The following is a 57,739-nucleotide window of genomic DNA, read 5'->3' on the forward strand; positions in this document are numbered from 1 at the left end:
TTCAATTCTCGGGCCGACTCTTTTCTCTGTATATATCAATGATGTTGCTCTTGCTGCGGGCGATTCCCTGATCCACCTCTACGCAGACGACACCATTCTATATACTTTCGGCCCGTCATTGGACACTGTGCTATCTAACCTCCAAACAAGCTTCAATGCCATACAACACTCCTTCCGTGGCCTCCAACTGCTCTTAAACGCTAGTAAAACCAAATGCATGCTTTTCAACCGATCGCTGCCTGCACCCGCATGCCCGACTAGCATCACCACCCTGGATGGTTCCGACCTTGAATATGTGGACATCTATAAGTACCTAGGTGTCTGGCTAGACTGCAAACTCTCCTTCCAGACTCATATCAAACATCTCCAATCGAAAATCAAATCAAGAGTCGGCTTTCTATTCCGCAACAAAGCCTCCTTCACTCACGCCGCCAAGCTTACCCTAGTAAAACTGACTATCCTTCCGATCCTCGACTTCGGCGATGTCATCTACAAAATGGCTTCCAACACTCTACTCAGCAAACTGGATGCAGTCTATCACAGTGCCAACCGTTTTGTCACTAAAGCACCTTATACCACCCACCACTGCGACCTGTATGCTCTGGTCGGCTGGCCCTCGTTACATGTTTGTCGCCAGACCCACTGGCTCCAGGTCATCTACAAGTCCATGCTAGGTAAAGCTCCGCCTTATCTCAGTTCACTGGTCACGATGGCAACACCCATCCGTAGCACGCGCTCCAGCAGGTGTATCTCACTGATCATCCCTAAAGCCAACACCTCATTTGGCCGCCTTTCGTTCCAGTACTCTGCTGCCTGTGACTGGAACGAATTGCAAAAATCGCTGAAGTTGGAGACTTTTATCTCCCTCACCAACTTCAAACATCAGCTATCTGAGCAGCTAACCGATCGCTGCTGCTGTACATAGTCTATTGGTAAATAGCCCACCCATTTTCACCTACCTCATCCCCATACTGTTTTTATTTATTTACTTGCTCTTTTGCACACCAATATCTCTACCTGTACATGACCATCTGATCATTTATCACTCCAGTGTTAATCTGCAAAATTGTAATTATTCGCCTACCTCCTCATGCCTCTTGCACACATTGTATATAGACTCCCCCCTTTGTTTTCTACTGTGTTATTAGACTTGTTAATTGTTTATTCCATGTGTAACTCTGTGTTGTCTGCTCACACTGCTATGCTTTATCTTGGCCAGGTCGCAGTTGCAAATGAGAACTTGTTCTCAACTGGCCTACCTGGTTAAATAAAGGTGAAATAAAATAAAAAATATTATCCATTGAACCTGAAATGTATTTTGCCATCAGTTATTTAATTCCTGACCTCTGGACACCACACACACACACACACACACACACACACACACACGAGGCTGGAAGCAAGTACGTGTCAGCTGCATTGCAGTTCCCTGGAGCAGGTTAGTGGTAAAGTGCTTTTGTCAAGGGCACAAAAGGCACCTGAGATTCTGATACCAGCATTTTTCTGGGAGAGAACCAAAATTATTTATTTTTGTTTGATCAGCCCAACCCACCCGAGACACACGCACGCTGAGGGGTTGGAAGTACAGGATCAGCCACAATTCAGCATCCCTGGAGCAGTTGGTGGGTTAAGGGCATTGCTCAAGGGCAAAATGGCAGGAAATTGTAACCCCTGCAAGCCGGCTCCATGAGATTTTTTTCCATTCGGACCATCTAGCTTAGAGTTTCTTAGCTCCATGCCGGCTCTAACGGAACATAACAAATACTGACAAAATGAAGAACCAGCATCATTAAATTATGATATGAATGTGGCACTGCCATAACTGAATATTGATCACAAAACACTTGGTTAATCATTGGTCATATGCCTACAGCCTTCTCGATCCTCACTAGAAAGTTATATATAAATCAGCCCCCCTTTTTTAGGCCAGTGGACCAATTTTACAGAAAAACTCGGTAAAAAGTTCTGAAAATATTTTTTTACTGTCTGCCAGTTCACTTAGAAGTAACCACTTGGCAGGCAGAGGCAGTTTCAACTGACTCTTTTTTTTCTACTATTGAGATTTAGAATAAATTACACAAGGTGCAATTTCAAAATGTGGTTGTGCATCAGCAGTCACTCAATAAGCCCATGTCAGCAAAAAAAAAAAAGAGATCGTTAAATAAGTAGTGGCCAACTATCTAAACTTGTAAATAAGTATGGTCGAATTACTGTCCGAGTGGGGGCACATATTAAAAACTGCAAACATTTGCCTCCACCCTATGGCAAAATGTGTAGAATTGCAAGAAATTAACTGTGCAACTGCTATTTTTTTTCTTTCTGCCCCATGGCAAAATAAGTAGAATTGTAGCAAACTTGCTTTAAAATGCCAACATTTTCTCTATGCCCCATGGGCAAAATGTGCAGAATTGCAGAAAATGACATTTAAAACATGATTTCTTTATCTTAGATTTCACAAGGGGGCTGCTAAAATGTTTTGCTGTTAAGGTTGGGGGGGTATTGACGTGGAGACAAACGCGCCACTGCAGCAACCCATGATGAGTTGCGTGTTTTTGTGTCCCCAACACCATCAAAGTTGCCCGTCCCTGCTCGAAATCAATCTAGCCCACTTAAATACAATAGAACCTTAAGATGATGAATAACAAATTAAAAAAAACATTACTCTGAGTTTTGAATACCTCTTCTGGAGCCTGAATGCCGAAAATGCGCATGCGCTGAGATGCTTCAAATGCGAATTTTCCTCCAGCTCAGTTGCTGCGGTACTGTATCCGTGTGGAGAGGGTAACTTGAAGAGACTAGGCTGTATTGGCTCGGAAATAACACTCCATTTTTTATTTTATAAAACAGGCAATCCATCGTTTATAGACCTTTTGGGCATTATAACATTCTTACCATCTACGGTCATCATTTTGAACAACTCAAAGCCAACCATGTCGACCAAGGAGGAGACACCCGTAGCTGACGGAGACAAACCGCAGACTTCCTCCTGGAAAGATTCGATCTACAACCCACGAACAGGAGAGTTTATTGGCCGAACCGCTAAAAGCTGGGGTAAGAAATCGGTTTGGGACACGATCAGATCGGGTTTGCATATTAAAACAATGATATCTTATTGATGACATTTCAGAGCCATAGTACAGTCTCATTTATCGGCTTTATTCAGTTACCAATGTGAATGTATCCCAGGCTGCAATTTGCATGTACATTTTAATAATTTAATAGCCTTGTGTTTTTTTCGACTGGGCCTACATAACGGAGACGTTTGTTCATCATGATTTGCACCCCAATAATGTCAACAGCCAATCAAAGCTGATCAAACGGTATATCGGATGTGTTCTTCCACTCTGTTGGCACCTTTCCCCCCCCATTATAACATTATATACTTACGGTCAATGATCTACTGAATTTATTTTAATAAACTGTGATGGTTTTAGCCTATAATAGATGGTTGCCATATGTCCCCGCAATTAAAATAGGCTATTGGAATTTAAATGTCTCTAAATATTTCCACAGATTCCTCGAAATAGGCTTTTTTTCAGGGGATTGCGAGTTATTAGCTATTAGGTCACTAGTGTAGCGGGGTAAATTAAAATTTTAAACCGATTTGTCATTAAGAAAATCTTGACGGAGCCCAACAGGCCGAATCGAGGCTAATGTATCGAAATTAATTGCAATGGGATTAACATAAACTGGGATTACAGTATATTATATTTATGCTAATAATAGTCGGCCTGTAGCCTTACCAATACTTCCCCAATTTCGTCCCTCTAATCAGTGCAATTAAACTGTTATTAGAATAACCTGTAAAGCACGTTGTATCGTCTCGAGAAGCAGTCTTGCACGAGGCTGGCGAGTGTTATGGGGCATGCATACAGAGTTTCCCCTGTCATATTGCCCTCATTTTATTAATGTCATTTTTTAAATCCATATTCATGCAAGCACGCGAGTAGGTTAATTTGAAATTATGTTGCCAAAAATGTCGATAGATTACAGTTACAGTGATACTTTGTTTCCGCAATACAGTGACGCTATTTCTCGGCCATTACTCGCATGCTGTCCGTCACTCTATTTAAATATAACATTATTATCATCTGTCATAGAGTTCTACATCCTATTCTCCTCAAATTCCAATGATTTAAAACAGAATTGGGAAATTGGATGGTCAAATTTGCATAGGGCCTACAATAAATGCATACAATAGGTTTATACTAGGGTACAAAATGCATTGACTTTATGCATGTTGAAAAAAAAAAAAATTCTAACCCAATTTTCTATAGGCCTAGAACTCCTCCCATAGTTGCCAAGCTACTGTCTGTGGGAATAGTGTAGGCCTACCAGTATGTGTTTGTGTTCTGTTATGGCAATACAGGTTCACTAATTGACAGTCCTAGCCCAGATCACAAAATCTGCTGTCATGTTCTCTGTCTTTCCATGATGTTACTATAGAGCTCTTTCTCTGTCGCTGTCTCTCGCTCTCTATCAAGGTCAAATCAGTTCTCTCTCATATTGCACAGCAGGCACACAATTTGTAGCCTGTTGTCAATGAAAAATAATGTGATTTTTTTTTCTCTCTCTCTCTGCTAGTCTTGTGTTGCAGGGAGCATAAATCAGTTTTAGATTTGAGAGAAATGTTGGGCCCTGAAATGCAGGCCTGCCATAGCTTGGTTTTAGAGCAGAAAATTGTGTGTGTGTGTGTGCATGTGTTGGTGGGCGTCTTGCGTGATTGTAATAGTGCAAGTTAACTTGCAGCATTGTGCTTAGTTGATTCCTTCTCAACACATGGGCTTGAATATGGTTTTTACTCCAGTAGGCTACAGACATGGAAAAATGATAGGCTTACTGATTTTGCAGAGGAGAAAGAGATGGGCAACTCCCATGGTCTTCTAACAGGTGTCTGGCAATTAGGAACAGGAGCAATGACACTAGGCTTCAGTCAACACTTGCCATCCAGGACTTCTATAACAGGCGGTGTCAGAGGAAGTCCCCAAAAATTGTCAAATACTCCAGCCATCCAAGCCGTAGACTGTATTCTCTGCTACCACACGGCAAGCGGAATCAGTGCATCAAGTCTGGAACCAACAGGACCCTGAACAGCTTCTACACCCAAGCCATAAGATTGCTGAACAAGACTGCTATATAGCTAATCAAATCTCTTGCACTGACTATGCACACACACACACTCACACATAGTTACACTGACACTCCAACACACACATACATACGCACACGCACACACACATACATACACTACATATGCATACAGACACCACACACCACAAATGCTGTTGCTAATGTCTTATCTATCCTGTTGCCTAGTCACTCTACCTATATGTACAGTGGGGGGGAAATGATTTAGTCAGCCACCAATTGTGCAAGTTCTCCCACTTAAAAAGATGAGAGGCCTGTAATTTTCATCATAGGTACACTTCAACCATGACAGACAAAATGAGAAAAAAATCCAGAAAATCACATTGTAGGATTTTTAATGAATTTATTTGCAAATTATGGTGGAAAATAAGTATTTGGTCAATAACAAAAGTGTATCTCAATACTTTGTTATATACCCTTTGTTGGCAATGACAGAGGTCAAACATTTTCTGTAAATCTTCACAAGGTTTTCACGCACTGTTGCTGGTATTTTGGCCCATTCCTCCATGCAGATCTCCTCTAGAGCAGTGATGTTTTGGGGCTGTTGCTGGGCAACACGGACTTTCAACTCCCTCCAAAGATTTTCTATGGGGTTGAGATCTGGAGACTGGCTAGGCCACTCCAGGACCTTGAAATGCTTCTTACGAAGCCACTCCTTCGTTGCCCGGGCGGTGTGTTTGGGATCATTGTCATGCTGAAAGACCCAGCCATGTTTCATCTTCAATGCCCTTGCTGATGGAAGGAGGTTTTCACTCAAAATCTCACGATACATGGCCCCATTCATTCTTTCCTTTACACGGATCAGTCGTCCTGGTCCCTTTGCAGAAAAACAGCCCCAAAGCATGATGTTTCCATCCCCATGCTTCACAGTAGGTATGGTGTTCTTTGGATGCAACTCAGCATTCTTTGTCCTCCAAACACGACAAGTTGAGTTCTTACCAAAAAGTTATATTTTGGTTTCATCTGACCATATGACATTCTCCCAATCTTTTTCTGGATCATCCAATTGCTCTCTAGCAAACTTCAGACGGGCCTGGACATGTACTGGCTTAAGCAGGGGGACACGTCTGGCACTGCAGGATTTGAGTCCCTGGCGGCGTAGTGTGTTACTGATTGTAGGCTTTGTTACTTTGGTCCCAGCTCTCTGCAGGTCATTCACTAGGTCCCCCCGTGTGGTTCTGGGATTTTTGCTCACCGTTCTTGTGATCATTTTGACCCCATGGGGTGAGATCTTGCGTGGAGCCCCAGATCGAGGGAGATTATCAGTGGTCTTGTATGTCTTCCATTTCCTGATAATTGCTCCCACAGTTGATTTCTTCAAACCAAGCTGCTTACCTATTGCAGATTCAGTCTTCCCAGCCTGGTGCAGGTCTACAATTTTGTTTCTGGTGTCCTTTGACAGCTCTTTGGTCTTGGCCATAGTGGAGTTTGGAGTGTGACTGTTTGAGGTTGTGGACAGGTGTCTTTTATACTGATAACAGGTGCCATTAATACAGGTAACGAGTGGAGGACAGAGGAGCCTCTTAAAGAAGAAGTTACAAGTCTGTGAGAGCCAGAAATCTTGCTTGTTTGTAGGTGACCAAATACTTATTTTTCACCATAATTTGCAAATAAATTCATTAAAAATCCTACAATGTGATTTTCTGGATTGTTTTTCTAATTTTGTCTGTCATAATTGAAGTGTACCTATGATGAAAATTACAGGCCTCTCTCATCTTTTTAAGTGGGAGAACTTGCACAATTGATGTCTGACTAAATACTTTTTTGCCCCACTGTACATGCAGTTGAAGTTGGAAGTTTACATACACTTCGGTTGGAGTCATTTAAAACTTGTTTTTCAACCACTCCACAAATTTCTTGTTTACAAACTATAGTTTTGGCAAGTCAGTTAGGACATTTTTTTGTGCATGACACAAGTTATTTTTTCAACAATTGTTTCCAGATAGATTATTTCACTTATAACTCACTGTATCACAATTCCGGTGGGTCAGAAGTTTACATACACTAAGTTGACTATGCCTTTAAACAGCTTGGAAAATTCCAGAAAATTATGTCATGGCTTTAGAAGCTTCTGATAGGCTAATTGACATCATTTGTGGATGTATTTCAAGGCCTACCTTCAAACTCAGTGCCTCTTTGCTTGACATCATGCGAAAATCAAAATAAATCAGACAAGACCTCAGAAAATAGATTGTAGACCCCCACAAGTCTGGTTCATCCTTTGGAGCAAATTCCAAACGCCTGAAGGTACCACGTTCATCTGTACAAACAATAGTACGCAAATATAAACACCATGGGACCCCACAGCCGTCATACCGCTCAAGAAGGAAACGCGTTCTGTGTCCTAGAGATGAACATACTTTGGTGCGAAAAGTGCAAATCAATCCCAGAACAACAGCAAAGGACCTTGTGAAGATGGAGGAAACGGGTACTAAATTATCTATATCCACAGTAAAACGATTCCTATATCGACATAACCTGAAAGGCCGCTCAGCAGAAGAAGCCACTGCTCCAAAACCACCATTACAAAAAACAGATTATGGTTTGCAACTGCACATGGGGACAAAGATCGTTCTTTTTGGAGAAAGGTCCTCTGGTCTGATGAAAAAAAAATAGAACTGTTTGGCCATAATCACCATCGGTATGTTTGGAGGAAAAGGTGTAAGATTGCAGGCCGAAGAACACCATCCCAACCGTGAATCACGGGGTAGCATCATATTGTGGGTGTGCTTTGCTTCAGGAGGGACTGGTGCACTTCACAAAATAGATGGCATCTCGAGACAGGAAAATTATGTGGATATATTGAAGCAACATCTCAAGACATCAGTCAGGAAGTTAAAGCTTGGTCGCAAAGGGGTCTTCCAAATGGACAATGACCCCAAGTGAACTTCCAAAGTTGTGGCAAAGTGGCTTTAGGACAACAAAGTCAAGGTATTGGAGTGGCCATCACAAAGCCCTGACCTCAATCTCATCTCATAGAAAATGTGTGGGCAGAACTGAAAAAGCATGTGCGAGCAAGAAGCCCTACAAACCTGACTCAGATACATCAGCTCTGTCAGGAGGAATGGACCACAATTCACCCAACTTATTGTGGGAAGCTTGTGGATGGCTATCCAAAACATTTGACCGAAGTTAAACAATTTACCAAGTACTAATTGAGTATGTAAACGTCTGACCCACTGGGAATGTGATGAAAGAAAGAAAAGCTGAAATAAATCATTCTCTCTTCTATTATTCTGACATTTCACATTCTTAAAATAGTGGTGATCTAACTGACCTAAGACGGGGCATTTTTACTAGGATTAAATGTCAGGAATTGTTATAAACTGAGTTTAAATGTATTTGGCTAAGGTGTATGTAAACTTACGACTTCAACTGTAACCACCTCAATTACCTCGTACCCCTTGCACATTGACTCGGCACTGTATTTAGCCATCCCACTGCACAGACGTCAATTCAACGTCTATTCCACATTGGTTCAATGTAATTTCATTGAAATGATGTGGAAACAACGTTGATTCAACCTGTGTGTTCCCAGTCGAACACACGGGTTAATCACTGTGTATTTATTTTTGTCACTATTTCCCTTCAAAAATATACTCTGCATTGTTGGAAAGGGACTTGTAAAGCAAGCATTTCACTGTTTGTCTACACCTGTTTACAAAGCATGTGACAAATAAAATGGAATTTTTATTTGAACATGACAAATGGATGGAGAAGAACCATGGAGTAGTTTTCGCAACTTTGTTCCTGAAGACCTTGATAGTCAATGCTCATTAATCAGGCTTAAAATAGCTAAACATTTGAATGTGCAATGACACCAACACTCACACACAGCTGAGGCTGGCAGAAATAGTTAAAGGCCCAACCAAAGCAAAAGGCCAATGATGCAGACACTCTCTGTTACTACATGTGCCTAGTGAATGTGTGCGTCATGACTGGTAAAAACAATGACACATGCTTCTACAGTATAGTTTATCAGAATCTAAAGGAATAAGACCCATGTAGTGCTAATAGTTCATTCTCATCCCTTTTTTACCAATAGTCACCTCTTAGAGGAATTTCACCCTGGGAAAATCTGGGCTTGGTTTCATCATGTCTGAGGCATTTCTAGGACAGTGAGATGTGTTTCACACGCAGTTGCCGTGTAGCAAAGCAGGTCAGGGCTTCACACGCTGAATGATGCACCCTATGGCGGCTTCCAGTGTATTGATGGAGTGGGGGGTTGAGATCTAAAAATACATGTAGTCCTGCTTTGTGGCATTTCGCAAAGGCTCTGTGTTATACTGATCATTGTTGTGGGTGTTCCTATTGGCGGATTCATCGCTAAATATACAAGCAGACCATTTTTTTCCGGTCTCTGCAAGACTACAACTTGTGTTGTGCAGTGCTTTGTGCTCTAGCCCCCGTCACTCCCCCAAGGCGGGCTTAAATTAAAAGGAGGCGGACACTAACCACAATCCTTGGGGCAAAACTGAATGACCTCACCAAGACACAATGGCTTCAAGTGATTCCTCTCATCAACATGAATTTGATGATGGAGCTATCTATTAGCTACATGGTGACATTCAAGCATACATGTTTCAATCGGAAGATAGCGAAGAGGATTCGAATCAAAGAGTTGGATTTAGCTAACATTAGAAGCTCAGCTAAAGCCGATGCCAGCACCTAGAGGGCAGATGACAAATACGGTGCTTAGCTAAGTAAGTTATTTTTCCTGCAAGCCACCTAGCTAACTTTTAGTTTATCTACTGAAACTCTTGTGTATTGCTGGCTAACCTACTACTTCATTACAGTGGGGAGAAACCAAATAATTAGCTGTGCAGCTAGCTAGCCAAACATCTACCGGTAGCCATATCTAAGACTAAAAATAGATATGTTGTATCTCAATTGTAAAATCCCTTCTCTTTTTAGTGGTAAATATGGCCAGCTACCTAAAGCTTGGTTTACCACAAGCATAAGCGCATGACTGGAGTTAGCAGATGCCAGGCTAACGAGCTAGCCAACTTGTTATGTGACACGCCTCGCAATTGTAACTTTTTAGCAAATGTGTTGCATCAGCAACTGTAACTAATTTACTAGCTAGCTATGTAACGTAATTGATGAGGGTTGTAATTGGTTATGATTATGACAATGGATGCATTAAAATCACAAAATGATAAGCATGATGCAAGATAGGATTCCCAACAGATGTAAATAACATGTATTGCATATCCAGCTAGCTAGCTAAGTTAACTAGCAAACAGTGAGGAGAAAACAATAATACAATAACTTACTGTTGTAAAACTGAATCTGGTTTCACTATGAAAATATTTGCCTAAGCATGCCTGATAGACATGACTGTAGGTAGATACTCTCTGCCTACATACCTAGCCTCATTTGTACGGCCTCGTCCCTGTGCAAAGGTTGAGGGTTATGCCCTAATTATTTATATTCGGCTAGATATTGTTGCAAATGTAATCTCTGTGCCTGTGCACATGTTCAACTGTTGTTCAAACTGTACAATGGAGTATAATTTTGTTTGTTTTTGTCTTGCAGACAATACCGTATGGTGCCTGGGCATCTTCCTGGAGTGGATTCTAGATATAGAAACAGAATTCCTTTGCCTGCATGTTTCATTGTAGCAGAACTGTATCCCGTGAACTGTATCCCTCTCGAGGGATTAGACCTTATGCTCAATTTCAAGCAGATGACTGATGAGGAGCTGAATGGCAGTTTGATCATGATCCTTCTCCCACATCTTTACAAGTATTCCCTGAACTTACTGTATGTTTCTTTGGAATGGAAATTTCATCCTGACAACCTCTCCCATCTGCTGATCACCAGTTCTGTTAGCTACAGATTGTTAAATAATGAGATTTAACCAAAGATTTTTGGTATCTATTACTGTGTGTTACAGGATAGGTACTGTTTGGTGTAGCAGATTTTTGGTTTGATCTGACCATATGACATTCTCCCAATCTTCTTCTGGATCATCCAAATGCTTTCTAGCAAACTTCAGACGGGCCTGGACATGTACTGGCTTAAGCAGGGGGACACGTCTGGCACTGCAGGATTTGAGTCCCTGGCGGCGTAGTGTGTTACTGATTGTAGGCTTTGTTACTTTGGTCCCAGCTCTCTGCAGGTCATTCACTAGGTCCCCCCGTGTGGTTCTGGGATTTTTGCTGACCGTTCTTGTGATCATTTTGACCCCACGGGGTGAGATCTTGCATGGAGCCCCAGATCGAGGGAGATTATCAGTGGTCTTGTATGTCTTCCATTTCCTAATAATTGCTCCCATAGTTGATTTCTTCAAACCAAGCTGCTTACCTATTGCAGATTCAGTCTTCCCAGCCTGGTGCAGGTCTACAATGTTGTTTCTGGTGTCCTTTGACAGCTCTTTGGTCTTGGCCATAGTGGAGTTTGGAGTGTGACTGTTTGAGGTTGTGGACAGGTGTCTTTTATACTGATAACAAGTTCAAACAGGTGCCATTAATACAGGTAACGAGTGTAGGACAGAGGAGCCTCTTATAGAAGAAGGTACAGGTCTGTGAGAGCCAGAAATCTTGCTTGTTTGTAGGTGACCAAATACTTATTTTCCACCATCATTTGCAAATAAATTCATAAAAAATCCTACAATGTGATTTTCTGGATTTTTTTCCTTCTAATTTTGTCTGCCATAGTTGAAGTGTACCTATGATGAAAATTACAAGTGGGAGAACTTGCACAATTGGTGGCTGACTAAATACTTTTTTGCCCCACTATGTATATTCATTATATAAATAGGCCTATTTAATTTTGTCTGGCTTGCTATTCCAATCAAATTGATATAATTTTTGTTCATATAATTTAAAAAACAGGTCGCTATAGAATATAATCAGGGAGATTTTTCCACAAATAGATAAGTATTTTCCTTTTCTTGGTAGCAAGATCTATTTTTATCTAACTTTCTATAAAAATGTATTAGAGTGACATCATTTAGTTATTTTGGGATATGTATTTTGGGATATGTATACCGAGTAGGTCCACATCCCGTCAGACCATTTTATAGGTAAACTACACAGTAATGGAAAAGTATTTTTTAGTGATCCAATATGTAATATAGTACAGATAATTTGGTTTTAATCCAGAGAGGTTAGGAAAAAGTATCTAGATCCTCTTGAGGTTGTGGAGGAATTCTAATTGTGGATTTAAAAGAAAACAACATGAATAATCAGCGTACAATGACACCTTTGTTTTTAAACCCTGGATTTCTAATCCCTTAATATCATTGTTGGATCTGATTTTTAACAGCTAACATTTCAAACATTTTTTATTTCAAACAGTTTTTAAAACTTTCTGAGATGTAGCCATTATTTACTATTTTACACCGAGGGTTAGTATACATAACTTTAACCCATTTTATAAGAAATTCTCCAAAATTGGAAAATTCCAGGCATTTATATATAAACGCCAGTCATACTTTATCAAAGGCCTTTTCAAAGTCAGCTATGAATACCAGGCCTGGATTCCCAGATATTTCATAGTGTTCTGTTGTTTCCAGTACTTGTCTAATATTATCTCCAATGTATCATCCATGTAAAAAGCATGTCTGACTAGGATGAATAATATCTGACAAAACCTTTTTAATTAAGCATTTAATTTAAGCATTTAGTTAGAATTTTTTAAATGGACTGGATCTTTATATTTACCACTTGGATCCTGTTTCAGTAATAATGAAATCAGACCTTGTTGAGTGTCCGGTAATCTATTTATATAGGATTGGTTAAAACATGCTAATAACGGTCCTCTGAGAATATCAAAAAATATATATATACCTCCACTGGTATGCCATCCATCCCTGGTATTTTCCCGGACTTAATGGCTTTAATTGCATCAAGAAGTTCCTCCTTTGTATTGTGCTGCTTGTAGGGTTGATCAATTATTATATACACTACTGTTCAAAAGTTTGGGGTCACTTAGAAATGTCCTTGTTTTTGAAAGAAAAGCTATTTTTTTTGTCCATTTAAAATAACATTACATTTATCAGAAATACATTGTAAACATTGTTAATGCTGTAAATGACTATTGTAGCTGGAAACGGCAGTTTTTTAATGGAATATCTACATAGGCGTACAGAGGCCCATTATCAGCAACCATCAATCCTGTGTTCCAATGGCACGTTGTATTAGCTAATCCAAGTTTATCATTTTAAAAGGCTAATTGATCAGCGGAGAACTGGAAGGAGAGACGGCTAAAGGAAGAATTGGTTTTGGGGGTGACCAGCTAGATATACCTGCTGGAGCGCGTGCTACAGATGGGTGCTGCTATGGTGACCAGCTAGCTGAGTTAAGGGGGGACTTTACCTAGCAGGGTCTTGTAGATGACCTGGAGCCAGTGGGTTTGGCGACGAGTATGAAGCGAGGGCCAGCCAACGAGAGCGTACAGGTCGCAGTGGTGGGTAGTATATGGGGCTTTGGTGACGAAACGGATGGCACTGTGATAGACTCCATCCAATTTATTGAGTAGGGTATTGGAGGCTATTTTGTAGATGACATCGCCAAAGTCGAGGATCGATAGGATGGTCCGTTTTACAATGGTTGATGTTTGGCAGCATGTGTGAAGGATGCTTTGTTGCGAAATAGGAAGACAATTCTAGATTTAACTTTGGATTGGAGATGTTTGATGCGAGTCTGGAAGGAGAGTTTACAGACTAACCGGACACCTAGGTATTTGTAGTTGTCCACATATTCTAAGTCAGAACCGAGTAGTGATGTTGGACGGGCGGGTGCAGGCAGCGATCGGTTGAAGAGCATGCAGTTAGTTTTACTTGTATTTAATAGCAGTTGGAGGCCACGGAAGGAGTGTTGTATGGCATTGAAACTCGTCTGGAGCATTGTTAACAGTGTACAAAGAAGGGCCAGAAGCATACAGAATGGTGTCGTCTGTGTAGAGGTGGACCAGAGACTCACCAGCAGCAAGAGCGACATCATTGATGTATACAGAGAAGAGAGCCGGTCCAATAATTGAACCCTGTGGCACCCCCATAGAGACTGCCAGAGGCCCGGACAACAGGCCCTCTGATTTGACACACTGAACTCTATCAGAGAAGTAGTTGGTGAACCAGGCGAGGCAATCATTTGAGAAACCAAGGCTATCGAGTCTGCCGATGAGGATGTGGTGATTGACAGTCGAAAGCCTTGGCCAGGTCAATGAATACTGCTGCATAGTATTCTTTCTTATCGATGGCGGTTAAGATATCGTTCAGGACCTTGAGCGTGGCTAAGGTGCACCCATGACCAGCTCTGAAACCAGATTGCATAGCGGGATTCGAAATGGTCGGTAATCTGTTTGTTGACTTGGCTTTCAAATACCTTAGAAAGGCAGTGTAGGATAGATATAGGTCTGTAGCATTTTGGGTCAAGAGTGTCCCCCCCTTTGAAGAGGGGGATGACCGCAGCTGTTTTCCAATCTTTGGGAATCTCAGATGACATGAAAGAGCAGGCTAGAAATAGGGGTTGCAACAATTTCGGCAGATAATTGTAGAAAGAGAGGGTCCAGATTGTCTAGCCCGGCTGATTTGCAGGGGTCCAGATTTTGCAGCTCTTTCAGAACATCAGCTGACTGGATTTGGGAGAAGAAGAAATGGGGAAGGCTTGGGCAAGTTGCTGTGGGGTGTGCAGTGCTGTTGACCGGGGTAGGGGTAGCCAGGTGGAAAGCATGGCCAGCCGTAGAGAAATGCTTCTTGAAATTCTCAATTATAGTGGATTTATCGGTGGTGACATTGTTTACTATCCTCAGTGCAGTGGGCAGCTGGGAGGAGGTGTTCTTATTCTCCATGGACTTTACAGTGTCCCAGAACTTTTTTGAGTTTGTGTTGCAGGAAGCAAATTTCTGCTTGATAAAGCTAGCCTTGGCTTTTCTAACTGCCTGTATATATTGGTTTCTAGCTTCGCTGAATAGTTGCATATCACAAGGGCTGTTCAATGCTAATGCAGAACGCCATAGGATGTTTTTGTGTTGGTTAAGGGCAGTCAGGTCTGGAGAGATACACGGGCTATATCTGTTCCTGGTTCTACATGTCTTGAATGGGGTATGCTTATTTAAGATGATGAGGAAGGCTTTTTTTGTAATAATCAGGCATCCTCTACTGACGGGATGAGATCAATATCCTTCCAGGATACCCCGGCCAGATCGATTAGAAAGGCCTGCTTGCTGAAGTGTTTCAGGGAGCATTTGACAGTGATGAGCGGAGGTCGTTTGACCGCTGACCCATTATGGATGCAGGCAATGAGGCAGTGATCGCTGAGATCTTGGTTGAAAACATCAGAGGTGTATTTAGAGGGCAAGTTGGTTAGGATTATATCTATGAGGGTGCCCGTGTTTACGGCTTTGGGATGGTACCTGGTAGGTTCATTGATAATTTGTGTGAGATTGAGGGCATCAAGCTTAGATTGTAGGATGGCTGGGGTGTTAAGCATGTTCCAGTTTAGGTCGCCTTGCAGCACGAGCTTTGAAGATAGATGGGGGGCAATCAGTTCACATATGGTGTCCAGAGCACAGCTGGGGGCAGAGGGGGGTCTATAGCAGGTGGCAACAGTGAGAGACTTGTTTTTAGAGAGGTTGATTTTTAAAAGTAGAAGTTCAAATTGTTTGAGTGCAGACCTGGATAGTAGGACAGAACTCTGCAGGCTATCTTTGCAGTAGATTGCAACATCAACCCCTTTGGCTGTTCTATCTTGTCTGAAAATGTTGTAGTTAGGGATGAAGATTTCAGAATTTTTGGTGGTCTTCCTAAACCAGGATTCAGACACGGCTAGAACATCCGGGTTGGCAGAGTGTGCTAAAGCAGTGAATAAAACAAACTTAGGGAGGAGGCTTCTAATGTTAACAGTCATGAAACCAAGTCTATAACGGTTACAGAAGTGATCAAAAGAGAGCGCCTGGGAAATAGAAGTGGAGCTAGGCACTGCAGGGCCTGGATTCACCTCTACATCACCAGAGGAAGAAAGGAGGAGTAGGATAAGGGTACAGCTAAAAGCTATGAGAATTGGTTGTCTAGGACGTCTGGAACAGAGAGTAAAAGGAGCAGGTTTCTGGGGGCGATAAAATATCTTCAAGGTAAAATTTACAGATAATGGTATGGTAGGATGTGAATACAGTGGAGGTAAACCTAGGCATTGAGAGAGATAATGTCTCTAGAAACATAATTGAAACCAGGTGATGTCATTGCATGTGTGAGTGGTGGAACTAAAAGGTTGGATAAGGTATAATGAGCAGGGCTAGAGGCTCTACAGTGAAATAAGCCAATAAACACTAACCAGAACAGCAATGGACAAGGCATATTGACATTAAGGAGAGGTATGCTTAGTCGAGTGATCATAAGGTTACAGTGAGTAGTGAGGTTGGTTGGGGGTCACGGTGATTCAGACAGCTAGCCGGGCCATCGGTAGCAAGCTAGCATAGGATGGAGGTCTGTTTCTAGCCACCTTGTGCGTTTCTGTCGGTAGATTAGTGGGGTTCCGTGTGGTAGAGGGGATCAATCCAATTGGCAAAATAGATAAAGTTCTAGTCACCCAAGAAAAATTGTCCGATAGACCTATTCAGATAGCAGCCGATAAGACAGCTAACGATTAGCGGGCCGCAGATGGGCGTTCAGGTAACATTGTGACGGAGGGGCCAGTTGGATAACTCCCTCGGGCAGATAACATCGGTAGTCCAGTCGTGAAGTCCCGGTGGGGCTCTGCATCGGCAGTAAAACGGGTCCGGATAGGTGATCGTAGCCCAGGAGTGGCTGATGGAACTCTTCAGCTGGCTACCTCCGGAATAATTTATGTTTGCTCCGGGATCGACGTAAGCCAATAGTCACACAGATAGCAGCTAGTTAGCTGCGAGATCCAGGTGTAAATGTCCAGAGCTTGCGGTTGAAATCCGGGGATATGGAGAGAAAAATAGGTCCGGTATGTTCTGGTCTGAGTCGCGTTGTACAAAACTGGAAATAGCTTTTCGAGCTAAAGGATAGCTGATGACCACAAACCGTGGTTAGCTGAATACTAACGTTAGCCAGTAAACTGGCTAGCTTCTGGCTTGCTTTTGGTTAAATACCAAAGCTACCAAATACCAAAGTGTGCCAAGCTTGTAGCGTCATACCCAAGAAGATTCGAGGCTGTAATCGCTGCCAAAGGTGCTTCAACTGGGTAAAGGGTCTGAGTACTTATGTAAATGTGATTTTTTTTTAACCTGTTTTTGCTTTGTCATTCTGAGGTATTGTGTGTGGATAGTTTTTTCCCCTCATCAATGTAATACATATTAGAATAAGGCTGTAACGCTATATACAGGGGGTACCAGTACCAAATCAATGTGCAGCGGTACAAGGTATTCGAGGTAGATATGTACATGAAGGCAAGGTAAAGTGACTAGGCATTAGGATAGACAATAATAAGTGTGAAATAAATAACAGTGTAGCAGCACCAAATTAGTTTAAAACTGTGATTGTGTTGTGTTATGTGAATGTGTGTAGGTTTTGTGGCGGAGTGTCAATGTACAGTGTGTGAGTGAGTGAAGTGTGTGTCTGGTTTGTGTATATATAGTCTATTGAGTATGCATAGGGTCAGTGCAGATAGTTCGGGTACCATTAATTTACTATTTAGCAGTCTGGCTATTTGGCAGTCTTATGACTTGGGGGTGCAAGTATTTCGCTACACCCGCAATAACATCTGCTAAATATGTGTGTGACATACATTTTTATTTGATTTAGAAGCTGTCTCGGAGTCTGTTGGTTCGAGAGCCGATGCTCCCGTACCGTTTGCCAGACAGTAGCAGAATTAACAGTCGATGGCTTTGGTGGCTGGAGTCTTTGGCACCGCCTGATACGCAAATTTTGCCACACCCTCAATAACATCTTATAAATATGTGGATGTGTCCAATACATTTGATTTCGTGGTCCTGGATGGCAGGAAGCTCTGCCCTAGTGATGTACTGGGCTCTCCTCACCACCCTCTGTAGAACTTTGCAGTCAAGGGCGGTGCATTTCCCATACCCAAGCGGTGATGCAAAGTGTCAAGATGCTCTTGATGGTGCAGCTGTAACTTTTTGACGATCCGAGGGCCCATGCCAGATATTTTCAGCCTCCTGAGGGGGAAGAGGCGCTGCCGTGCCCTCTTCACGACTGTGCGGGTGTGTATGGACCATGTCCACACCAAGTCCTTAGGGATGTGGATGCCAAGGGGAGAGAATGAGGGCATCATCCTGGAATGAAACCATCGACCTTAGAATGATTGCCTAGCTGTATTTGACCATTTACCCTTTCAGTAGTGTTATTGTAATTGACACACATCAGCGTCATAAGGTTTACCAATCAGAGATTATTCAGTCTGGACTACTCAAAGCAGTAGTGTCTCATTACTGGGCTGTGGCGGTCACAAAATTGTCAGCTGGTGATTGTCAAGCAAATAACTGTCGGTCTCATGGTAATTAACAAACGCATTTAGCATCTCCTGGCTTCCACGCATAGCCTACAAGCCACATGTTTTGAAACATCTACATTTCAACAGGTCTAATAAATCAATTTAATATAGCCTACACCATCACAATAAATCCATTATTTATTTTAGACAGGTCTAAACAAACATGATATGAGGAAAATATATATTTTAGATGTACAGAATAGCATACTCTGAGTTGTCCTTATGTTAGGCCCTAATCTGGCTATGGCTGTGGGCTACCCTAGTTCATTTAGCAAACAAGATTTGCTTGGAATTCCGTGGCATTATTTGATATTATTTTATAGTATCAAGAATACAATTGAACAAAGCTGAATAAAATAGAAAGGATATTATCTCCAAATGATTTGAGGGAGTCACGCACATGCAGCTAACAGGCCCTCCGATATGCTTAATTTAGAGTTATTTATGCAACTTTAGTTGTGGTACAAACGTTGGGATATATGTTTTGATTTTAATCACATTCTAAGGCAGCATGATGTGACTAAGGATGATTTTTAAAAAGTTGCATGAAAGGCTTTGCTCTGTTTTTTTGCGCAGGCTGCACACACTTCATCAGTCTCTCATTCACAATTTGCCTTGAATTTCCTGGCTGCATCCCCTTTGTGTTGCCGTAATGCCCCCTAAAAAAATCCATGCCTTTTGCGGCCGTTGTCCGTTGTGCCTCTTGGGCTGAATATAATAATTACAATTCCCTTCTCCCGGCTGCATCCCCAGAAGGGCCTCTCACTCACATGGTTCTCTCAGATATCTCAATTCTTATTAGCCAATGCCCATCACGTGATCAGGTCCTTCTCACAGAGATGCAGCTGCCTGTGTGCATCCTTATCAAATGCCGAGGAGCATATTGAAGATGTCGGAAGAACTGGCCACATTTACTTTTCGTCAGCCAGCAAGGTGAGTAGGCCTAACGAACATCAAAATCACTAGCCCATGTCAATCTATTATCCCCCATATAAATATTCCAAGCATAGTCTGGGACAGTTGTGGAAGGGAGTAGATTCCAAATTAATGCAACCACTAGCATCAACAAATATTTTTTAAATATTGAGGCTGATGCAACCGATCAGAACGTTTAGCTTAAAATGTTAATAAACTATTTGGCTATTACTTCACATTATAAGCACAGCAATGCACGAACGGCAGTAGGCTATAAGCATGAACGTTCCATAATGCAATCAATTAGCGGGAAAGCACCATTCTCAAAAGTGACCGCAAATGCAATTGTTCATGTAATGCTTTTATTATAAAGGTGAATTTTTATGGTGAAAATGAACTTCCCCAACCTTGAAACTCACACAGTGCGTATGTATGCCAGTTAGGCTCTACAACCATTGTAAAGAGGATTAATATGCTTAATTTTAAGATGGTATTTCTCCCACTTTAGTTGTTATAAAATGTTAACCCCTTCTACCCAATTTCGTGATTACAATCTTGTCTCATCGCTGCAACTCTCCAACGAGCACAGGAGAGGTGAAGGTCAGGTCATGTGTCCTCCGAAACATGACCCGTCAAGCTGCGCTGCTTAACACCTGCTTGCTTAACCAGAAGTCAGCCTGCAGGCATCCGGCCCGCCACAAGGAGTCTCTAGAGCACGATGAGCCAAGTACAGCCCCCCCGGCCAAACCCTCTCCTAACCCGGACAATGCAAGGCCAATTGTGCGCCTCCCTATGGGACTCCTGCCTGGTTTTAACACAGTATGGGAACGAAACCCAGGCTGTAGTGACGCAGCAACACTGCGATGCAGTGACTTACACCGCTGCGCCACTCGGGGTGCCCTGTGATACAAACCTTATAGGCCTACATGAGGTGTGCGACTGATTTGAAAAAGTCGCAAAAAAGGCAGGCGCTGTTTCTTGCCTTACTGCACACAAGCTGGGCATCATTCACATGTGACAGGCTGATATTGTCACCCATCAGACTATTCTTGATTTAATCTTGTCTTTACATACATTATTTAGTTTATGTGTGAAATTTGTTTTGATTTCGAATGGACCACTATCTTGAAACTGGGGCAGGGGCAAAAAATACGTAATCTATGCACTTAACTAGTGAATGGAGGATGCCTTTCCCATGGTTTATTTTCATGCCAGCCAGGTAGGCTACTCCTGTTGTAAAGAGAAGCAATGTGCTTAATATAAGAGAAGTTGATAAATAAATATAGTAGGCCTATAGAAAGCTGATGGGATCCTTTTTTTAATAGAGGCCATCAACTCTGTTTTCTCACGCAATTACATAGCCTATAGAAATGTTGTGCAACATGAGCTCATGGGCTCTCATGAAGTGTTTGATTAGATTTTCAATCACATTTGCATTGATGTCAGAGTGATTAGAGGGACAATAAGAGTCCTGAATACCAGGCAGTTAGCAAGTTTGGTAGGCTACTAAAGACCATCAGCAGTATCAGAGCTTGGGGAAGTCTAATTACCGTGACTAAATTTGACTGCTGTCATGACTGATATAGGCCTTTTTTTGGGAGGGACTCAATATACTTTAAAATGACTCAAGTAAAATCGAAACTGTGTCGAAATTATAGTTTTCCTACATTCATACAGTTTCTTGACTGTGCCCAGCTCGCTATCACTGAAATGACTTTCTGGGTACAATTTGACTGAGGATATACAGCACATTTACTATATCCCCCCACCCAGTGATCATTGGCATCTTAGAGGGAGATCTTCTTTGCATGTCTAAATTAAGGTTTTGCGAGGGATCTAGACTAGAGGAGACATGGACTTTCCACATCTCAATTAGGGCTGTCCCTGGAAAAAAATATATATATTGGTCGACTGAAAGTCATCTGTTCTTGTATTTTTCCATATGTGTTTTAATAAAATAAACAGTATGCATTGAGCTTATGGTTTGATGAAATAAGACAACTGCCTCTAGATATCCAGAAGGAAAAAATATATAACCTGACCCAACTATTCTCCTCCTGCTCGTGCTGGCTTTCACAAATTCTGCCATTATGCTCCTGAAGTTGCCGGTAGTAGGCTACATGAGGATTCGGCAACCTTTCTCATGTGAAATGCCAATGTATCTTACAATTTCTAACGATCTAAGTGCCAGTTATGGTTTTCATATGCACATTTTCATTTAGCAGTTTCATTTAATTTATAACTTATTCATCTCAAAATCATTGTCTTGTGGTTAATAAAAATTCTATCTAAATGAAAATGATACAAACCTAACATGTAACTTCTATTGCCATTGCCAACTATGTAAAAATAGCCTAGATAAAGCCAACAAATGAAAACATTGCAGCCTGAATGTAGAAAATATCCTGATAAAAATAAATATCCTATAAATCACAATGGTATGAACTATTATCTTGGGTCAGACCAAAGGTAGCTAACTTGCTACATTGTATAAAATATTCTGGTTGCTCCTGTTCCTCTTATAGAATATTAGCTCACAAGTACAGTGGAGCATCTGCACATAAATAAACATTACCAGAACCCACAATTGAGTACCTAAACCTATTTCAGTCCAAGTCAAGCACTGATAAGAAGTAATCAAGAAGTAATCAGGTAATCTGCGACCAAACGACCACCCCTCATCACTTTCACACTCCCTAAACCACTCCCTAAAACACTTCTGCGAGCAGGCCTTTCTAATCGACCTGGCCGGTGTATCCTGGATTGACATTGACCTCATCCCGTCAGAAGAGGATGCCTGGTTATTCTTTAAAAGTGCCTTCCTCACCATCTTAAATAAGCATGCCCCATTCAATTTTTTAAAAACTAGGAACAGATAGGTCTGGAGTGAACCAAGGACTATGTCTGCCCATGACCCGCGCAAAAACATACTGTGGCGTTCTGCATTAGCATCGAATAGCCCCCGTGATATGCAACTTTTCAGGGAAGTTAGGAACAAATATACACAGGCAGTTAGGAAAGCTAAGGCTAGCTTTTTCAAAAACAGAAATTTGCATCCTGTAGTACAAACTCAAAAAGGTTCTGGGACACTGTAAAGTCCATGAGCACCTCCTCCCAGCTACCCACTGCTCTGAGGCTAGGAAATAATGTTACCACCGATAAAACCACTATAATTGAGAATTTCAAGAAGCATTTCTCTACGGCTGGCCATGCTTTTCACCTGGCTACCCCTACCCCGGTCAACTGTCTGGCACCCTCCAACCCGCCAAAGCCCCCACCATTTCTCCTTCACCCAAATCCAGATAGCTGGTGTTCTGAAAGACCTGCAAAATTTGGACCCCTCCAAATCAGCCTGGCTAGAAAATCTGGACCCTCTCTTTCTAAAATGATCTGCCAAAATTCTTGCAACCCCTATAACTAGCTTGTTCAACCTCTCTTTCGTATCGTCTGAGATTCCCAAAGATTGGAAAGTTGCTGCGGTCATCCCCCTCTTCAAAGGGGGTGACACTCTAGACCCAAACTGCTACAGACCTATATCTATCCTACCCTGTCTAAGGTTTTTGAAAGCCAAGTTAACAAACAGATTACGGACCATTCCGAATCCTACCGTACCTTCTCCGCTATGCAATCTGGTTTCAGAGCTGGTCATGGGTGCACCTCAGCCACGCTCAAGGTCCTAAACGACATCATAACCGCCATTGATAAGAGACATTACTGTGCAGCCGTATTCATCGACCTGGCCAAGGCTTTCGACTGTCAATCACCACATTCTTATTGGCACACTGTATTGTTGTATGTGTCGAAATGCTATGCTTTATCTTGGCCAGGTCACAGTTGCAAATGAGAACTTGTTCTCAACTAGTCTACCTAGTTAAATAAAGGTTAAATAAATAAATAAATACAAATTAAAGGTAGGCTTATTTTATGGCGTTTCCACTGGATCAGAGCAGGACATTTTTCCCTTTTCACGCTGTGGTTTTTGAAAAGGAGAGTGCTGGAAAGATTTTTCAAATACATTGAGGAACTATTCTAATTCTCAATGGATGTAAAAACCGACTTTGTTTGAATGATGTTTGAGATGAAGAAAACATTACTTTGAGAAGCTCAACAGGTCATTAGTAGTGGTGTGTTAAGCCAATCATAAATACTTTCAGATCCCCAAATGGGCACATTTATATGCCTACATTTACGCTCAGGCCAGGTAACATATAGGTCTACTTCCTATGCGTGCACGTCCTAACTCAACATTGACTGGAGCACGCGCTAAACAAAAGACGATGACTAAATTGACAAAACTCGTAAATGGAATGAAATAAACCAAAACGTGTTTCTCACAAGTGTAGCATAGGTTCGGCACTCTGCAAGCAATGTTTCTACTCCTACAATTATAATAATAATATAGAATGCATGAACAGAAATTACCTTACACAGAGTATCAAACATTCCAAATTAGAAATAGGAATTAACGGTAAATGTACAACTGGTGTTATATGTAATGGAGAATTGATATACACAAACAATTGAATGCAAACAATTCACACAGTGAAGTTATGAAAAAACATATGTGCACAAATTGGTTGGAACGAGCGCATTCTGGAGAGAGAAGTGCATGGTCAATCCTACGTCTGGATTGGTCATGCAGCAATTTATGGCGATATGGTTTTCGCAGAAGTCAGGTCATTCATACTTCTTGCACTTCGTGGAGCAGTGCAGATCTGTTGTTAAGGAAGAGTTTGTTTTCTACAGAATGTACTGCCCCCATCTACCGTCAACCAATCATGTCAATGCTGAGAGTTATATAGAGCCCTCCGCATTATTACAAAATTTGGGAGGCGCATGACGATCCGGAACAGAGCTCGATTTGGCCTCTGCATACCTCTGGAGGCTCCATAATTGTGCCACACAAATCGTATTAAGCATACATTGGCTTTTAGTCTAGGCCACAATGGATTAGTTTACTGATCTGGGCGCAAATATATTTGTTACTGCATGACTAAAACAATCTTGGTCGACCAACAGCCTAACGACCAAACACTCAACCAGTCGACTAATTGGGGTCAGCCCTAATCTCTAATAGTCTAAAGTGATTTTCTTGCCTCGTCTCCTCTGCTATATCTACACAAGTGGAGGCCGGTGATTTAAAAACTTCTTAGGGCTGAGATCCCGCTAACGGGATCGATATGACAACAGCCAGTGAAAGTGCAGGGCGCCAAAGTCAAAACAACAGAAATCCCGTAATTACAATTCCTCAAACATACTAGTATTTCACACCATTTTAAAGATACACTTCTTGTCAATTCCGTCACAGTGTTCGATTTCAAATAGGCTTTACGGCGAAAGCACCACAAATGATTATGTTAGGTCAGAGCCAAGTCACAGAAAAACAGCCATTTTTCCAGGCAAAGAGACTAGTCACAAAAATCAGAGATAGAGAGAGAATTAATCACTAACCTTTGATGATCTTCATCAGATGACACTCATAGGACTTCATGTTACACAGTACATGTATGTTTTGTTCGATAAAGTTCATATTTATATAAGAAAAATCTCAGTATACATTGGCGCGTTATGTTCAGTAGTTCCAAAAACAGCCCGTGATTTTGCAGAGAGCCACATCAATTTACAGAAGTACTCATCATAAATGTTAATGAAAATACAAGTGTTATACATGGAACTTTAGATACACTTCTCCTTAATGCGATTTTTAATGAATTTATTTGCAAATTATGGTGGAAAATAAGTATTTGGTCACCTATAAACAAGCAAGATTTCTGGCTCTCACAGACCTATAAATTCTTCTTTAAGAGGCTCCTCTGTCCTCCACTTGTTACCTGTATTAATGGCACCTGTTTGAACTTGTTATCAGTATAAAAGACACCTGTCCACAACCTCAAACAGTCACACTCCAAACTCCACTATGGCCAACACCAAAGAGCTGTCAAAGGACACCAGAAACAAAATTGTAGACCTGCACCAGGCTGGGAAGACTGAATCTGCAATAGGTAAGCAGCTTGGTTTGAAGAAATCAACTGTGGGAGCAATTATTAGGAAATGGAAGACATACAAGACCACTGATAATCTCCCTCGATCTGGGGCTCCATGCAAGATCTCACCCCGTTGGGTCAAAATGATCACAAGAACGGTGAGCAAAAATCCCAGAACCACACGGGGGGACCTAATGAATGACCTGCAGAGAGCTGGGACCAAAGTAACAAAGCCTACCATCAGTAACACACTATGCCGCCAGGGACTCAAATCCTGCAGTAGTGCCAGACGTGTCCCCCTGCTTAAGCCAGTACATGTCCAGGCCCATCTGAACTTCTGGATGATCCAGAAGAAGATTGGGAGAATGCCATATGGTCAGATGAAAGCAAAATATAACTTTTTGGTAAAAACTCAACTCGTCGTGTTTGGAAGACAAAGAATGCTGAGTTGCATCCAAAGAACACCATACCTACTGTGGAAACATCATGCTTTGGGGCTGTTTTTCTGCAAAGGGACCAGGACGACTGATCCGTGTAATGGAAAGAATGAATGTGGCCATGTATCGTGAGATTTTGAGTGATAACCTCCTTCCATCAGCAAGGGCATTGAAGATAAAACGTGGCTGGGTCTTTCAGCATGACAATGATCCCAAAACACACCGCCCGGGCAATGAAGGAGTGGCTTCGTAAGAAGCATTTCAAGGTCCTAGAGTGGCCTAGCCAGTCTCCACATCTCAACCCCATAGAAAATCTTTGGAGGGAGTTGAAAGTCCGTGTTGCCCAGCAACAGCCCCAAAACATCACTGCTCTAGAGGAGATCTGCATGGAGGAATGGGCCGAAATACCAGCAACAGTGTGTGAAGACTTATAGAAAACGTTTGACCTCTGTCATTGCCAACAAGTATTGGGATAAACTTTTGTTATTTGACCAAATACTTATTTTCCACCATAATTTGCAAATAAATTGATTAAAAATCCTATAATGTGATTTTCTGGATTTTTCTTTCCCATTTTGTCTGTCATAGTTGAAGTGTGCCTATGATGAAAATTACAGGCCTCTCTCATCTTTTTAAGTGAGAGAACTTGCACAATTGGTGGCTGACTAAATACTTTTTTGCCCCACTGTATTTATTGTGCTGCGAAACAGAGTGGTGCAGAACTCTAAAAAACTTGAAAATGAATCCTAAAAATCTCCTTGTGCTAAAAATGAATGAATCTACACAGCCCTTGTTAAGCCAATTATGATGTTTGAGTAGGCTAGGCCTATTCAAGGAAATATCATAGGCCTAGTTTTATTATGTTGATAATTAGATTCTATACAGCAAATTAAAGAACATTTATTATTATTAGGATGAAATAACATTTATATGTGCACGTATTTTACTAAGTCATTAGTAGGCTTATGGATTACATTTTTAAATGTATTCGCCAAACACTTATTTTATTTATTTATGTCTAAGGGACATTTAAAAATGTACTGATCCAAAATAGGGGAGGGTTGTCTAACTTTATTTTATTTTTTGCTTTAGGGAGGTTTGTGTTTTTTTTTATTGCGCACAGGGAAGGGTAGTGTGTTTTTTCCCTGATATACATTCACAATTTAGCAGGTTTTACTATATAGGCCTAATGTCCTCATCTGCTTACAATCGCCTCCCCTAATTAAGGTGTTTGGTGTTTTGGTACCTTATGCACTATGCTTCTGCACACGTATTATAACACAGGTCAATATAGTCTACCAGTCAATTGTCTATCCTGCCCTCTATCCATAGTGACAATAATGCAGGGTTTCCGTTAGCCGGTAATAGCCGGCTTTTGGCCGTCAAATGAAAAGCCAATAAATAAAATTGTTGCAGGTCAATTGTCTGGGAGAAGAAAACAAATGAATTGCAGAATAATAATTTTTAACTTATTCATTGATCAAATATTAATTGATGTAAATACATTTGACTGGTCATGCTTAGCGGTCTGTGAGTAGTTAGAATAATTTAGTGGAATTAAAATGGCACGTGTCTATTTTCTAGGATTTTGCCGAGTAGTAGGACAAAATGAGTATTGTAATGGATGTGGGCAATTTTCTGGATCCTCATTTCATTTTTTATTATATGTGATCGAGAAGAAAAATACATTCAGGTGCCAGCACGCATATTTCTCATGTGTGAGGTTCTACGTGGTCTACATAACTCAACTGGCTGTCTTTAAAGAGGAGGGCGGGCTGTACGTTGATCCTGCTGCTCTGATTGGATAGAGGGAAGCTGTATTTCTCAATCCACTCGCTTCATAATTTCCTTGCATTTTTTTGGTCTGATCATTTAGATTGCTGCTGCCTGCTACTATGATAAATAACATGGCGAGGGAAACACACACACACCCCTCCTAGCACTGTTTCAAATCTGCAGCTATTTTGCACTGAGAATGTGCAGGGAGGTATTTTGCCAACATCGGACTCTTTTTTTTTTTCTCTAATTTTCGCCTAAAATAACATCTAACTGCCTGTAGCTCAGGACCTGAAGCAAGGATATGCATATTTTTGATAACAATTGAAAGGAAACACGTTGAAGGTTGAGGAAATGTGAAATGAATGTAGGGGAATATAACACATCTGAATATAGATCTGGTAAAAGATAATACAAAGAAAACATGCATATTTGTTTTTTCAGCCAGTTTAAAGTTGGAGCCAGAGAGGAAGGCACGTTTTACGTGTCCCCAACCTATTGTGTTTTTTGGTTTGTTTATTTGCATTGTTTGTAGCTTATGGTTTTACTTATTTTGTACATAATGTTGCTGCTACCGTCACTTATGACTGAAAATAACTTCAAGACATCAGGACTGAGATTACTCACCACAGACTAGCAGAATCCTTTTTTTCCTTTCGCGACTGATGAGCCCGATGCGAAGGATATACTGCTTCCTCAGGAATAGGCCCAGATCCCCGCAATTTGCGTGAAGATGAGGCGGAGAAAAAGGGGCCAAAGGGCGGGCTGCCTTCTGAGAATTCGTAGGCGATCGAATAAACCCCCACTTCCCTCCCTTCTGCTAGCAAACGGGCAATCTTTGGAGAATAAAATCGACGAGCTACGCGGAAGATTAAACTACCAACGGGACAATAAAAACTGTAACATCTTATGCTTCACGGAGGTGTGGCTGAACGACGACACTATCAACATACAGCTGGCTGGTTATACGCTGTATCGGCAGGATAGAACAGCGGCATCTGGTAAGACGAGGGGTGGCGGACTATGTATTTTTGTAAATAACAGCTGGTGCACTATATCTAAGGAAGTCTCGAGCTATTGCTTGCCTGAGGTAGAGTATCTAATGATAAACTGAGTTTTCATCGGTATTTTTCGTAGCTGGATAATACCACCACAGTCATAGGCGGGCACTAATACAGCATTGAATGAGCTGTATTCCGCCATAAGCAAACAAGATGATGCTCACCCAGAGACGGTGCTCCTAGTGGCCGGGGACTTCAATGCAGGGAAACTTAAATCAACTTTTACCAAATTTCTATTAGCATGTTAAATGTGCAACCAGAGGAGAAAAAAAACTCTGGACCACCTATACTCCACACACAGAGACGGATACAAAGCTCTCCCTCGCCCTCCATTTGGCAAATCTGACCATAATTCTATCCTCCTGATTCCTGCTTACAAGAAAAAATTAAAGCAGGATGCACCAGTGACTAGATCAATAAAAAAAGTGGTCAGATGAAGCAGATGCTAAGCAACAGGACTGTTTTGCTAGCACAGACTGGAATATGTTCCGGGATTCTTCCTATGACATTGATGAGTACACCACATCAGTCATTGGCTTCATCAATAAGTGCATCGATGATGTCGTCCCCACAGTGATCGCACGTACATACCCCAACCAGAAGCCATGGATTACAGGCAGCATCCGCACTGAGGTAAAGGCTAGAGCTGCCGCTTTCAAGGAGTGGGACTCTAACCTAGAAACTTAAAAGAAATCCCGATATGCCCACCGACGAACCATGACTAATCATACTACACCGGCTCTGACGCTCGTCGAATGTGGCAGGGCTTGCAAACCATTACAGACTACAAAGGGAAGCACAGCCGAGCGCTGCCCAGTGACACATGCCTAACAATCGAGCTAAACTACTTCTATGCTCGCTTCGAGGCAAATAACACTGAAACATGCATGAGAGCACAAGCTGTTCTGGAAGACTGTGTGATCACGTTCTCCGCAGCCGATGTGAGTAAGACCTTTAAACAGATCAACATTCACAAGGCTGCAGGGCTAGACAGATTACCAAGACGTGTACTGTAAGCATGCGCTGACCAACTGGCAAGTGTCTTCACTGACATTTTCAACCTCTCCCTGTCCGAGTCTGTAATACCAACATCTTTTAAGCAGACCACTACAGTGCCTGTGCCCAAGAACATTAAGGTAACCTGCCTAAATTACTACTGACCCGTAGCACTCACGTCTGTAGCCATGAAGTGCTTTGAAAGGCTGGTCATGGCTCACATCAACACCATTATACCAGAAACCCTAGACACACTACAATTTGCATACCGCCCCCACAGATCCACAGATGATGCAATCTCTATTGCACTCCACACTGCCCTTTCCCACCTGGACAAAAGGAACACCTATGTGAGAAAGCTATTCATTGACTACAGCTCAGCATTCAACACCATAGTGCCCTCAAAGCTCATCAATAAGATAAGGACCCTGGGGCTAAACACCTCCCTCTGCAACTGACTCCTGGACTTCCTGCCACCCCCAGGTGGTAAGGATAGGTAACAACACAAAGTTCTACAGCTGCACCATCGAGAGCATACTGATAGGTTGCATCACTGCCTGGTATGGCAACAGCTCGGCCTCTGACCGCAAGGCACTACAGAAGGTACATCACTGGGGCCAAGCTTCCTGCCATCCAGGACCTCTTTTACCAGGCGGTGTCAGAGGAAGGCCTTAAAAATTGTCAAAGACTCCAGCCACCTTAGTCATAGACTGTTCTCTCTGCTCAACTTGCCGTCTTTGGAGGAGGAGGAATACTTTTTTCCTCACTGTAGGTCCAAGAGGCTTCTAAACAGCGTCTACCCCCAAGCCGTAAGACTCCTGAACATCTAATCAAATGGCTACCCAGACTATTTGCATTGCCCCCCTCCCCCTCTTTACTACGCTGCTACTCTCTGTTGTCATCTATGCATAGTCACTTCAATAGCTCTACGTACATACTACCTCAACTAACCGGAGCCCCCGCACATTGACTCTGTACTGGTACCCCTGTATATAGTCTCGCTATTGTTGTTTTACTGCTGCTCTTTAATTACTTGTTACTTTTATCTCTTATTTTTGGGATACGGGACACCGTAGAGGTTAATTAAGGCATATTAATACATTTACGTTTTTTCAGAGTACAAGTATCATCCGATCCGACTATTGACTGTCAATTTACTGATATGATTACGAATAAGAGTATTGCCATATCGGCACACCCCTAGTATTTTCGTTAGTCTCTATGATTCTTATTTATCACATGCACGCACACAGCTTACAGATATGAGCCTAGTTTAAGCAGAAAATCTGTCAGAGTGCGAGAGCTACTGGTAGAGCTTGCTGTTGGACTGAAACATGCTTTTGTAAGCCCAATCATTGCGTAACAATTCTAAATTAAATCACGTGTTAACTGTTTTGATAGGCACAATTAAAAATAGCTATTTTTATTTCTCAACTGGTAATTGAAGCACACTTCCCATTCACCATTCAAGTGCATATAATGGTAGGCAGGCTACAACACATCACACACCACTTTGTAATTGGCTGGAGGCAGTATGCATTTTGAAAACAAACTTATACTGAACCTAAATATAAATGCAACATGCAACAATTTCAAGATTTTACTGAGTTACAGTTCATATAAGTAAGTCAGTCAATTGAAATAAATTCATTAGGCCCTCATCTATGGATTTAACATGACTGGGCAGGGATGGCCCACCCACTTGGTATAGGCCCACCCACTTGGCAGCCAGGCCCAGCCAATCAGAATGAGTTTTTCCCCACAAAAGGGTTTCACGTGGCCTGCGGTTGTGAGGCAGGTTGGACTTAATGCCAAATGCTCTAAAACAACATTTGAGGCAGCTTATGGTAGAGAAATTAACATTAAATTATCTGGCAACAGCTATGGTGGATATTCCTGCAGTCAGCTTGCCTATTACACGCCCGACTTAACACTTGAGACATCTGTGGCATTGTGTTGTGTAAACAAAACTGCACATTTTAAAGTGGCCTTTTATTGTCCCCAGCACAAGGTGCACCTGTGTAATAATCAGGCTGCGTTAACAGCTTCTTGATATGTCACACTTGTCAGGTGGATGGATTATCTTGGCAAAGGAGAAATGCTCACTAACAGGGATGTAAATAAATGCACAACATTTTTGAGAAATAGCTTTTTGTGCATTTGGAACATTTCAGCAATTTAAACAAATAAAATAAAAATAATTGTATTTATTTATTAGATTTTTTTTTTTTTTTTCAGCTCATTAAACACGGGACAAACACTTTACAAGTTGCATTTATATTTTTGTTCAGTGTAATTGTTTGAAACATGAATGTTTTACTACATATTATGAGGCATGTTTAACCTGGTTCAAAGTAGGCTAGCCAAAATACAACCAAACGTGGAGGCAATTATTTTATTAAGACTTCCATATGCCATTGAAACCAGTAGTGTATTCCACTCATGTTCTATTGGTTTTCAAATATCCAGCTTTTTTTCATTGTCCAGTAGCCAAAAGGCACAATCCTAGTCATATTAGCAACCCATCTTAGTTGTTGCATCTTTAGATCTCCCCTCTTTCAAAATGTCAATTTTATATTTTCATCTATGTCTCGTGAAAATGCTTGCTGTGAGGTGAGCTTTTGACAATGGTGTTTTCCCACTAATTGCATTATGGAATGAGCATTCGCTCATAGCCTAACGTAAACTAACTCACTTTTGTATATCACGCTGGTCCGTACAATTTACCTTATTTTACAGGCCAAAAAATGTAATACTTCCAGATCAACTGTAATATCAATACCCTTGTAAAGCACAATTTCTCCCCTTTCCAACAAAATCAATGATGAGACCTTCATGCTGCCCGTCTCTGCATTATTCAAGAAGGCAGTGAGCTCCATCGGGTCTTTTTAAAAATGGCAGGTGGGGAATCGAAACCTATTGCGTGATTGTGAGAAGGAGAGATGTCATGTGGGGAAATGGCTTTTTTCACTCAATCTGTCCAATTTATCACCTTATCGCCTCTAAAATGTAAATAAAACACCATAAAAAGTTTATATAATATGTCATTACATACCTATTTTAAGGTTTGTGTCGAATTTGAATCAGGTTTTTAGGGCGGTGCTAAAGTGATCTTCAGAAGTAAACAGCTGCATTTGAGAGTCATGATAGCTTGCAGTGATGACACAAAAAATGACTAGGTATCCCCCCCTTACCCTGTCCCTGTCCCTTTGTTGTTTTTAAACGGTGAGAGAAGTGCTGCACCTGGTGGAGAGTGGCTGTAAGACAGAATTAGTTGCTTTATGCGTGCTGTACGTTACGCCATAACACGTTACGATGTATTGTACAGCGTCAGAGGGGTCCGTTTTTTCTCCAATACTTCAACTTTTCTCCAATACTATAGAGCCATTATCATGTCAATCAACGCTTGAATAGAAACACAGTTCACACCCCACATTTTGATGTCAACACAGTTGCTACAGTCCTATTAGTTTTCTTTGCAGCCTCCTTTGAATGTCAAGGTTGCGCACATTTGTACGGAATGGGGTTAGCGTAAGTTACTGCCTTGTGTGCATTGCTGCGCTTATGTGAATACATAATAGTTCACCAACATTTTAAGCTAAACGTTCTGATCTTTTTCATAGCCCTCATTGCTTTAAAAAACAATATATGTAGCCTAGGCCTACTGGTAGTATGAATTGTCATTTTTGCACAGAATAACAAGCTGACCACTAAAATAGGTCAACTTTCCTACCATGGGGAATAGCAGATTGATAGACCAGGGGTGTCAAACTCATTCCAAGAAGGGCCGAGTGTCTGCGGGTTTTGGGGTTTTACTTTCAATTAAGACCTAGACAATCAGGTGAGGGGAGTTCCTTACTAATTAGTTACCTTAATTCATCAATCAAGTACAAGGGTGGAGCGAAAACCCGCAGACACTTGGCCCTCTGTGGAATGAGTTTGACAAGTGATTTTGCTGTTCACTACTCGTCTTGCTGAGGAAGTACATGTGAACAGTTATTCTAACATCTTCAAATGTGCATTGGAGTTCGGTAAAAAGGATGCATGCCGTTGCATCCCCGATTTGCATGTTCTGTTGAGCTGAATTACCATAATATAAATGTGATTTCTGTCATTCTGAGCACTGTATGTTATAAATTAAAATGCTGCTGTTCCTACTCCACATTTTCCTAATGGAAACCCTGCAATATGGTATTTGGATCATTTGTCCAGATTTACAATAAATTAACTAGCGATCATACCACTCATAAAATCATTCAAATATTTACCAATTTTCTATATAAATCCACAAGATAGAGGAGTACAGTAGCTGATAGTCCAGCTGTGTCATTGCACATGAAACAACACACAGCCCAAAAAGCTCCCCTATTGATCTTGCTTAGGGACACTACAATTGTCATACATACTGTAGACTAGCCTATAAGGGGGATACCTAATCAGTTGTACAATTGAATGCATTCAACTGAAATGTGTCTTCCGCATTTAACCCAACCCCTCTCAATCAGAGAGGTGCAGGGGGCTGCCTTAATCAACATCCACAGCACCCAGGGAACAGTGGGTTAACTGCCTTGCTCAGGGGCAGAACAACAGAGTTTTACCTTGTCAGCTCGGGGAGTCGATCCAGCAACCTTTTGTTTACTGGCCCAATGCCCTAAACCAACACTAGGCTAACCACTAGGCTACCTGCCGCCCAGCACAATCCAATGAATAATTGCATTATTGTTTTCAATTGAGTACAATTCTACTCTGGCCTGTAAACTGCAGCGAAAATATCATTTGAATAATGGCTTAAACGTTTCATTCCATTTGGATCAGTTATGTGTCCACTCAACATAATATAGAAAGGCACAGTTGCATGAGTCTGACTGTATTTTTACTTCTGATACTGATGCACTGTCTGTTGCCATTCATCATTCTCCCAAGTCATCACATAGGCCTATGTTCCTAAATATTTGTCATTTAACTTTTAAAATGGATTGCCTTTTAATGTGTGGCATAAACACAACTTGTCACAATGTTTTATTCTGATTAGACTACTTCAAAAGTCTGCTTTAGGCTACCTGTGCATGTTCATCCACTCCAATGTAATTCCAGCATCCAAACAGCCATTTGATTAATGGAAATAGACATCTGTTACAAAACTCAAATGTTTAATGGCATTAGGAGATTGTTAGACCAAGCCTTAGATACTGAGTAGGGAGAGATGTATTTTCTGTTTGTCAAGATTGACATACATGGTATGACATACATAGGTATGCATAACGCTACTTATTGGTTTAGTGGAAAATGTGTTGCATATATTTTATATAATTATAAATATAGCATGAAAATGTTAAATCTGATTTCCCCCCCAACTGATCATTGTTTGCAGCCTGCTCTGATCGTAGTGTAATGAGACAAGCTGAGAGAGTGAGCTTGTCCGTCCATGGTGGTCGGCAAATGTGACTCTGTCCTGGACTGGGATTAGATTTATGGTTAAAAGGAAATGGATGGTTTGAGTCACAGGTAATTTATTTCCATGTTCATTCCAGGCCCATGATGCATGAACCAGGCTGGTGTGTGTAATTGCATATTTGTGTTCCTCCACGTGCGTGTGTATGTTGACATGGGTGCATGGAAAAAGTAAGGACAGCGCCAAGGCCTGTCGTCTCATGCGTCAGTTTAGAGAAGATACAAAACGTTCCCAAAGAGCTGTCTGATTGCCCACCACGTGTTCTTGGCATTCCTTGGGCTCTGTAATGTACACCTCCATAGCCCTGGTCCCCACTACCCCAGGGATACATTCAAACAACGTACCCGTAGTCCTCACACACACATACACACACTCCTCTGATCCTCACTCCTCCTGACACACACACACACACACACCCCACCCCTAGTCTTCACTTTCCCTGGGACACCCACCACACCCCTAGTCCCCAGCCCCTCTGACCCTCTCCCTTTAGTATTAATAACCCCCAAGGCACATCACTGAAAGGGGTCACAGCCACACAAAGTATGTGGTTGACAAGGTTCAGTTACAGCCGACCAAGTAAAGAACATGAGCAGTTGAAAAGATGAGATGAAGGGTCTGGACCCATTGGCCCGGACAAAGATGAATTAACACATAAAAAATGCACTAATTTCAACTTTTGACATGTATGAAATGTCACACAAATGACAGATAGCCCATCTGGAGTCTCTGTAGTCCATCAATGTATGACCCCCTAATAGAGAAGCGAAAGGCTCAATCCGTTTTTGGCTAAATACAAAAAGTACAGTACCAGTCAAATGTTTGGACACACCACCTACTCATTCAAGGGTTTTTCTTTGTTATTTTTTTCTCCATTGTCAAATAATATTGAAGACTTCAAAACTATGAAATAACACATATGGAATCATGTAGTAACCAAAAAAGTGAAAAACAAATCAAAATATATTTTATATTCATCAAAGTAGCCACCCTTTGCTTTGATGACAGCTTTGCACACTCGTGGCATTCTCTCAACCAGCTTCACCAGGTTCACCTGGAATGCTTTTCCAACAGTCTTGAGGGAGTTCCCACATATGCTGAGCACTTGTTGGCTGCATTTACTTCACTCTGCAGTCCAACTGATCCCAAACCATCTAAATTGGGTTAAGGTCGGGTGATTGTGGAGGACAGGTCATTTGATGCAACACTCCATCACTCTCCTTCTTGGTCAAATAGCCCTTACACAGCCTGGAGGTATGTTCGGTCATTGTCCTGTTGAAAAACAAATGATAGTCCCACTAAGTACTAACCAGATGGGATGGCGTATCACTGAAGAAGGCTGTGTTAGCAATGCTGGTTAAGTGTGCATTGAATTCTAAATAAATCACAGACCGTGTCACCAGCAGAGCACCATCACACCTCCTCCTCCATGCTTCACAGTGGAAACCACACATGCAGAGATCATCCGTTCACATTCTCTACGTCTCACAAAGACATGGCAGTTGGAACCAAAAATCGCAGATTTTGACTCATCAGACCAAAGGACAGATTTTGACTGGTCTAATATCCATTGCTCGGGTTTCTTAGCCAAAGCAAGTCTCTTCTTATTATTGGTGTCCTTCGGTAGTGTTCTTTGCAGCAATTCGACCATGATGGCTGAACAGTTGATGTTGAGATGTGTCTGTTACTTGAACTCTGAAGCATTTATCTGTGCTGCAATTTCTGAGGCTTGTAACTCTAATGAACTTAAGCTCTGCAGCAGTCTTCCTTTCCTGTGGCCCTCATGACCAGTTTCATCATAGTGCTTTTTGCGATTACACTTGAAGAAACTTTCAAAGTTCTTTACATTTTCTGGATTGACTGACCTTCATGTCTTAAAGTAATGATGGACTGTCATTTCTCTTTGCTTATTTGAGCTGTTCCTGCCATAATATGGACTTGGTCTTTTACCAAATAGGGCTATCTTCTGTATACCACCCTACCTTTTCACAACACAACTGAGTGGAGAGGAGTTGGAGAACTTTGAGACAGGGACAGAGGGAATAGGTGGAGAGCATACTTTGAGGTCATGGTATTACGTGAAGGGAGGTTTTGTTGAACCTTTATTTAATCCAGGGAGTCCTTTCTCCCAAAGTGTGCACTTGTTCACTTCCCATCATTGATTTAAAAATAATAGGATCTGGTATAAGAAATGTCCTGCAGGCTGATGGTTGATTGAGTCGAGCCCAGGATCGATGCTTTAACAACTGCAGAGCAGACGCTAGGCCACGGCAGCCCAGCCTCTCCCTCCCTGACTCCAAAGAGCAGGGCTGCGTCCAAAAAGGCCCCCTATTCCCTATATATATATATATAGTACACTACTTTTGATCAGGGTTCAGGCTCTGGTAAAAAAAAATAATAATAAATAAAAATAAAAAAAAAGTGTGCACTATATAAAAATAGGGTTCCATTTGGGACATAGCCCAGGCTTCCTGAAAGGTCACACTCAGCTATTCTGAGGAGATAAAAGCACTTGGCATCCCAGTACTGTTTCTCAGTCCTAATGACCAATGATTGTTCGATGGAAATGGCTTTCTAATGCTGGCTGTTTTTTGGGGGTGTGGTGAGACTGGCTACATCCCTTCTGTGCTCCAAGAGGATGTGTTGGAGTGTCAATCCTAATTCCAGTTATAGATTCACAAGTGGTCGAATGGATAAAAAAGACAGGTCTATCTGATTTAACCAGGGTGGATTCTACATTTATCTTACATGAGCCTGCCATCTAAAGATGTGCATGCATGCCTGTCAGTCTAGCACTAATGCTGTGATAGATGATGGATGGGATTGTGCGTGTGCGTGTGCGCGCGTGCGTGTGTGTAGCTCTGATCAATCTGATACTTCCTACCCAGCTCTTCTCTTCCTCAGGCCAGTGCTGTGCCATCACTTATCTGTCCTCCCCCACACTCTATTTATAGACGCACAGTTTACCTCAGAGGCTTCAGGAAATAAGCAATGCATCTATTATTTTACTGAAGCTCTCTCTAGCTCTATTTTTTTCTCTCACATACCATTTCTCTCCATCCATATATTGTTTTCCCTGCATCATCCTGTCTTCTCTTTATGCGATATCTCATCATGTGTATTTAAATGTTGTTGTTTTTTTGTCTATCTAGGCTACATCTCTCTCTGTCCTGTGTAGCACTTTATCGATGCACATCCTTATGAAGATCTCTTTGTAGCTCATTCAACCATTTTGTGCCTTTCTCACCCCCCTATTTTCACCTGTTTCTTTCATTTTGTATCTCTCTCTCTCTCTCTCCTCTTTCTTTGTATTCCCCTCTCTCTTTCTTTCTTTGTAACTCTATTTCCCTGGAATATCAATCAATCAAATGTATTTATAAAGCCTTTTTACATCAGCAGATGTCACAAAATGCTATACAGAAAACCCAGCCTAAAATGCCACACAGCAAGCAATGCAGATGTTGAAGCATGGTGGCTAGGAAAAATAGCTGTGAGTGGGCTCTTCCCTGAACCCCGGTGTTTCTGTAGAGATATCATGCATGGTGTAATAGTGACTCTCTACCATAGAGACATGGTATATACAGTGTCTATATATAATGTATCTCTAAGCAAGCTCTCTATTCTTCATCCATTAGACCCCCTGAAGCTAGGACAGCAGAGTCCCTTCCCATCTTCTGAAAGCACCTGAAAGCCTACCTCTTCAAAGAGTATCTTAAATACTCACCTGAAATCCTGAACCAACACAATTGCACTTGTCTTTGCTGATAGCTACTTTATTGAGGAAACGTGTACTTACTATGCCTGTGATATGTGGGAGTCCCACGTAGTTATTTTAAGATGAATGCACTAAGTCGCTCTGGGTAAGAGCGCCTGCTAAATGACTAAAATGTAATATCACCGTCCTGTCATCTACACGATATCCCAGCCTGCTCCCAGATCTGTACAGACCTTTTTTAACACCTCTGACTGGCAATGTCAATTTTCTTTTAAATAATACAGCTGTGTGTGTGTGTGTGTGTGTGTGTGTGTGTGTGTGTGTGTGTGTGTGTGTGTGTGTGTGTGTGTGTGTGTGTGTGTGTGTGTGTGTGTACGTACTTTGTTGACTGAAACACTGGTTTAAATTGAAATCTACATTGGTTTGTATTGTGGAACTTAATAAGAATACCTGTGTGCTGGAGTTTTTTTTAAAGACAACTGTCTTTTCTGTCACTCTCATGATGTCACACGTCCTTAGCTGATCTTTCTTTCTTTTTTTTCTCTCTCTCTCTCTCTCTCTCTCTCTCTCTCTCTCTCTTTCTCTATTCTCTCTCCTCATTTCTCTCTCTCTTCTCTCTCTCTTTCTCTTCTCTCTCTCTCTCTCTCTTTCTCTCTCAATTCAATTCAAAGGGCTTTATTGGCATGGGAAACATATGTTTACATTGCCAAAGCAAATGGTTTTGACAATAAACAAAAGGGAAATAAACAAGGAAAATAAACAATAAGTCAACATTAAAAGACATTTAAAATGTTATATTATTGGCTATGTACGCAGTTGTAACAATGTGCAAATAGTTGCAGTATGAAAGGGAAAATAACTGAACAGATAAATATAGGTTGTATTTACAGTGTTGTTTGTGCTCCACTGGTTGCCCTTTTCTCATGGCAACAAGCCACAAATTTTGCTGATGTGATGGCACACTGTGAAATTTCATTTTGTGGGCAGTGGGCACATAGGCAGACTTGGCTCTCAAGAGAAGACGGGCTATGGCGACCTCTCTAAATAGCAAGGCTCTGCTCACTGAATCTGTACATAGTCAAGGATTGTTTTTAAATTGGGGTCAGTCACAGTGGTCAAGCTCTCTCTCTCTGTCTCTCTGTACTGTGCTGGCCCTGATATTTTCTTTCACATTGTCCTCTCCAGCATGGTTCCAGGAACTATGGTGGATGCTTAACCAGGCTTGTGCAGTACATTTTGGCTCAGATTGGCTCAGTAGTTATTTAGTCTATTTCAGTCTGGAGGGTGTCTGTGGAGAGAGTAGCAACAGTAGGGCTTAGGGCTCTATTCAATCTGTATCACTGAAGCGTTAAAGATTGTGCAATAGAAATGTAAAGGTGATTTCCGATTGAGCTGACATATGCAACGTATACGGTGAATGCAGTCTCTTTCAATCATGCTGTAATGTTGAACTTCCGCAATACGGATTTAGTAGAGCCCCTAGTTTGATATGGCCAAAATGGACATTTGACAGAGATTCATAGGAAAATTAATTGATTTACAATCAGATTGAAAGTGGTGAGGTGCTTTGTCACAAACAGTAAATATGTTTTTCTCTCTCTGTCTCTCTTGCTCTCTCTTGCTCTCTATATAAACACACATGCACACACACACAGCTATGTCTTATTATACTTGTGAGGACATTTTGGGGTCCAACAATTGATTCCCATTCAAAATCCGAACCCTAAACCGAACCCTTACCCTAACCGTAGTTACAACCCTTTCCTGCAGTCAAATGACCAAATCGCCCTCTAGTGGCCTCATGGGTGGTGTGTTATCAATATTTTTCATAATTATTTACAAAAACCTGCCGAAAGTCTGGTGTTTCTATGTCAAACGGTTCTGTTATATTTCAGTCTTCTGTGATGTGTATATAAAGTGTAATATTTGGAGGCGAACTCAAAATGTAATACATTTCATCTCTATATCTGACATGGTACAGGTGTCTTCTTTGTTTTAAGCCCATAACCATGTGTGTGAGGTGTATACTTTTGTTTCAACGAAGATTTATTAAAGACCAAGAAACACTGTGATTTAGCCCACTGTAGTAAAATGTTAACCCTAATTCTAACCATAACCCTAAACCTCTAAGCCTAAAATATCCTTTTGACAAGTGAGGACTGGAAACGTGTCCTCACTTTGTATTTTTGTTGGTTTACTCTTCTTGTGAGGACTTCTGGTACTCACAAGTCTAGTAAAACATGTACAAACACACACTGTCGAACTTGCAAAAGATGGGGGGACAAAAAATCAAGTCATAATTTTGATCTGTTGAGCCAAGATTGTGTGATTAACAGAGTAATTATTCTCTCTTTCTCTCTCTCTCTCTTTCCTCAGCCCTGATATTGCTTTTCTACCTGGTCTTCTATGGGTTCCTGGCAGGGATGTTCACGCTCACCATGTGGGTCATGCTACAGACACTGGACGACAACATTCCTACGTACCGTGACCGAGTGGCCAGTCCAGGTGACTTATTACGCTGCAGAAAAACAGACACTCAACCTAAACAGAATAGTGCTCATATTGAAATTCAACCATTCACTCACTCTCTCTCTCTCTCGCGCTCTTTTTCTTTCTCTCTCTCTCAATCTCTCTCAATTCCTTTCTTTCGCTCTCTCTCTTCACACACATGCACGTAAAATATGAATATGTCCACTCTTTCTCAAACATGTCATTGTCTCTCACGGACTGCGTCGCTTTCTTTTCTTGCTGCATCTGGACTGCTGTTGACACATAGACAAGGCTCCTGCAGAATGGGAGCATGCTCACTCACTAACACCAGAGCTGTCTCTGCTTGCGCCTGGCATGCACAGTGTCTCGGACTCTGCTGCCATGTCCCACTGAAGCCCTGACTGGCTTGACAAATCAAATCGTATTTGTCACATGCACCAAATACAACAGGTGTAGACCTTACAGTGAAATACTTACAAGTACTTAACCAACAATGCAGTTTTAAGAAAAGTAAGTGTTAAGTAAAAAATAGATGAGTAAAAGATATAATAAAGATAACAAATAATTATGGCGCAGCAGTAAAATAATAGTAGCGAGCCTATATACAAGGATACCAGTACAGAGTCAATGTGCGGGGGCACAGGATAGTCAAGGTAATTGAGGTAATATGGACGTGTAGGTAGAGTTAAAGTGCCTATGCATAGATAAATGACAGAGGGTAGCAGCAGCGTAAAAGAGGGGGTTGGACAATGCAAATAGTCTGGGTAGCTGTTTGATTAGCTGTTCTGGAGTCTTATGGCTTGGGGGTAGAATCAGTTAAGTAGCATTTTGGACCTAGACTTGGCGCTCCGGTACCGCTTGCCATGCAGTAGCAGAGAGAACAGTCTATGACTAGGGTGGCTGGAGTCTTTGACAATTTTTTGTGCCTTCCTCTGACACCACCTTGTATATAGGTCCTGGATGTTAGCAAGCTTGGCTCCAGTGATGTACCCTCTGTAGTGCCTTGTGGTTGGTGGCAGAGCAGTTGAAATACCAAGCAGTGATGCAACCATGCTCTCGATGGTGCAGCTGTATAACTTTTTGAGGATCTGAGGACCAATGCCAAAACATTTCAGTCTCCTGAGAGGGAATAGGCTTTGTCGTGCCCTCTTTACGACTGTCTTAGTGTGGCTGGACCATGTTAGTTTGTTGGTGATGAAGACACCAAGAAACTTGAAGCTCTCAACCTGCTCCACTGCAGCCCGTCGATGAGAATGGGGGCATGCTCGGTCATCCTTTTCCTGTAGTCCACAATCATCTCCTTTGTCTTGATCACGTTGAGGGAGAGGTTGTTATCCTGGCACCACATGGCCAGGTCTCTGACCTCCTCCCTATATGCTGTCTCATTGTCGGTGATCAGGCCTACCACTGCTGTGTCGTCAGCAAACTTAATGATGGTGTTGGAGTCGTGTCTGGCAATGCAGTCATGGGTGAACAGGGAGTACAGGAGGGGACTGAGCACGCACCCCTGAGGGGCCACAGAGTTGAGGGTCAGCGTGGCAGGTGTGTTGTATCGAGTTGATGAGGGAGGTGTTTAGTCCCAGGATCCTTAGCTTAGTGATTAGCTTTGAGGGCACTATGGTGTTGAACGTTGACGCAGTCAATGAATAGCATTCTCACGTAGTTGTTCCTTTTGTCCAGGTGGGAAAGGGCAGTGTAGAGTGCAATAGAGAATGCATCATCTGTGGATCTGTTGGGGCAGTATGCAATTTGGAGTGGGTCTAGGGTATTACATGTTGGTATTACAGACTCAGCCAGGGACAGGTTGAAAATGTCAGTGAAGACACTTGCCAGTTGGTCAGCGCATGCTCAGAGTACACGTCCTGGTAATCCATCTTGTCCTGCGGCCTTGTGAATGTTGACCTGTTTAAAGGTCTTACTCACATCAGCGTGATCTTACTCACATGGAGGTCTTACTCACATGGAGAGCATGATCACAGTTGTCCAGAACAGCTGATGCTCTCATGCATGTTTCAGTGTTGCTTGCTTCGACGCGAGCATAGATGTAATTTATCTCGTCTGGTAGGCTATTGTCACTGGGCAGCTCTCGGCTGTGACTCTCGTTGTAGCATGTAATAGTTTGCAAGCCCTGCCACATCCATCGAGCGTTGGAGCCGATGCAGTAAGATTCAATCTTAGTCCTGTATTGACGCTTTGCCTGTTTGATGGTTCATCGGAGGGCATAGCGGCATTTCTTATAAGCGTCTTTTTAAGCGGCAGCTCTACCCTTTAGCTCAGTGCGGATGTTGCCTGTAATCCATAACTTCTGTTTGGGGTATGTACGTACGGTCACTATGGGGACGATGTCATTGATGCACTTATTGATGAAGCCAGTGACTGATGTGGTGTACCCCACAATGCCACCGGAACATATTCCAGTCTGTGCTAGCAAAATAGTCCTGTAGCTTAGCATCTGCTTCATCTGACCACTTTTTTTTAGCACCAGAGTTGCTGGTGCTTCCTGCTTTAGTTTTTGCTTGTAAGCAGGAATCAGGAGGATATAATTATGGTCAGATTTGCCAAATGGAGGGCGAGGGAGAGCTTTGTACGTGTCTCTATGTGGAGTAAAGTTGGTGTCAAGTTTTTTTTCTTCCTCTGGTTTCGTATTTAACATGCTGGTCGAAATGATATAAAACAGATTTAAGTTTCCATGCAATAAAGTTTCCCTGCATACATTGGCTAATAGGACTGATGGTAGAGGCAGATTACCCACTCGCCGTCGGATCCTTACAAGGCACCCCGACCTATGTCCCCGGTATCTACGTCTCTTTCTCATGCGAATGACGGGGATTTGGGCCTTGTCGGGTGTCTGAAGTAAATCCTTCTCATCTGACTTGTTAAAGAAAAATCTTTGTCCATTACGAGGTGAGTAATTGCTGTTCTGATATCCAGAAGCTCTTTTTTGTCATAAGAGACGGTGGCAGATGTACAAAATAAGTTACAAATAACGCAAAAAAACACACACAATGGCACAATTGGTTAGGAGCCCAGCGTCATTAATTTCTTTTTCAGAGGATCTGACTGCCGCTGCCAAAACACGCAAGCAATCAGCGAATTAACAGATCAGTCAAACACTGACTGACTGCTGTTGGCATTTTAGAAATTAAAAATTAAAATACTGTGCCAGTATAACAAAAAAAATAGAAGAGTTAGAAATATGATCCTGTGAATTATGGAGCAGAGTTGTGTGTGTGCATGTGTGAAGGAGTTAGAGAGTCTGTCTCCCAGGCTGTGCAGGTATCCTCCCGCTGGTCTACCAGTATAGCACCCATCTGTTCCCCACAGCCTCTCTCCAACTCCATGGCTCTGACAGAGAGGCCATCATGAAACTAACTCCCCTCCTGTAGGCCTATAAGTCCTAATACTGTATATTATAATAATAATAATAATATATTCCATTTAGCAGATGCTTTTCTCCAAAGAGACTCACAGTCATGCATTTTTGTAAGGGTGGCCCCAACAGGAATCAAACCCATGATATTGCCGTTGTAAGCACCATGTTCTACCAGTTGAGCCATACTGCGCATTTTATGCCCTCTCCCATTCGCAGCCAAACCTCTCGAATGGGATTCTGTCTTATAACTCTTCCTGTTCTTGTATAACTCTTCCTGCTCTTGTATAAGTTTCTAAGGCTGTGTAGCAGAACCTGCAGAGTTGCAGCAAAAATGCAAATCTTCTGACTAGCTTCTTTTTGGGGTTTGGCAAAAAATGTGTAGAATGCAGTTATAGTATAGTATCACAGTGTCCTGATAATATGGCCTCCTCTGCCTCGCCATTTGCAGATGGCCTGACTGAGTCCCAAATGGCACCCTATTCCCTACATAGTGCAATACTTTTGACCAGGACCCAAAGGCCTCAGGTCATAAACTAGTGCAACCCCTGTCTTGACGGTCAGTCACCTGCTGACCCTCTTTGCCAGAAGGTTTTCACCTGGCGAGTGTTAATATCATTGGCGGTTTTGAAAAACTTAGCTAATTAAACTTTTTTTTTTTTTTTTACAACTCTCCCCACAACCCCTTCGAACAATGTCAGGCAGCATAAGCAATACATGTGGCTTATTGTAAGTATAAGATTTTGATAAAAATGTATATATCTCTCATTTGCTATATGAATAGCATTAATTAATGTGACAAGCTGGAATTGGGGTGTTTGCATGCCACCAGAATTGAGTTAGCCTGCTGAGCTAAAGCCCAGGCATTCCCTCGGGGATCTAACACAAATCTTCAGGTCTCATGCAAGGATACTCGTTATGTGAGCGAGGTTCACTGGACCATCTCCATAACATTAGTAGGTGCAGACAGTTGACGTGACATGTTTCCCCCTACCTGTCCTCAGGTTTGGTGATCAGGCCCCGGTCCTTGGACATCGTCTTCAACCGCACCGACACTAAGCAGTACGTCCAGTATGTCCAGCATCTGGAGAACTTCCTTCAGCGTGAGTGATAGAATCCCACTTTCAGACCCATTCATTTTTTTCTAAAGAATGTGTACATTTGACTCCAATGGACAAATACAGTATTAGTGTTGGGCCACCATGGTAAAGGAAATTTGAGATTGAGTAGTTACAGTTGATTCCACTTTGTATACATGACTAAGGAGTATTCTACCTGACTTGAAAGTGCACTGTAATCCTTGGCAGATGCACTGGAATATGCATATGCCACAGGAGTTTGGTGGCCCCTCAATTGGGGAGGATGGGGGATGGGCTCGTGGTAATGCCTGGAGTGGAATAACACTTGGCTTGATGCCATTCCATTCGCTCCGTTCCAGCCATTGTTATGAGCCGTCCTACACTCAGCAGCCTCCACTGATAATGTAATATGTATCCCAAACAAACAAACAAGTAATGAATACGTTACTGTGAAATAATTATTAGCTACAATGTTGACATGTAATATTTAGGTGAATACTGTCTGTACCAGGTAAATAGCAGGCTGTCAAATACAGTGGAACTTGAGTCTGTGCCCTATGTTGGGACCCCTCAGAATACAACGACACTGTGCAGGAGAGGAACGAGCTGTGTATGGTGGGAGAGTACTATGAGCAGGATGATCAGGAGGAGAAGAAGGTGTGTCAGTTCAAGCGCAGTCTGCTCCGGCAGTGCTCCGGCCTGTCTGACACCACCTTTGGCTACACCGAGGGGAAACCCTGCGTCCTGGTCAAGATGAACAGGGTGAGTGCCCCGACTGGAGGTTGTCGTCGGTTCTGCTCTTCTGAAAATGCATTGGGCAACGTTAGCCCACTGAGCTAAAGCCTATAGACTGGAGCTTAAGCCTTAAAGTTATTAGCTCTGGGAGGTAACACAAGTCTTCAGGTCTCAGGCAAGGTCACTTATCACACAAGCGTGGTTCACTGAACTACCTCCCCTACACGAGTACCTCCCTGTCTTCGATCCATTGCCTTTGAACTACAGCTTTTCAGTGTATCCTCTCTCTGTCTTCATGCAGAAGTAGAGTTTGTTCAAATTCATATTGAAAAGTGCATATTCTCTGTCCTTTCCACTGCACTTGTTTTTTAATCACTGTTTGGAATATCCTCTGACGACAGGGCATCCTGTGTCAGCATCTCTGTTTGCAGGGATTGAGGTCAGAGTGAATTGATTGGCCTCTGTGTAGCCTGATTGGTATTCAGTTCAATCCAATTTAATAAATCCAGTCAGGGGCAATTAAGAAGATTCTTAGGCATCTCTGAGAACGCTATGTTTATGACAGTCAAAATCCCTGGCCCTTCAGTAAGCAGGCAGCACACATGTGCCCTATCTACAGACTTGGCCAGCTCATATCAAATGACCTCATTGTGTCACTAACTGAGCTACTTCTTAACATATCTCAAATCAGTGCTTCCATTTCTGAGACCATTCTGAAATCTGGTGTCTCAATCATTTTTACATGTAAACAAGCTTGTGGAATGTGTATGGAACACATGTAAAGAAAGGTTGCTATAATAGTATTTTAATGTATTCTTCTCACTCCTGCAGATCATTGGACTGAAACCGCGCGGGGACCCCTACATTAACTGCACAGCTAAGGTAAGCAAACAAACAGTTAATTGTGTGTGTGTTCCAGGTTGTGTCTTTGTGTGCTAGGACTTTTAGAGACAGGTTATGTGTCTGTTTTTTTGTATTTTGTGTGTGTGCGTGTGTGTGTGCGCGTGTGTGTTTGTGCATTATGTAGATATGCACATGTATGTTTCAGTCTGTGTTTTCACACACGTGTCTGTATTTGATTTCTCTCCACGCTGCCTGTAGGGCCAGCAGTTCACTGGTGGGTAAGAAATTGGGTCATAGCCCCCTATGTTTTCCCATGGTCCTAGCCCTAGCCTTTCTCCATTACCTTTCTGCGCTGCTTCTGTCCAACTCTGTGATTTGGCGCTTTGACCTCTGCTGCTTTAAACAGCATTCATGGCATTCATATTGTTGAGCTTTCTACTCTAACCCCTATATACAGTACTATATAGACTGAAGAATAGTCAATATTAAAGCATTGATCTTTTTAGTAATTATTGTCACTGACTGTATATAACTGCAGTTGGTGTATATATCTGGATGGTAAGCTGAAAAGGTTATTTCCATTGATTTTAGAACCCTGCTCCGCTACACCATGGCTCCCACTAACAATGTTTCCCTGGTTTTTGTCTGGCTCTGACATGACTTTTACCCCTTTTTCTCCACAATTTCGTGGTATGCATTTGGTAGTTACGGTCTTGTCTCACCGCTGCAACTCCCGTATGGACTCAGGAGAGACGAAGGTTGAGAGCCGTGCGTACTTCGAAACACGACCCAACCAAGCCACGCTGCTTCTTGACACAATGCCCACTTAACCCGGAAGCCAGCCACACCAATGTGTTGGAGGAAACACCATACAGCTGGCGACCATGTCAGCATGTATGCGCACGGGCCCACCACAGGAGTCGCTAGAGCACGATGGGACAAGGACATCCCTGCCGGCCAAACCCTCCCCTAACCAGGACGATGCTGGGCCAATTGCGCAGCCGGTCATGGCCGGCTGCGACAGAGCCTAAACTCGAACCAGGATCTCTAGTGGCACAGCTAGCACTGTGATGCAGTGCCTTAGACCACTGCGCCACTCGGGAGGCCCTGGCTCTGACATTCTAACAACTTCTCTCTCTCAGCGCGCGTGATCTGGGTTTCATCTCTCCCTCACCAAGACTGTCAACTCTGAACTTTGTGACCTGTTTGCAAATGTTTAAAGGTGAATAGAGAAACACTGATGCTGTACTCTGCTTTTCAGCAAACGAAAAGGCTCTTTTAAATACTTCACTGGTGTTTTAACTCCCATCTGTCCTCCTCTCGTTCTCTCTAAATTCATTTGAATTTCTCCTCTCCACCGTAGACCATTCTGATAACCATAGAGAACCATCTGGTGGCAGATTGTATGTGTGTGCGTGCGCGTGTTTGTACGGGTATGTGTGAGTGGATGGTAGCTATATTATGCGCATGTGTGGTAACTGTTGTGTACTGTGAGAGTGTGTGGTGGTTTACACTATGTCGTGTGGTCCATGCCATGTGCACATGTGTAAAGCTACAGTGTGTGTGTGTGTCTGTTTGTCCACTACAGGGTTGTTGTATCTCGTTGTTTACAGAGTTAGTCAGATTGTTGTTCTGAGAGTCATTTGTTCCAAGGGCATTCATATGTATAGTTCTGTGATCTCACACCTCTTCCTCCACCTCCTCCTCTTCTTCACCCCCTCCTTCCTCTTCATCCTCCTCTTCCTTCCACAGAGAGAAAGCCCCCTGCAGATGCAGTACTTCCCATCCGAGGGGCGGTTCGATAAGATGTACTTCCCTTATTACGGGAAAAATTTACATGTAAGTACATTACGCTACATATTTATATTGAGAAGGAAACTGTTCATGAATAGAATAATTTAACTTAATTACAAGTAGTTAATGTTACCATTGTCAAGGCAGTCTGGCGAGAAGAGAATGCTAGGAAATGTATGGGAGTGAACTAAGACTACATTAATGCCAGTGTATTGTCATGACAATGACTGTTATGTGTGTGGATGTGCGCACATCTGTGCATATATGAATAAACAGTGGTTTATCTCCATCTCTCCCTGTGTGTTTGCCAGTCAACCTACGTTCAGCCACTGGTCGCGGTCAAGCTTCTGCTGACCAAGGAGGACTACAACAATGAGCTGACCGTGGAGTGTAAGATCGAGGGCTCCGACCTGCGGAACAGTGACGACCGTGACAAGTTCCTTGGGCGCGTCACGTTCAGGGTCAAAGTGGTCGAGTAGTGGTTCAGGAAAACCACCAGCGTTGCACAATGCCGCCTTTGAGTATAATCAATGCCCTCACCCACCTCCACCTCTTCCTCCATCCACTTCCCTCCCTCCATCCGGTGGATCAGGGGAAGCTACGTAGCAGGGTTGTGTGCTCCTTATAAACTAACAACATGAACCCCCCCTGAAACACACACAAATACACAACTCTCACCACCACCTCCATTAAAGTTAGTGGTAATGTAGCAACAATGTGCCATAGTAGGGACCTGTACATAGCTGTATTTGGAGCATTGAGTTGTGGTATTTCTCCCGTAGTGCTGTGCAGTCTGCTATGTGTGATGTGTTGTTTCTGTATGTACATACTTGATGGCTATAAACACTGTTTTTCTTTAGCTCACTATGTCTGAACGCTGTAAGAGATCAAACTAAGAAATAGATGAATAGCTGTAATTTAAGATTATTGATTAAGAGAATACATGAAGAATGAAAAATGCCCCAAAATATATCTGCTTATAATTCAACCTACCTGTCCAACATCTAAGGGAAGAGATTTTTACACCCCTATGGGAACTGTGCTTTGGACAGATGCCTTATGGTCGGTATGAGAACAAATCTTAAATAAAGATGATTTTAAAGATATTTGTGTCCATTTACTTTTAGTGCCATGGCTGGGATAAATTAAAGGACAAGTGTACTGCACTTCTGGCAATACGCCTTTTAATGGCAATTGCCCTGACATTCGCAGAGATCACACACGGTACACGCTGCGGATGTCAGCCCTTGTCAACAATGCAACTTTAAATCTAAGCCCAGGATTTGAATGTGGAGTTGAATGCTCTGTAGTATTGTGTTGACCTGCTGCCCTCAAATCAAATTTATTTGTCACATACACATGGTTAGCAGATGTTAATGCGAGTGTAGCGAAATGCTTGTGCTTCTAGTTCCGACAATGCAGTAATAACCAACAAGTAATCTAACTAACAATTCCAAAACTACTGTCTTATGCACAGTGTAAGGGGATAAGAATATGTACATAGAGATATATGAATGAGTGATGGTACAGAGCAGCATAGGCAAGATGCAGTAGATGGTATTGAGTGCAGTATATACATATGAGATGAGTATGTAAACAAAGTGTCATAGTTAACTTCTTGCATCGAGCCATCCCGGATCCGGGATCGTGAATACAGCCTCAAGCTCATTACCATAACGCAACGTTAACTGTTCATGAAAATCGCAAATTAAATTAAATTAATATGCTAGCTCTCAAGCTTAGCCTTTTGTTAACAACACTGTCATCTCAGATTTTCAAAATATGCTTCTCAACCATAGCAAAACAAGCATTTGTGTAACAGCTAGCGTAGCATTTAGCGTTAGCATTAGCAGGCAACATTTTCACAAAAACCAGAAAATCATTCAAATAAAATCATTACCTTTGAAGAACTTCAGATGTTTTCAATGATGAGACTTTCAGTTAGATAGCAAATGCTCAGTTTTTCCTGAAAGATTATTTGTTTAGGAGAAATCGCTCCGTTTGGTGCGTTACGTTTAGCTACGAAAAAAACCTGTATCCAGGAGTGTAATTATCCCCGCAGCTCATTAGCATAACACAACGTTAACTATTCATGAAAATCGCAAATGAAATGAAATTAATATGCTAGCTCTCAAGCTTAGCCTTTTGTTAACAACACTGTCATCTTAGATTTTCAAAATATGCTTCTCAACCATAGCAAAACAAGCATTTGTGTAACAGCTAGCGCAGCTAGCGTAGCATTTAGCGTTAGCAGGCAACATTTTCACAAAAACCAGAAAATCATTCAAATAAAATCATTACCTTTGAAGAACTTCAGATGTTTTCAATGAGGAGACTCTCAGTTAGATAGCAAATGCTCAGTTTTTCCTGAAAGATGATTTGTTTAGGAGAAATTGCTCCGTTTGGTGCGTCACGTTTGGCTACCAAAAAAAACGAAAATTCAGTCTTCAAAACGCCAAACTTTTTTCCAAATTAACTCCATAATATCGACTGAAACATGGTAAACGTTGTTTAGAATCAATCCTCAAGGTGTTTTTCACATATCTCTTCATGATATATCGTTCGTTGAAAGCCTCCTCTTTCCTCTCAATCACTGGATGACTGCGTGCAGCTTGTAGATTACGCACCAATTTAGACAAAGGACACCGGGCGGACCCCTGGTAAATGTAGTCTCTTATGGCCAATCTTCCAATGATATGCCTACAAATACGTCACAATGCTGCAGACACCTTGGAGAAACGATAGAAAGGGCAGGCTCATTCCCGGCGCATTCACAGCCATATAAGGAGACAATGGAAAACAGAGCTTCAAAAATTCTGCCCATTTCCTGGTTGAAGTTTCATCTTGGTTTCGCCTGTAGCATGAGTTCTGTGGCACTCACAGATAATATCTTTGCAGTTTTGGAAACCTTAGAGTGTTTTCTTTCCAAAGCTGCCAATTATATGCATAGTCGAACATCTTTTCGTGACAAAATATTGCGCTTAAAACGGGCACGTTTTTTTATCCATAAATTAAAAGAGCGTCCCCTATATCCAAGAAGTTAAAGTGGCTAGTGATACATGTAATTACATAAGGATGCAGTAGATGATATAGAGTACAGTATATACGTATACATATGAGATGAATAATGTAGGGTATGTAAACATTATATTAGGTAGCATTGTTTAATGTGGCTAGTGATATATTTTACATCATTTCCCATCAATTCCCATTATTAAAGTGGCTGGAGTTGAGTCAGTGTGTTGGCAGCAGCCACTCAATGTTAGTGGTTGCTGTTTAACAGTCTGATGGCCTTGAGATAGAAGCTGTTTTTCAGTCTCTCGGTCCCAGCTTTGATGCACCTGTACTGACCTTGCCTTCTGGATGATAGCGGGGTGAACAGGCAGTGGCTCGGGTGGTTGTTGTCCTTGATGATCTTTATGGCCTTCCTGTAACATCGGGTGGTGTAGGTGTCCTGGAGGGCAGGTAGTTTGCCTCCGGTGATGCGTTGTGCAGACCTCACTACCCTCTGGAGAGCCTTACGGTTGTGGGCGGAGCAGTTGCCGTACCAGGCGGTGATACAGCCCGCCAGGATGCTCTCGATTGTGCATCTGTAGAAGTTTGTGAGTGCTTTTGGTGACAAGCCGAATTTCTTCAGCCTTCTGAGGTTGAAGAGGCGCTGCTGCGCCTTCTTCACGATGCTGTCTGTGTGAGTGGACCAATTCAGTTTGTCTGTGATGTGTATGCCGAGGAACTTAAAACTTACTACCCTCTCCACTACTGTTCCATCGATGTGGATAGGGGGGTGTTCCCTCTGCTGTTTCCTGAAGTCCACAATCATCTCCTTAGTTTTGTTGACGTTGAGTGTGAGGTCTGTCGGCGCCGGAAGTACACATGGTGGTCCTATGGAAATAACCCTGATGAAGGTCTATTGACCCATTAAAACATGACCATTATTATATCCTGATTCCTGCTTACAAGCAAAAACTAAATCAGGAAGTACCAGTGACTCACTCTATACGGAAGTGGTCAGATGACCTGGATGATACGCTACAGGACTGTTTTGCTAGCACAGACTGGAATATGTTCCGGGATTCATCCAATGGCATTAAGGAGTATACAACCTCAATCATCGGCTTCATCAACAAGTGCATCGACGACGTTGTCTCCACAGTGACAGTACGTACATATCCCAATCAGAAGCCATGGATTACAGGCAACATCCGCATCGAGCTAAAGGCTAGAGCTGCCGCTTTCAAGGAGCGAGTCACTAATCCGGATGCTTATAAGAAATCCCGTTATGCCCTTAAACAAACTACACTGGTTTCTCCTTTAAAAGTTATATCATACTGCAACACACCTTGCGTGCTGCTGCAGAATTCTATGGCACGTTATTTAATTGTAAGACATTTTTACCATTAATGCTAGTTAGAGCTAGTTTGACCACCAGAGGGCATCTTTGAGAAGCATTTGATATTGGCATTACTAGAGAATTTAAACCTTTTTTGTAAGAACATAGTATATGGGATTGATTTGAAGAAATATAGCTTAATTATTTTGATTAATATTATGGGTTCCGTTAGGATGGAACGGAAAATATGACTCTGTACAATGTGGTGGTCGGGAGTAGGCTACAGTACTAAGAGCATAAGAGGATTGGATGATTCTAAATTAATCTAAGGGACATTTTTCGTTAGGGCAAATCTGATATGTGAAAATATCTAAGGGGCTTTTATATAATTCTAAATTAATAATAATAATAATCTCTTTGATTAAAAAATAACGATATTTTGGAGATGTTTTCGTTTTAATTTAACCTAGAGTGAGCGAGGAAAAAGGCCATTCTTGAACATGGGGTGAGACATTCTCACTAAATTGTAAATAAAGTCAGTTTGTTATTTATAATTATTTATTTCTGTTTTTAGAAGGAGAGAAACCAAAAGCTGCCTCATGGGTTTCCCGGTGGCGGCCGGCACAGGTATCGAACAAGCATCTGTAGCAACACAGTTTGTAATCTGAATAAAGGCCAAAATAATATTTATAAATATATATAAAATAATTTCATATGGGTCTCCCGGTGGCTGTCGGCACAGGTATCAAACCAGTATCTGGAGCAACACGGGATGCCCCAGCCACAAAGTTTTTAATTCTGATCAATTGCCTTGCACAAAGTATCAAAATACAGAGAGGTGGTAAAGGTATATTGTCCTGCTAATAACCCATGATGGGCTATTATAATACTGTACATGGTGTCCAGGTCAGGATAACCAAAACATTTCTTTATTATAGACTATCAGAAAGAATGTTGGTACTTATTTATTTTGATCCAAAGCCATGAATGAGTCAGTCAGCTTTATGTATGTGCCGAGGCTAAACTGTGCCATCAATTTGATTATTTAGCAGACTTAATAACTTGCTTATATTCAGTTAACACATACAGTTGAAGTCGGAAGTTTACATGCACCTTAGCCAAATACATTTAAACTCAGTTTTTCACAATTCCTGACATTTAATCCTAATAAAAAATCCCTGTTTTAGGTCAGTTAGGATCACCACATTATTTTAAGAATTTGAAATGTCAGAATAATAGTAGAGAGAGATTTATTTCAGCTTTTATTTATTTCATCACATTCCCAGTGGGTCCAAAGTTTACATACATTCAATTAGTATTTGGTAGCATTGCCTTTAAATTGTTTAACTTGGGTCAAACGTTTCAGATAGCCTTCCAAAAGCTTCCCACAATAAATTGGGTGAATTCTTGCCCATTCCTCCTGACAGAGCTGGTGTAACTGAGTCAGGTTTGTAGGCCTTTTTTCTTCATACATGCTTTTTCAGTTCTGCCCACAAATTTTCTATAGGATTGAGGTCAGGGCTTTGTGATGGCCACTCCAATATCTTGACTTTCTTGTCCTTAAGCCATTTTGTCACAACTTTGGAAGTACGCTTGGGGTCATTGTCCATTTGGGAGTCCCATTTGCTACCAATCTTTAACTTCCTGACTGATGTCTTGAGTTGTTGCTTCAATATATCCACATAATTTTCTTTCCTCATGATGTCATCTATTTTGTGAAGTGCACCAGTCCCTCCTGCAGCAAAGCACCCCCACAACATGATGCTGCCACCCCCGTGCCTCACGGTTGGGTTGGTGTTCTTCAGCTTGCAAGCCTCCCCCTTTTTCCACCAAACATAACGATGGTCATTATGGCCAAACAGTTCTATTTTTGTTTCATCAGACCAGAGGACATTTCTCCAAAAAGTACGATCTTTGTCCCCATGTGAAGTTGCAAAACATAGTCTGGCTTTTCTATGGTGGTTTTGGAGCAGTGGCTTCTTCCTTGCTGAGCTGCCTTTCAGGTTATGTCGCTGTTGGACTCGTTTAACTGTGGATAAAGATACTTTTGTACCTGTTTCCTACAGCATCTTCACAAGGTCCTTTGCTGTTGTTCTGGGATTGATTCCCACTTTTCGCACCAAAGCACATTCATCTCTAGGAGACAGAACATGTCTCCTTCCTGAGCGGTATGACGACGGCGTGGTCCCATGGTGTTTATACTTGCATACTATTGTTTATACAGACGGACGTGGCACCTTCAGGAGTTTGGAAATTTCTCCCAAGGTTGAACCAGACTTGTGGAGGTCTACATTTTCTTTTTTGAGGTCTTGGCTGATTTCTTTTGATTTTCCCATGATGTCAAGCAAAGAGGCACTGAGCCTGAAGGTAGGCCTTGAAATACATCCACAGGTACACCTCCAATTGACTCAAATGATGTCAATTAGCCTATCAGAAGCTTCTAAAGCAATGACATCATTTTCTGGAATTTTCCATGCTGTTTAAAGACACAGTCAACTTAGTGTATGTAAACTTCTGACCCACTGGAATTGTGATACAGGGAATTATAAGTGAAATAATCTGTCTGTAAACAATTTTTGGAAAATTACTTGTGTCATGCATGAAGTAGACATCCTAACCGACTTGCCAAAAGTATAGCATGTTAACAAGACATTTGTGGAGTGGTTGAAAAACAAGTTTTTATGACTCCAACCTAAGTGTATGTAAACTTCTGACTTCAAATGTATATCTTAAGAATGTCTTGGAATATAATTGAACATTTTCGTTTATCCATTCTTGTCTCAGAGCAGCACGATTCGGTGCTGAAATAGTTGACCACAGTGGGTAGGCTATATATAACGATATTTTTGAGATGATTTTGTTTTCAAAAAAATAAGAGTGAGCGATAGTAATCTGAATAAAGGCCAAAATAATATTTATTTATGTTTTTAGAGGGAGAGAAACCAAGGACATCCCGGCCAGCCAAACCCTCTGGTAGCCCCGATGACACTGTTACACCCTGATCTGTTTCACCTGTCCTTGTTATTGTCTCCACCCCCTCCAGGTGTTGCTTGTTTTCCCCACTGTATTTATCCCTGTGTTTCCTGTATCTCTGCCAGTTCGTCTTGTATGTTCCAAGTCAACCAGCGTTTTTTTCCCATTCTCCTTTTTCTAGTCCTCCCGGTTTTGGCCCTTGCCTGTTTCTGGACTCTGTACCCGTCTGCCTGACCATTCTGCCTGCCTTGACCTAGAGCCTGTCTGCCACTCTGTACCTCCTGGACTCTGTGCGGGTTTTGACCTTTTGCCTGTCCATGACCATTCTCTTGCCTACTCCTTTTTGGATTATTAAACATTATAGACTCCAACCATCTGCCTCCTGTGTCTGCATCTGGGTCTCGCCTTGTGTCACGATAGTACGAACTGGCCATGACAGACCCAGCAGACTTGGACCAGCTTCGCCACGCTGTCTCCCTGCAGGGAGCCACCATTGGGAGACATGATGAGCTGTTACAGGACCTTCTGGAAGGGCTTCGTTCTCTGACAGAACGCCACGACCAAGGGTTTAAGGCTACTATGGAGCTTATTAAGGAGTTAACCCATAGGCTGTCTGCCATCTCTGAGAGACCCCAACCTCCTGGTACATTTTTTCCTTTTAGTGGTGAGTTTGTATTAGCCTACCCCGGTTCCCGAGAACCACGCTTACCTCCTCCGGAGTGATATTCTGGAGATCCTGGTATCTGTAGGGACTTTCTTTCTCAGTGCTTGCTTATTTTTGAGCTACAGCCATCTTCGTTCCCTTCAGACCGATCAAAGATAGCGTATATTATTACGCTAATGTTGGGAAGGGGGCTGTTGGGAAGTCTGTCTTGGATACCTTTCTTCACGGATTATCTGAGGTGGTAAAAGATGAGCTATCTGCTCGGGAATTGCTGGTGGATCTCGACTCCCTCATCACCCTAACCATTAAAATTGATGGGCGCTTAAGGGAACGCAGGAGTGAGAGGAGGTCGACTCGGGCACACTCGTTCACCCGCTATGGCTTGCTCACCTTCGGAGGAATCCAGAAGTTCACGAAAGGCAGTTTTCCCGAGAGGATCCAAAGCCACCCGAGCCCCCTTGTAAATTATCAACGAACGACGGGTGAGTTGGATTCTCCTGAGCCTATGCAATTGGGAAGAGCAAGGTTATCGGTTGGGGAATGCTCATGTAGA

The 57,739-nt window shown here is 42.0% G+C and overlaps 1 protein-coding gene across 1 annotated transcript; it reads left to right on the forward strand.

Annotated features, from left to right (window-relative positions):
• The first annotated feature begins 2,721 nt into the window (after positions 1-2,721).
• Positions 2,722-50,325, forward strand: LOC112216692 (sodium/potassium-transporting ATPase subunit beta-3). Its single transcript, XM_024376682.2, has 7 exons — positions 2,722-3,051; positions 41,285-41,413; positions 45,773-45,871; positions 46,422-46,609; positions 47,414-47,464; positions 49,178-49,264; positions 49,531-50,325. The coding sequence occupies exons 1-7, from the start codon at positions 2,931-2,933 to the stop codon at positions 49,696-49,698; spliced, it is 843 nt and encodes a 280-aa protein (XP_024232450.1). The 5' UTR covers positions 2,722-2,930; the 3' UTR covers positions 49,699-50,325.
• Positions 50,326-57,739: the final 7,414 nt, after the last annotated feature.

Source organism: Oncorhynchus tshawytscha, linkage group LG17, assembly GCF_018296145.1.
Source record: "Oncorhynchus tshawytscha isolate Ot180627B linkage group LG17, Otsh_v2.0, whole genome shotgun sequence".
Lineage (NCBI taxonomy): Eukaryota > Metazoa > Chordata > Actinopteri > Salmoniformes > Salmonidae > Oncorhynchus > Oncorhynchus tshawytscha.

What these genes read in the sequence shown, in the direction of transcription:
- LOC112216692 (XM_024376682.2), top strand. Translation starts at nt 2,931, where the DNA reads ATGTCGACCAAGGAGGAGACACCCGTAGCTGACGGAGACAAACCGCAG. An exon ending in TCTGGAGAACTTCCTTCAGC is followed by an intron (nt 45,872 to 46,421) that starts GTGAGTGATAGA and finishes GGGACCCCTCAG; the next exon opens with AATACAACGACACTGTGCAG. An exon ending in ATTACGGGAAAAATTTACAT is followed by an intron (nt 49,265 to 49,530) that starts GTAAGTACATTA and finishes TGTGTTTGCCAG; the next exon opens with TCAACCTACGTTCAGCCACT.